Raw genomic sequence first — 55,248 nt, 5'->3', positions numbered from 1 at the left:
GCCTGGAAACCCTCCAACCACAAGGGAAGGACTCAGATTTCTCCAGTTTCCTCATTTCCCCTCCCCCCACCTTGTCTCAGTCAAATCCCTCAAACTCTGCACCGCCTTCCTAACCTGCAATCTTCTTCCTGACCTCTCCGCCACCACCCCACTCTGGCCTATCAACCTCACCTTGACCTCCCTCCACCTATCGCAATTCCAATGCCCCTCCCCCAATTCCCTCCTCCCTACCTTTTATCTTAGCCTGCTGGACACACTTTCCTCATTCCTGAAGAAGGGCTTATGCCCGAAACGTCAATTCTCCTGTTCCTTGGATGCTGCCTAACCTGCTGCGCTTTTCCAGAAACACATTTTCGGCTCTGATCTCCAGCATCTGCAGTCCTCACTTTCTCCACTTTGGAAATAGAAACAGTCTGACTAAAGATTGGGATACAGACAGACTTTAACCTCACACCATTAATGCATTGCCTGAGTTGAGATGTCATCTTTTCTTATAAAAGCTTAAGTTATCTTGAAAAGGTGACTTAAAAGAAGTTCTGGGATTCACATATTAATGAACGGACACCTGCAACTCATTCTAAAAAATGAAAGATTTAACTATCATACATCATGCTTCAATATGTCATTTCAGTTTAAATCTTTTGTTATAAATTCTGTGTCTTATGATCTCATACTGATGAAGGAGCAGCGCTCCAAAGCTAGTGCTTCCAAATAAATCTGTTGGACGATAACTGATGTTGTGTAATTTTTAACTCTTTCAATATTGATTCTCATAATCCAAAAGCTTCTAATAGGCCATTCAGCTACATTAGAAATAATAATGATCACAATCAGAAAACTTTGCCTTGAGCTAAATAGTTCATAATCACGGTTGGACACACATTGTGAATTATTTGGAAAGGGTTGACAACTCTCAGGAATGGTTGAGAGTTTGCTAGAATCAGCATTGGTCAACTGGTGGCCAAAGAAAGCAATGCAGGAGATTTAAAAGTAATATTTTAAGCACATCATCTAAAAAAATTCATACAGAAGATCAGAGCTTCAAGGTCATCAAACTGTACATTCTTACATTACAAGATTACATTTAAGTCAGTGAAATCAAACATTATTACATAAACTAGCACTGATGCATATGTACTGCATTCATACTGCATTTCTGAATTTCACTTAGTTTTCTCTTTGGTGCCAAGCTTCAAGGGAATGAAATGAAAAGTGCAGTGGCAGGCATTTGAAGGAAAATTGAGGTAAAAAGTGGTGCTGTCATGGCTCCAAATCGAGGCAGTAGTGACCATAATTCGGTTATGTTTACAATAGTAATGGGCAGGGATAGGTATATACCACAGGGAAAGAGATATAATTGGTGGAAAGGCAACTTTAATGTGATTAGAACAAAGAACAGAGAAAATTTACAGCCCAGGAACAGGCCCTTCGGCCCTCCAAGCCTGAGCCGATCCAAATCAACTGGCTAAACCTATTACCCAATTCCTAAACATCTGTATCCCTCTGCTCCCCACTTACTCATGCATCTGTCCAGACGCATCTTAAATGAATCTACCGTGCCTGCCTCTACCACCTCTGCTGGCAACGCGTTCCAAACACCCACCACCCTCTGTGTGAAGTATTTGCCGCGTACATACCCCTTAAACTTTCCGCCTTGAAAGAGTGACCTCTTGTTATTGAATCCTTCACCCTGGAAAAAAGTTTGTCTCTATCCGCCCTGTCTGTACACTTCATGATTTTGTAAACCTCAATCAGGTCCCCCCTCAATCTCCTTTTTTATAATGAAAATAAACCTAACCGACTCAAACCTTCTTCATAGCTAGCACCTTTCATACCAGGCAACATCCTCATAAACCTTCTCTGCACCCTCTCCAAAGCGCCCACATCCTTTTGGTAATGTGATTAGGCAAGATTTAGGATGCATTGGATGGGGAAAGAAACTTCAGGAGATGAACACACTTGAAATGTGGAGCTTATTCAAGGAACAACTACTGAGGATTCTTAATAAGTATATACCGATCAGGCAGGGAGGTAGTTGTCGAGAGAGGGAGCCATGGTTTACTAAAGAAGTTGAAGCTCTTGTAAAGAGGAAGAAGACTTATGTGAGGATGATTTGGAGATGCCAGTGTTGGACTGGGGTATACAAAGTTAAAAATCACACAACACCAGGTTATAGTTCAACAGGTTTAATTGGAAGCACACTAGCTTTCGGAGCGTCACTCCTTCATCAGGTGATAGTGGAGGGCTCAATCCTAACACACAGAATTTATAGCAAAAATTTACAGTGTGATGCAATTGAAATTATACATTGAAAAATTGATTGTTAAGTCTTTCATCTGTTTGATAACCATGATAGTTTCACTTCTTTCATGTGTAAATCACAAAACCTTATTTTTAAAAGTTGCATTCTCAGGTTAGCTGTTAACAATGGGTGATAGCTAGACAATATGTTGAAGGTGTTAGCCCCCCGGTGTTCTCTGTCTATGCCATGATGTTTAGATTGATTCTAATCTAAAAAGTGAGATAATGGAGTTTTACATGAATGCATGCAGTTTTTAAGCAAAGTACAATGTAATCCTGCAAGTACAAATTCATCCCACAAAATATATATGTCTGGGTTGGGGGTTGTGAGTGTGACAAAATGTGTGTGTGTATGTAGTGAGTGTAGAGTGTCTTAAGTCTGTGAGGGGGTGCATGTGTGAGTGTGGGTCAGGCCTCACTAACTTTACTGAGTTCTTCGAGAAGGTGACAAAACAGCTGGATGAAGGTAAAGCGGTTGATGTGCTGTATATGAACTTGAGTAAGGCAATTGATAAGATTCCACATCGTAGCCTATTGCACAAAATACGGAGTTTCGGAATTGAAGGTGATTTACTGGGTTGTACCAGAAATTAGCTAGCTGAAAGAAGACAAAGGGTTGTGGTTGATGGGAAATGTTCATCCTGGAGCTCAGTTACTCATGATGTGCCGCAAGGATCTGTTTTGTGGCCACTGCTGCTTATCATTTTTATAAATGATCTGGAAATGGGTGTAGAAGGATGGGTTAGTAAATTTGCAGATGACACTAAGGTAGGCAGAGTTGTGGATAGTGCCGAAGCATGATGTGGGTTACAGAGGGACATAGATAAGATGCAGAGCTGGGCTGAGAAGTGGCAAATGAAGTTCAATGCAGAAAAGTGTGAGGTAGTTCAGTTCGGAAGAAGTAACAGCAATGCAGAGAACTGGGCTAATGGTAAAATATTTGGCTGTGTAGATGAACATAGAGATCTCGATGTCCAGGTGCATAAATCCCTGAAAGTTGCCACACAGGTTGATAGGGTTGTTAAGAAGGCATATGGTGTGTTGGCGTTGATTGGTAGGGGGATTAAGTTTCGGAGCCACGAGGTCATGCTTCAGCAGTACAAGACATTGGTAAGGCCGCACCTGGTGTATTATGTGCAGTTCTGGTCACCGCATTATAAGAAGGATGTGGAAGCTTTGGAAAGGGTTCAGAGGAGTTTTACTGGGATGTTGCCTGGTATGTAAGGAAGGTCTTACGAAGAAAGGCTGAGGGAACTGAGACTGTTTTTGTTGGAGAGAAGAAAGTTGAGAAGTGACTTAATCGAGACGTATGAGATAATCAAAGGGTTAGACAGGTGGACAGTGAGAGCCTTTTTCCTCGGATGGTGAAAGCTAACACAAGGGAACATAGCTTAAAATTGAGGGGTGATAGATATTAGGAGTAATTTCTTCACTCAGAGTAGTATAGGCATGGAATGGCCTGCTTGCAACAGTAGTAGACTTGCCGACGTTAAGGGTATTGGTCATCCATATAAATAATAATAGAACGGTGTAGGTTAGATGGGCATCAGATTATTTTCACAGGTCAGCGCAACATCGAGGGCCGAAGTGTTTGTACTGTGCTGTAATTTTCTACGTTCTGTGAAGTTCTTTTGTTGTGCATTGATTAAACTGATATATCAATTAATTAGATCAACATTTTCAGGGTTAAAAAACACCTGGAATGACTTCCCACAATTGGCATCCCTTTTTCAGCATAACACTGGTTTTCAATTTAATAATTGGTGGAATACCAGCAATAAAGGAGTAATAACTTGGCAGACACGGCCTAAAAGACAGCCAAGAAAGAGGAAATGCATATAGTCCAGGTGGTTGCATTTGGCCCAGAAGAGATAAATGTACAACAGTTTAGGCAGATAGAAACTGCAAAGATAAAATAAAATAAGACTGGGGCTACTATGGGCAAATACATAATTTGGAGAAAGGGTTGTCAGCAATGGTCCCAAATTGTATACAGAACACACTGTTGAAACTGTATCATGAACCAGACAACAACAAGCTTGGCTGTATGGTCAGTAAACAGCTTCAGAACGGGTAGTAATCTAGCATTGGGAGGGATGTACCAAATAATGTTAGAGATGTATCATTTCTGCCCAGTATAATCCTGGCAAACCAATCAAAGTAAGATTATCACACCAGCCATATCCCAAAGGTTCATGAGAAAACCTACAGATATATTTTATAGGTTTCCTTCTCAATAGTACAGGAAAGTACTGTTTGGTTATAATCAATCAGTTAGAATTAGAATCCCTACAGTCTGGAAGCAGACCCTTTGGCTCAACAAGTCCACACTGACCCTCTAAAGAGTAATCCTGAACCATTCCCCTATCGTATCATCCTATATTTACCCCTGACTAATGCCCCTAACCTACATATCCCTGAACATTATGAGCGACTTAGCATAGCCAATTCACCTAACCTGCACATCTTTGGATTGTGGGAGGAAACCGGAGCACATGGAAGAAACCCATAAAGACATGGGGAGAATGTGCAAACTCCACACAGTCACCCAAGGCTGGAATCAAACCTGGGTCCTTGGCACTGAGGCAGCAGTGCTAACCACTGAGCTAACATGCCACCCAATTCACCAGGTAGGCGGAAGCTTTCTTCACCAGAGACAGCAGTGCCAACATGGTTGCAAATATGCTTGTTTTTGGTGGGGAAGCCCTTTACAGATGGAATTGGATCATGGAACATATTTTACAAGCAGTATTATGAAAAAGATATCATACACTAAAGTTTAGGGAGCTGCTGCCAAAGTGCAGTGAGGAAAGACCACACCCTAAGGTCTTTCTGCCAAAATATAACTTTTGAGGTACCCTTATAACCATAACAAAAATGTAAATAGTTTCCCTTCATGATTCGAAAGTGCGCTTTGGTAACAACTGGATTGAAGCTCTAATGTAGAAAGTCAAAATTTCACAATATTTTCTGCAAAGTCTGTACAGACCTGTGATGTATTTGTTTTATTTACTTATAAATTTATGAATAAAACATATTTTTTAAGTAAAATTAAAATTATGAAAAGAATGTGTGAGCTTCTCAGGATGAAACAGAAATTCCATGCACCTTACCTCCCATAAACTTCAGGAATGATAGAATGAGTATATGAACTACACATTAAAAATGCTATTGGGTAAGCAAACAAGTAGAGGATGGATGGATGTACTCCCCTACATATTAATGCAACTGAGGGTTACCTCTAACCAGACAACAGGGTTAATTCCTTATGAGTTAATGACCAGAAGGGCAATGCATCTGCTGAAGCTATAACCAATATAAGTGAAGAAATAGGATCCATTTGAGATAAAATTAAAACTATATTAAACAATTAGATGCACAGCTGAAGGAATTATGATAAAAAATGAAGGACCAATAGACTATTAAAGATTCAGAAGAGAGGACAAAAGGGGCATGTCACCACTGGCTAAGGTTGGGGGGAAATTGTTTATTTAAATTGTCCAAAAATGAACCACAATGTACAAGTTACTTTAACCGGTAATTCATGTTCTTGAGTTGATGTGAAGGAAAAGGTAGGTGGAAACATTAGTTGCAATTGAAGAGACATGATATGAGTAAGAAAGACTGAATTACAGGGCAGGATGGAAAACGGATGACAAGCAGTCTACGCTGTGTTAGCCATGTGGTTAGAACCCCCGGACAGATGATATCTCACTGTCATAAATCAGAACAAAATATCCTGGAGATGATCTTGTCCGGACATGACCCTGGACCACTATATACAAACAGTGAATTATCATATGATAATGTTAAACATGAAATTGTACCTGTAATTGTGAACTTGGCAGAGATACAAATGCCTGAGTATTGCAGTAATCAAGTGTCCTATGAAAATTACACAAATTATTAAATTAAAAATCACACAACACCAGGTTATAGTCCAACAGCTTTATGTGGAAGCACTAGCTTTTGAGGCGGTGCCTCTTCATCAGGTGGTTGTGGAGCAGGATCAAAAGACACAGAAATTATCGTAAAAGGGTCATGATGGGGAGATGCTGGTGTTGGACTGGGATGTACAAAGTTAAAAATCACACAACTCCAGGTCATAGTCCAACAGATTTAATTGGAAGCACTAGCTTTCGGAGCGGCGCTCCAAAAGCTCGTGCTTCCAATTAAACCTGTTGGACTATAACCTGGTGTTATGCGATTTTTAACTTAGTAAAAGGGTTACAATGTCACAGAGTTGTAATGATATATTATCAAATAGATTAAATCTTGCACCTTTTAGGATAGCATATGCTGGTTTAGGCTCTTTAATACGGAAATTCGAAAACTGGTTTTAAGTTACATTCTCAAGGTGGTTTCAGTTTATCTAACAATATGTATTATTTTAGCTGAGACAATGTATGAAAGGAGTAAACGTAACGTCTGCCCCAATGTTGAGTCAATTTTATTTCTAAAGTAGGACTGTCAGAATCTTACATGGATTTATGTAGTCTTTGAGCAAAATAAAATGGAATCTTTCAATTTTGCATTCTATTTTGCTCAAAAACTATATAAATCCATGTAGGATTCTGAAAGCTCCACTTCAGAAATAAAACTGACTCAACATTAGGGCAGACTTTATGTTCACATCTTTAATACATTGTCTGAGCTAAGGTAACACCTATTGTTAGATAAACTGAAGCCACCTTGAAAAGGTAACTTAAAAACAGTTTGTGAATTTACATATTAAAGATCCGAAAGCAGCATATCCCATCCTAAAAGATGCAAGACTTACATAAGTTTGGTTAGTATATCATTACAACTCTGTGGCCCTGTAACCCTTTTGCTATAACTTCTGTCTTCTGGTGCTGCTCGACAGCTACCTGATGAAGAGACAGCTTCTTGAAAGCTAGTGCTTCCAAATAAACCTGTTGGACTATAACCTGGTGTTGTGTGATTTTTAACTTTGCCCACATCAGTTCAACACCAGCACCTCCAAATCACAAATTATTAAGTAAGGCTGTGATTAAGCAGCCAATTATTCAGCCGATGACACAGGCACCTTTAAATTTAGGTACAGACGTAGAACAGGGCAAGTCTCAGTAAAGCCTTCAAAGCATAGGTTTAGGGTGAGAGGGTAATGATTTGAAAGGGTCAATGTTTTCATGCAAATAGTGGTGTGTGTGTACACAGAGTGAGCTGCCAGAGGAAGTGGTGGAGGCTGGTACAATTACTAAATTTAAAAGTCGTCTGATTAGGTGTACAAAAAGGAAGGGTTTAGAGGGATATGGGCCCAGTGCTGGCATATTGGACTAAATTAAGATTAGGTATCGGCTTGGACGGGTTGGATTGAAAGGTCTGTTTCCATGCTCTACATCTCTATGACTCTATATAGGGTGCACGATTGCAAGGCAGGAAAGGGCACTAAGTCAAAATATTGAGAGAGCTGGTGCAAAAAACGACAGACTGGCCTCCTTCTATGCTTTGACAATGCTCTAGTTTTTGTTAATATCAACCAATAGAAAAAAAAAGTTGGGAGCCGCAAATGAGATGCTGAAGAATTATTCTTTCACAAGCAAGAACATTTTCTCCTAACACCTATATTTAGACTCCTCAAAATTTTGAAAACTATCAAACTTCCCCTCATATTTTTATCTGTTCTGCATTCCATCAGTAAACTAAGCAACAGTAATGTATAAATGTTTTACATATTGCATAATGCAGCTATACTTAATATAATGCAACTAGTTCAATAAATAATAAGTGCGAAACGAAAATGCAGTTATTTGTCCAAAAATTGAAATGGTATGAGGAGAGTAATACACATCAAAGATCTATTCTTCAGTTGAACCCTCCGTTTGAACTTTTCACCTTCACAAGATGGCGGTACATTAGCCAGGTGCATCATGGGTTGAGGGGCAGCAGACTGCCCGTGGAAACGCCATTTCCGGTCTATTTTGTTTGAGGAAATGGCGGCGTTTTCGAGATCGCCGCAGACGGAGGTGAGACCGAAGCTGTTATGCACGAGGGACCAAGTGGGTGGTGGTACTGAAGCTGCTTTCCCGGATCTCGAACGAGTAGTGAATGGTTGGACACTCGAGTTTAACTTGCACTGTTCGTTCAATGCACTCCGAGCTGGGCAACATGAGCAGTTTTGCGCCATTCTGAATGTGATAACAGGTGAGGAGAAGGATGGAGTTGTAGGCACACTTTCGTTGTCTACTAAAAACCCAATGCAAACGTGGCCAGGGTTGTCAAAGAGGTATTGCCGGTAGAACCGTTGAACGAATAAGAGCCTTGAACATTTTGTGTGAAGTATTTGGGAGTAAATACTGTTTAAGCTGTTAAGTATCGTAATTTTATGATCGGAATCTCCAGAAAAAGTGAAATCGTCAAAAAGTAAGCAAAAATCCTTTTTATTTTGAAGTATTCTTATATTAATGTTTGAAGCGGAACATTAGTTTCGAACGACAGGCTGGATAGCTGCCAGTGCTTCTCATTCACAGTTTGAAAACTCCTGAGAGTTCTGAGCAATCTTAACAAACTGCAGGAATCTGGCTAACAGTGGTTTGTTGGCGCTGTTGTAGTGAGCAGTTGTATAACGCCAGTTAACTGAGTTGGTTGACGGCTGCTTTGCAATGCAGAATGACGACAGTAGCGTACACTCAATTACCGGCTGAGGTTGCTACCTTACCAACCTCTTCCCCCGCCTGAGGCATGGTGACCCTCTGGTTAAACCACCACTAGTCGTCTCTATCATATGAGAGAGCAGAGCTGTCGTCCTCTGGGACTATGGCAACTTTATCTTTAAACCCAACGTGATTGAGCTCCCCCAAAAAAATTTTTCTAAGCGAGGAAGTGTGTTTCCAAGTCTCTCTCCACTGGAAAAAAAAGTGAGTGGAGGTAAGGCAGGATAACAAGAGTTGCATGGTTCCAGTGAGTGCTTTATTATTTCTGTAGTTTGTCACCTTCCATGAATTAGAGTCATAGAGATGTACAGCATGGCAACAGACCCTTCGGTCCAACCTGTCCACGCTGACCAGATATCCCAACCCAATCTAGTCCCACCCGCCAGCACCCGGCCCATATCCCTCCAAACCCTTCCTGTTCATATACCCATCCAAATGCATCTTAAATGTTGCAATTGTACCATCCTCCACCACATCCTCTGGCAGCTTATTCCATACACGTACCATCCTCTGCGTGAAAAAGTTGCCCCTTAGGTCTCTTTTATATCTTTCCCCTCTCACCCGAAACCTATGCCCTCTAGTTCTGGACTCCCTGACCCCAGGGAAAAGACTTTGTCTATTTATTCTATCCATGCCACTCAATTTTGTAAACCTCTAAAGTCACCCTCAGCCTCTGCTCCAGGGAAAACAGCCCCAACCTGTTCAGCCTCTCCCTATAGCTCACATTCTCCAACCCTGGCAACATCCTTGTAAATATTTTCTGAACCCTTTCAAGTTTCACAACATCTTTCTGCTAGGAAGGAGACCACAATTACATGCAATATTCCAACAGTGGCCTAAGCAATGTCCTGTAAAGCTGCAACATGACCTCCCAACTCCTGTGCTCAATACTCTGACTGATAAAGGAAAGCATACAAAACGCCTTCTTCCCTATCCTATCTACCTGCGAATTCACTTTCAAGGAGCTATGAACCTGCACTCCAAGGTCTCTTTGTTCAGCAACACTCCCTTTGAACTTACCATTAAGTGTATAAGTCCTGCTAAGATTTGCTTTCCCAAAATGCAGCACCTCGCATTTATCTGAATTAAACTCCATCTGCCACTTCTCAGCACATTGGCCCATTTGATCCAGATCCTGTTGTAATCTGAGGTAACCTTTTTCGCTGTCCAATTTTGGTGTCATCTGCAAACTTACTAACTGTGCCTCTTATGCTCACATCCAAATTATTTATATAAATGACAAAAAGTAGAGGACTCAGCACCGATCCTTGTGGCACTCCACTGGTCACAGGCCTCCAGTCTGAAAATCTACTCTCCACCACCACCCTCTGTCTTCTACCTTTGAGCAAGTTCTGTATCCAAATGGCTAGTTCTCCCTGTATTCCATGAGATCTAACCTTGCTAATCAGTCTCCCATTGAAGTCCATGTAGATTACATCCACTGCTCTGCCCTCATCAATCTTCTTTGTTATTTCTTCAAAAAACTGAGACATGGTTTCCCACGCACAAAGCCATGTTGACTATCCCGAATCAGTCCTTGCCTTTCCAAATACGTGTACATGCTGTCCCTCAGGATTCCCTCCACCAACTTGCCCATCACTGAGGTCAGGCTCACCAGTCTATAGTTCCCTGGCATGTCTTTACTGCCCTTCTTAAACAGTGACACCACAATTGCCACCCTGCTACAGGGTGGTTGGGTTGGTTCGTCCGGGTGGCCCAGAGGTGCTCTCTGAATCGCTCCGCAAGTAGGCGGCCTGTCTCCCCAATATAGAGGAGGCCACACCGGCTGCAGCATTTCAACTCCCCCTCCCACTCCACCGAGGATATGCAGGTCATTGGACTCATCCACCGCCAAACCACAACAACGCGACGGTCGGAGGAGGAGCGTCTTATCTTCCGACTGGGAACCCTCCAACCACAGGGGATGAACTTGGACTTCACCAGTTTCTTCATCCCCCCTCCCCCCACCTTGTCTCAGCCGAATCCCTCCAGCCCGGCACCGCCTTCCTGACCTGCAGTCTTCTTCTTGACCTCTCCGCCTCCATCCTACTCCGACCTATCACCCTCACCTTGACCTCTTTCCACCTATCACATTTCCAACGACCCTCCTCCAAGTCCCTCCTCCCTACCTTTTATCTTCTCCTGCTGAACACTCTCTGCTCATTCCTGAAGAAGGGCCTGTGCCCGAAACGTCGAATCTCCTGTTCCCTGGATGTTGCCTGACCTGCTGTGCTGTTCCAGCAATAAAGTTTCAACTTTGATCTCCAGCATCTGCAGACCTCACTTTCTCCTCGAAGATTTATCCACCTTTAACTGCTTCAAGACATCCAGCACTTCCTCCTCTGTAATCTGGATATTTTGCAAGATGTCACCATCTATTTCCCTACATTCTATATCTTCCATATCCTTTTCCACAGTAAATACTGATGCAAAATATTCATTCATTTTCTGTGGCTCCACACAAAGGCTGCCTTGCTGATCTTTGAGGGGCCCTATTCTCTCCCTAGTTACCCTTTTGTCCTTAATATATTTGTAAAAACCTTTTGGATTCTCCTTAATTCTATTTGCCAACGCTATCTCATGTCCCCATTTTGCCCTTCTGATTTCCCTCTTAAGTATACTCCTACTTCCTTTATACTCTTTTAAGGGTTCACTCGATCTATCCTGTCTATACCTGACATATGCTTCCTTCTTTTTCTTAACCAAACCCTCAATTTCTTTTGTAATTTCTTTAGCATTCCCTATACCTACCAGCCTTCCCTTTCACACTGACAGGAATATACTTTCTCTGGATTCTTGTTATCTCATTTCTGAAGGCTTCCCATTTTTCAGCCGTCCCATTATCTGCAAACATCTGCTTCCAATTAGCTTTCGAAGGTTCTTGCCTAATACCATCAAAATTGGCCTTTCTCCAATTTAGAACTTCAACTTTTAGATCTGGTCTATCCTTTTCCATCACTATTTTAAAACAAATAGAATTATGGTTGCTGGCCCTAAAGTGCTCTCCCACTGACACCTCAGTCATCTGCCCTGCCTTATTTCCCAAGAGTGGGTCAAGTTTTGCACCTTCTCTAGTAGGTACATCCACATACTGAATCAGAAAATTGTCTTGTACACACTTAACAAATTCCTCTCCAACTAAACCTTTAACACTATGGTAGTCCCAGTTGATGTTTGGAAAGTTAAAATCCCCTACCATAACTACCCTATTATTCTTACAGATAGCAGAGATCTCCTTACAAGTTTGTTACTCAATTTCCCTCTGACTATTAGGGGGTCTATAATACAATCCCAATGAGGTGATCATTCCTTTCTTATTTCTCAGTTCCACCCAAGTAACTTCACTGGATGTATTTCCGGGAATATCCTCCCTCAGCACAGCTGTAATGCTATCCCTTATCAAAAATGCCACTCCCCACTCTTTCTATCCTTCCTGTAGCATTTGTATCCTGGAACATTAAGCTGCCAGTCCCTGAGCCATGTTTCTGTAATTGCTATGATATCCCAGTCCCATGTTCCTAACCATGCCCTGAGTTCATCTGCCTTCCCTGTAAGGCCCCTTGCATTGAAATAAATGCAGTTTAATTTATTAGTCCTACCTTGTCCCTCCCTGCCCTGACTGTTTGATTCACTTCTGTTCTCAACTGTACCAGTCTCAGATCGATTTCTTTCCCCACTACCTCCCTGGTTCTCCCCCCCACCTTACTGGTTTGAATCCTCCCAAGCTTTTCGAGCAAAGTTCCCTGCCAGTATATTAGTCCCCTTACAATTTAGGTACAATCCGTCTGTCCTTGTACAGGTCACTTGTACCCCAAAAGTGATTCCAATGATCCAAAAATGTGAATCCTTCTCCCATACACCAGCTCCTCAGCCATGCATTCCTTTACTCTATCCTCCTCTTCCTGCCCTCACTAGCTCGTAGCACTGGGAGTAATCCAGATATTACTACCCTTGAGGAACTACCCTTTAATTACTACCCTTTAAATTTCTGCCTAACACTCTGTAATCTCCCTTCAGAATCTCAACCTTTTCCCTTCCTGTATCGTTGGTTCCAATGTGGACAATGACCTCTTGCTGGCCCCTCTTCCCCCGTGAGAACATTCTGCACCCTCTCCGAGACATCCTTGATCCTGGCTCCAGGGAAACAGCACACCATTCTGCTTTTTCTCTGCTGGCCACAGAAACATCTGTCTGTACCTTGGACTGGAGAATCCCCTAACACAATTGATCTCTTGGAAGCCAACGTACCCCTCGTTGCATTAGAGCCAGTCTCAATACCAGAAACTTGGCTGTTGGTGCTACGTTCCCCTGAGAATCCATCACCCCCTACATTTTCTAAAATAGCATACTTGTTTGAAATGGGTATATCCACAAAAGACTCCTGCCGTAGGTGCTGACCTCTCTTGCCCTTCCTGGAGTTAACCCATCTATGATACTGTATCTGAGACTTTCCCCCCTTCCTATAACTGCCATTCATCACATACTGTTGATGTTGCAAATTCCTCATCGGTTCTATCTGTCTTCCAACCGATCTATTCGATCTGCTAAGATTTGCAACCAACAGCATTTATTGTATATATAATCTGCAGTAACTCTTAAACTCTCTTCAAACTCACATCTGCTAAGATTCGCATCCAACAGCATTTATGGCAGATATAATCTGCAGTAACCCTTAAACTCAATTTAAACTACCATATCTGACAAGAAGTACATATCATTGCAAAGGCTATTTTTGCTCCTTCACAATCGAAAGACCCAGAAAATAACACTGACTTATTCCTCTACAAAACACGGCACTAGGTTAAATTAAGAGCTATGGCTTATATTTTAAGTTTAACCAAGAGACGTATCTCCAAAAACATATAATCAAGAAAGAACCCACTGTACTCACTAATACAGCCTTTCTCTTGGACAGATTTAAAACAACAATTAACTTATCTGATTCTGTGTTGTGAACTTCGCCCAAACCGGTTCCTCCAAGATTAGTTGTGAAATTCACTGTTTGTTAATTTTCCCAGATGCACTCTGATGTCCAGCAACACATGAATTCAAAAACAGCAAAGGCAGTAACTGTGCAGGTTCTCTCTCTCTCTCCTGCACTGTCCTCACCATGTTGTCTTCATGATGTGATGGGCAGGTTTGTGCGATATGTTTGGGAGCTCTACACTTGAGCCTAAATAGCCACTACCCTCTGGTTCAAACACTGTATTTGTATTCTGCTCTAGTACACTGATGTACCTATGTAAGGTATGATTTGGCTTGTTAGCATTCCAAACAATACTTTTCACTCTCAGTACATGTGACAATAACAAATAAAATCAAAACTCTTCTCTCCAGTCATCAAAAAGTATGGTGCTGGAAAAACACGACTGGTCAGGCAGTATCTGAGGAGCAGGAGAGTTGAAGTTTCGAGCATAAGCTCTTCATCAGGAATGCGTCTCGAGCTTACACTTGAAACTATGACTCTTCGGCTCCTTGGATGCTGCCCTCACCGGCCGTGCTTTTCCAGCACCACATTGACTCTGATCTCCAGCATCTGCAGTCCTCGCTTTCTCCCAGTCTTCTCTCCAGTATATAAACGAGGTAAGTCTCCAGTATATAAGCCTGTTACTCCCACCAGTCTATTTATAGTAGCAGAAGGCAATTCAATCAAACATACTTCATGAAGCTCAAGGAAGGCTTGATGCATTTGTAAATTGATTTCAGCATCCATCTTTAATGGCAAGTTTACATCTTGTAGGAGCAAATTACTGCAGATGTTGAAGTTTATACTGAAAACAACAAATGCTGGAGAATATAGCCGGTCAGACAGCATCCATGGAGAGAGAGCAAGCTAACGTTTTGAGTCCAGATGCATTTCATCAGAGCTGAAGTGAAGTGTAGAGGGGACAGCATGTATGCATTGTTACATTCTTATAAATAATAAATGCATTGAAACTCGATGGTTACTGATGGTCAAAGGCCAATTGTATTTTTCACTTTCATTGTTTTGCCTTTTGCTCAGCACACAATTCAACATTTGCGATGCTTGCTTGTAACAATTTATTCATTGTCTCCAATCAAAACCTCAGCAAATATAAGACTGAAAAGCACATAGAAATTTTCTGATGATAGACTCCATTTTGTTTAAGAATGTCCTAACTAATTTCATCATCTGTGGGTCATCATTTGATTTAAGTCTGATGTAGGACATCCCTAAGCTGACAATTGATGTCAGTCATTATTAGTGCTTGTGGGAACCTCTGCAGATGTGCCACATATCCTCAGGGTTAAATGTTGCAAACTTTATGTAGATGGTCCTTGAAACATACTGAATCAAATTTCAATGCTGGCATCTACTCAGAACAGTCAGCTGCAGTGTTTTCACAAGAGAAATGTTCTGCAGAATTTTATAAGATTTTTTTTCCTCAAGATGTTCTTTATTGCTTGCACTGACCAGCTTGATGCCACTTATTCTGAGACAGTTTCTCATCAAAGACTCCTTTGCGGGATTCTGTCATCATTCATTCAGGAAATGCGACCTGATCATCTAAATTGCATTTCCTGGCGGTCCTCATGCTGTTGAGCCCAGCATAATGAAGGTCCTCATTATTGTGACTTTTGTCTTGCATTGAGTTGACTCAGTGGATCTCAGGAGTCTTCACTGGAAGAGTTGCAGAGCAGAAGATTAATGTTGAATTATACCAGGCAATTCTCCTTGTGACTGTTGAATTGTGTAAAATTTTGAGTCTGTGCCTTGCAGAAGAGAAGTGACAACAATGGTCTGATCTGCTTAATGTGGAACAATTGCAGAAGAATGATGTTCAAACCTGAATGGCAGCCATGTACAGTCCACTCAAATTAAGAAATTGAATTACTATTTTGTTGTCTTTTTCAGTAACCGAAGTTGTACAAGGCATTTTTTGTTTATAAAATGCACTGAACTGGCTGCATTCATTGACGCGGGAGACCTGAGACTTCCATGCTGAATCAAATTGACACATTTAAGATGTCAAATACAATAATTCTTTAATGTAATATTAAGGAATGTTTTGCATTAGGAATACGTTATAACCTCCATCCTTCTAGCCAGTGAACCTCTGCCCGTGTTCTCATCGCACAAGTGGCAGGCAGTGCCTATCTCTAACAAATATAATAATGTACTCATCTCATATTTAGTTTCAACATTACTGTTATTGAAACCTCTGTCACCAAATTTCTGTGGGCTACCAGTGACCAAAAATTTAACTAGACCATGTGTATAACTCCCATGTTGAGGGTGTGGTGCTGGAAAAGCAAAGCAGGTCAGGCAGCTTCTGAGAAGCAGGAGAGTTGACGTTTCACGCACAAGTCCTTTATCAGGAATGAGGCTGTGAGCTGAAGGGTGGTGGGCTGGGGGAATGTAGTTGAGAGTGTGATAGGTAGATGGAGGTGGGGATAATCGTGATAGATCAGAGAGGAGGGTGGAGTAGATAAGTGGGAAGGAAGATGGGGAGGTAGGACAGGTCGTGAGGACAGTGCCAAGTTGGAAGGTTGGATCTGGGATAAGGTGGGGGGGGAATTGGTGAAATCCACATTGATGCCATGGGGTTGGAGGCTCCTGAGGCGGAAGATAAGATGTTCTTCCTCCAGGCGTCGGGTGGTTAGAGAGTGGCCATGGAGGAGGCCCAGAATCTGCATGTCCTTGACGGATTGGGAGGGGGAGTTGAAGTGTTTGGCCACAGTCTGTTGAGTTTGGTTTGTGTGGGTGTCCCAGGGTTGTTCTCTGAAGCGTTTTGCGGAGGTGTTTGGTGATGGGAGGTGAGGTTGTGGTCGAGGGAGTGTTTTGTTCGAGTTGGCGCCTAGCTTCAGTGGTGTAGAGCTCGGTGTGCAAAATTTCCATTGCACCGCCGCTGCGGCCTCCCCCCCGGTCCCCTGGTGAGGTTGGGGTTGTAGCGAAGGGAGTGGAGGGCTGCAAGCTGTGAGGGTGAGAGATTGGAGTGAGTGAGGGGGATAGACAGGTTGAGGTGGTCAATGTCGTGGTGGCAGTTGGAAATAAGAGATTAAGGGTGCCTAACAGACTGGCATGGGCTGTCCAGGTGTATGGGCTGTGTTGGAGGCGGGCAAAAAGGTCCTCGGAAGGTGGGCAGGAGTCTTGATGGGAAAAGTAAGCCTTTGAGGTGCAGGCAGCAGAAGAAGTGTTCGATGTTACAATGTGTGTTGAATTTGCTGATCCGGGGAGTGGAGGGGGATGAAGGTCAGGCCTTTGCTGAGGACTGATTCTTCATCCTCAGTGAGGGGGAGGTCTGGGGTGATGGTGAAAACTCGCCAGGGCTAGGAGCTGGGACCTGATAGAGGGCTGGAGCCGGGAGTGGAGTTGGAGACTGTGACTGGAGTGGGCATGATAGTTGAGGGATCAGGGTGATGTCATTTGTGAAATGACATTCAACTGGGGCGTTGGGGGTGGATGTAGTGACAGGGATCTGCAGTGGGTGTGTTGGCAATGTTCAGGTGAGTGGCATCAGTAGTGACGGAAGTGGTCGCAGCGGCGGAAGTGGTGAAACGCTTGGCGTAGGTAATGTTGGTGGGGACGGAAGGTGGCAACAAAGGGGGTGGAAGTACCATGGTTGAGAGTGTGGTGCTGGAAAAGCACAGCAGCATCTGAGGAGCAGGAGATGATTCCTGATGAAGAGCTTATGCCTGAAACATCAATTCTCCTGCTCCTTGGATGCTGTCTGACCTCTTGTGCTTTTCCAACACCACGCTCTCGACTCTAATCTCCATCATCTGCAGTCCTCACTTTCCCCTAGTATAAGTACCATGGCTACAAGAACAAATCAAAGATTAGAAATCTCAAGTAACTCACCTCCTGACTCTCCATAGCCTGTCCACTATTTACAAGGTATGTATCAAGAGTATACTGCAATATTGTCTATAGTTTTGTGAACATAGCTGTCAAAATTCATGAAGCTCAACTCCACCCAATAAAGCTCTTGATTGACACTCCAACCACCATCCTAAAATTCATGAGTAATTTCACGATCACACGCTGGCATTGGTACAAGCTGTTTTCAAGATGTACTTCAATGATTTGCCAAGCCTCCTTTGACCATATCTTCTAAAGGCACCACATATAGCGTTGAAAAGGAGAAGGGCAGTCATCACATAATGCTGCTACCTGCAAGTTCCCCTCTAAGCCACACCATGTTCTAAATCAGAACCATATCAATATTCCTTCACCTTTGCTAGGTTAAAAACTCAAAGCTAACTTCTCCAAAGGAATTAAAATGATCAACAAATCATGATTTAATTCTTAGATTAATTTGTGGACAAAAAAAGCTGAACCACCTCATGATGAAAGTGAATGTTATCTACTTCTGATTTAAATTTGATTTTTTTTTCTTTTTCCCATCTCAATTATAGCTATCTTAAATCGACCATACGTTGACACAGATGAGATTGGAAAGAAACTTCTAGCAATACAATTTCTATCCAAATTTGGTAAGTGAATGTAGGAAAGTTAAATCAATTGATCATTAAGGTTGTAATTGGACAAATGGATAAACTCAAGATAGTCAGGAAAATTCATTGTTATTTTGTGAAAGCAAAATCATGTTTGACCAACTTATTAGAACTCTTGGAATGAATGATTGTGTACTTTGGATAAGGGGGACCATGTGATGTACTGTACTTGGATCTCCTGAAGGTATTGGATAAGGTTCCACAAGCCATTATTATGCCAAGTAGGAGCTCCTGGTATTCGAAGTAACATACTAGAATGGATAGAAGATTGGTTGGCAGAAAACAGAACACTCATAAAGATGTCTTTTTTAGATTAGCAGGATGGTATGTCTGGGATCACGCAGGGATCTTTTATACTAGACAGTTAGATTAGGGGATTGGAAGCATAGTGGCTGACATTGCAGATCAGGCATTTGGATGGGTATATAAATAGGAAGGGTTTGGTGGGATATGGGCCGGGTGCTGGTAGGTGGGACTCGATTGGGTTGGGATATCTGGTTCGCATGGATGGGTTGGACAAAAGATGGACATGCTGTACATCTCGATGACTCTAAGTAGGAGTGTCTTTTGTGAAGATGGAATCACAAGGACGTATGGACAGGTGAGTGAATGAGCAAACGTCTGGCAGATGAAGTATAATGTGGGAAAATGTGCAGTTGTTCATTTGTGCATTAATAATAAAATAACATAGTATTATTTGAACAGGACAACTGCAGAACTCTGACGTAAGTTAGTGCATGTATACTGCAAAATGTTAGTACATGTATACTGCAAGTAATTACTATTCACAATATGCATTATGATGTAGATGAGGATATGAAATATAATATCTCCATGTTTGCAGACAACAAAGCTGGGTGGAAGGATGAACTGAGGATGCAGATCTGCTTCAGTGTGATTTGGGCAAGTTGAAAGAATGGGCAAATGCAGAAGTACAGTGTGGATGAATGTAAGGTTATCGACTTTGGTAGCAAAATAGCACAGCAGATTGGGCAATTGATTGGGAAAGGGGAACGTGCAATATGATCTTGATGTCCTTGTGCATCAGGTGCTGAAAGTAAGGATGCAGTTGCTGCAGGCAGTGATGAAAGCCAATGGTATGTTGACTTGTCTAGTGAGGATGAGAGAACAGGAGCTAGGATGTTTTACTGCAATTGGACAGGATGTTGGTGAGAATACATAGCGAATATTATGTTGCGTTTTAGTCTTATTATATTATAGACTGGATTATATTCACTAACGTTGAGAAGAATGAGGGCAGTTCTTTTTAGAATAGAGATGAGAAATATCTTCACCCAGAGATTGGTACTCATGTGGCATTCTCTGCCACTTACAGTAGTTGAGGCCAAAACACTGAATGTTTTCAAGAAAGAGTTAGACATCATTCCTAAGGCTAAAGGGTATGGGAATAAAGTGGGAGCAGTACTGAGTTAGATGATCAGCCATCCTCCTGTTGAATGGATAGGTTTAAAAGGCCAAATGGCCAGACTCCTATTTTGTATGTTTCTATGTTACAAAGGCTAATGCAATGCTATCCGTTATTACAAAAGGAATTGGACATAACATTGAGGAGGTCATGCTTCAGTTATAGATCACTTCTTGAATAATATATACATTTTCGTCTCATTATTTCAGGAAGTATGCAAATTAATTGAAGGAAGTTCAGAGCTAGTCTATTAGATTGATACTTGGAATTTACAGTGTCTTTTGAGGAAGATTCAACCGACTGGACTTGTTTTCATTTGAGTTTAGAAGAGAGATAGTTGATATGCAGTTTAAAAAAATCTGAATGGCCTTGACAAGGTGGATGTAGAAAAAATGTTAACTTGTGGGTGATCCAGAATTAAGGGACACTTTTAAAATTGGGGTTGGCCTTATTGGACAAAGATGAGGGGAATTTTGTTGAAGATTCTGCAACTTCGGAACTTTTTGCCTCAGAATGCTGTGGATGGATCATGGGATATTTTTAAGGCAGAAGTAGATATAGGATAATAAAGAAGTAGATAGGAAATTGGAATTCTGAGCACAACTCGATCAAGCGTAATCTTATTCAATGGCAGAGTAAGCAATGGCAGAATATAATGGCATATTTCTGGTCCTAACCTGTGTGTATGTACATATTCCTATTGTCAAAACATTGTCTTCATACATAATCAAAGCATTTAAATCAGTATAGCTGGTTTATTTTGTGCATAGTTGTATGTGATCAGAGTGAATTTAAATGCAACATGTTTTCATTTACAGAGAATGATGCCATATCATTGGAATCTGTTTTAACAATTCTGGATCAGATGAAGGCAGAGTTCTCACTGAGTGAGGATTTGTTCCAAGAGGTCAGAGGAGCTGTGGTGCAGCAGGTTTGTTCATTACACTGATTTTTAAAATAAACTTGTGCATTCAAATTTCTTGAAACAACAAACATGGCAGGAGTAATTATTCGCTTCTGGGCCGCTCCTTTTATTTACTCTTTTGTTTTTTCCCCAAAGGCAGTTCACAACTATGCATCATGTCACGATATGATCAAAAAAGAAACTGAAATTTTCTGTTTTTGTTTAACCTCCCCAGCATCCACAGTTCTTCGTTGTTTTACTGTCAGAAATAGATCTGTCAAAATTTTAAAATCACAATTCCTACATAATGTTTTCTTCCAATTACGCTTTTGTACAGATAAAATGTTACAAGTTCAAAGATTCTTCTTCAGATCGAAACAGGGACACAAAATTTGTGGTTTATGCCGTTGACAAAGGAGGTGGAGGAGTGAGTAGATCAGATGGTCAGGGTGCCCAAAGCAAAAGACATATGAGTGCTTATAGTGGTAAAGGAGAGATTGTGATGTAAATAAGTGAAAATGGTATGTTTGAATAGGAGAAAATAGGTCAATCTTGCTGAAAGCACAGCAAGTAAGACAAACAAGAAGTGGGTAGGGTAATCAACATAGAATACAGTGTTAATGTTCTGATGTTGTTGATCTCAATAATGAGCCCTGAAGGCTGTAAAGTGTCTAAGCAGAAAATGAGGTTCTGATCTTCCAACTTTCTGTTGAACTTTACTGTAACATTGCACCAGGCCTGTGTTGGAATTCTTGGCGTGAGAGCAAGATGGTTTATTGAAATAACAAGGAATTAGAAGGTGGGTAAATTCTTACAGATAGAAGAGGTATTTTGCCAAGCAATCATCCAGTCTGTATTTGGTCCCACCAGTGTAAAGAAGACTGCATAGTGAGCAGTGAATACAATTGCCTAGATTGAAAGTAAATTGTTGCCTACTAGAAGATGTGTTTGAAGAGTGAGGAGGGAGGAAGATAAAATAGCAAGTGTTAGATCTTCTTTGCATCAGAGGTGCCATGAGATATGGGGGTGAGCTAAGAGATCATTTGGAGTGATAGAAGATTGGACAAGGATGTTGTGGAGGGGATGATCCCTGAAGAATGCTGACCTGGAGGGGAGTGGAAGATAGGTTTGTAAGTGGTGTAAATGGCAGAGGATAATCCTTTGAATGCAGAGGGCAAGGGAACCTTATTGTTCTGTTAGGGAGGGAAGAAATGTGGGTAATGGATTGGACATAGCGCTCTCAGCCACGTGGGGGACAGGATTTCTTGATTGAGGAGAAAGGACCCCAGTGGAATGTGGCATTTTAAGAACACATGGCAGAAACACTGGGAGAATGGAATGGAATCCTTTCAGGAACCAGAGCTGTAGGGAAGTCTACTTAAAGTAACTGAGAGACAGTGGATTTATTGGAAATTGGCCAACAGCCTATTGCCAGAAATGCAATCACTGGAATCAAGGAAAGCACGGGTTCAGTCTAGGATGGGCTAAGGGAAGGATAGAAGCTGGAAGCAAAACTGATGCATTTTTCAATTCTGGACAAGAGTGGGAAGCAGCACTGATGACATCATCATTGTACGAGAGAAAAAGTTGATTTATTTCCTCCTCCTGTTTGAACATACTAGTCTCGCTTATTTTATATCTCAATCAATCCTTTGCCACCATTAACATTCCCATTGTCTTTTGCTTTGGGCACATTCAGTCTGATCCATTCCTGCTTTCCCTTTGTCAACACCATAAAACCCATTATTTTCCAGCTCGCTTCAGGTACTCTAGAAGAGTAAGTGGATTTTAAACGTTAATGTTGTTTCTCCATCCATAGATGCTGCCACACCTGTTGAGTTTGTCCAGTTTTCTGCTTTTGCTTGGTTCACTTTATCATGTTGACTAAAAAGTCTAAATGCTCTCGCTTTATTTTCTCGTTGATTTTCCCAGTGACTAAGTATGATACGAAGTAAAACTCAGTTACTCAGAAGCCATAATATCTAAATGTTGAACTTTTGCACAATGCAGGTAGACTCACCAAAGAGTGTTACATGTTAGAGGTACCATCTCTTGGATGAGTTGTTGAGGTGAAACCCTGATTGTCATTTCAGGTGAATGCAACCAATCCTGTGGCACTGTACAGGAGAACAAGGGAGTTATTCTGGTGTTCTTGTCAAAATTTATCTTTTGGCATATGTCACCAATATTTTCTGATTACTCATCTCATTTCCATTTATGGTACTTTGTTACTGCAAATGATACTTAATTTTCTGTGAAATTCTTTGGAGGATCCTGAGGACTTCACATAGACGGGTTAACTCCAGGAAATGTGAGAGAGGTAGGCAGTATTGCAGGAGTCTTCTGTGGCTATCCCCATTTCAAACAAGCATGCTATTTTGGCAAATGTAGGGTATGATGGATTCTCTGGGGAACGTAGCACGAACAACCAAGTTTCTGGTATTGAGATTGGCTCTAAGGTAATGAGAGGTATGTCTGGTTCCAAGTGATGGATCGTGTGAGGGGACTGTCTAGTCCAAGGTATAGACAGACGTTTCTGTGGCCAGCAGCAGCAAATCAGAATGGTGTGTTGCTTCCCTGGTGCCAGGGTCAAGGATGTCTCGGAGGGTGCAATGTTCTCAAGGGGGAAAGGCGCCAGCAGGAGGTCATTACACACATTGGAACCAACAACATCGGAAGGGAAAAGATTGAGATTCTGAAGGGAGATTACAGAGAGTTAGGCAGAAATTTAAAAAGGAGATCCTCATGAGAAGTAATATCTGGATTACTACTGATGCTGCGATCTAGAGAGGTTAGGAATAGAAGGATAGAGCAGATGAATGCATGGCTGAGGAGCTGGTATATGGGAGAAAGGTTCACATTTTTTTTGGATCGTTGGAAGTTCTTTTGGGGTAGAAGTGACCTGTACAAGAAGGACAGGTTGTACCTGAATTGGAAGGGGACTAATATACTGGCAGGGAGATTTGCTAGAGCTGCTCGGGAAGATTTAAACTAGTAAGGTTGGGGGGGGGGGGAGAAACCCAGGGAAATAGTGAGGAAAGAGATCAATCCGAGACTGGTACAGTTGAGAACAAAAGAGAGCAAACAGTCAGGGACAAAACAGAGAACAAGGTAGGACTGATAAATTAAACTGCATTTATTTCAATGCAAGGGGCCTTACAGGGAAGGCAGATGAACTCAGGGCATGGTTAGGAACATGGGACTGGGATATCATAGCAATTACAGAAACATGGCTACAGAATTGGCAGCTTAATGTTCCAGGATACAAATGCTACAGGGAGAATAGAAAGGGAGGCAAGAGAGGAAGGGGAGTGGCATTTTTGATAAGGGATAGCATTACAGCTGTACTGAGGGAGGATATTCTTGGAAATGCATCCAGGGAACTTAATTGGGTAGAACTAAGAAACGAGTGAGGGATGATCACCTTATTGGGATTGCATTATTGACCTCCTAATATCCAGAGGGAAATTGAGAAACAAATTTATAAGGAGATCTCAGTTATCTATAAGAACAATAGGGTGGTTATGGTAGGGGATTTTAACTTTCCAAACATACATTGGGACTGCCATAGTGTTAAGGATTTAGATGGAGAGGGATTTGTTAAGTATGTACAAGAAACACTTCTGATTCAGTATGTGGATGTACCAACTAGAGAAGGTGGAAATCTTGACCTACTCTTGGGAAGTAAGGCAGGGCAGGTGGCTGAGGGGTCAGTGGGGGAGTTCTTTGGGTCCAGCAACCACAACTCTATTAGTTTTAAAACAGTGATGGAAAAGGATAGACCATATCTAAAAGTTGAAGTTCTAAATTGCAGAAAGGCCAGTTTTGATGGTATTAAGCAAGAACTTTCAAAAGCTGATTGGGGGCAGATGTTCGCAGATAAAGGGACGGCTGGAAAATGGGAAGCCTTCAGAAATGAGACAACTAGAGTCCAGAGAAAGTATATTCCTGTCAGGATGAAAGGAAAGGCTGGTAGATATAAGGAATGCTGGACGACTAAAGAAATTGAGGGTTTGGTTAAGAAAAAGAAGGAAGCATATGTAAGGTATAGACAGGATAGATCGAGTGAATCCTTAGAGTATAAAGGCAGTAGGAGTATACTTAAGAGGGAAATCAGGAGGGCAAAAAGGGGACATGAGATAGCTTTGGCAAATAGAATTAAGGAGAATCTAATGTGTTTTTACAAATACATTAAGGACAAAAGGTTAACTAGGGAGAGAATAGGGCCCCTCAAAGATCACAGGGTGGCCCTTGTGCGGAGCCACAGGAGATGGGGGCGATACTAAATGAGTATTTACTGTGGAAAGGACATGGAAGATATAGAATGTAGGGAAATAGGTGGTGACGTCTTGAAAAATGTCCATATTACAGAGGAGGAAGTGCTCCTCTGTCTTGAAAAGCATAAAAGTGGATAAGTCCTCAGGATCTGATCGCGTGTACCCTAGAACTCTGTGGGAAGCTTGGGAAGTGATTGCTGGGTCTCTCAACGAGATATTTGTATCATAGATAGTCACAGATGAGGTGCCGAAGACTGGGGTTGGCTAACGTGGTACCACTGCTTAAGAAAGGAGGTAAGGACAAGCCAGGGAACGATTATGGGCACCTTACTGAAGACCTTTTGAAAATCTGGGATACGTTAAATCTATTGCACTACCACTTGTTATTCTCTGTTAGTTCTTCAAAAAAGAAAATTTGTTGAAATCTTGTGACATTGCCACTTCAACAGTCTTAAGTGGTATCTCCACACTTTTTTCCTTAAAATAAGCTTCTGGGTTGAACCAGTGAACTTTGTAAATGATGCCTCAGTGGTGAAATCTATAACAAGGATGCTTACTTCCTCTGAGGATTGTGCCCTGTTGAGTGAAAGTCTGATTCTGGCGATCGCTGTCTCAAATTTAGTCAGCTACTTTTGTCATTTGAAATTACTTTTTGATCTCTCTTTCTGAAGGCTGTAGTTGAGTCCATTAAGAAAAACTGTTTTCTAGAAGCTTCTCAGATCTTGGAACGGCATTTCAAAGAGGGCAGTGTTGATGAGGTATGTTTATGGCTGTTTAATCTGGACTAACAAAATCTGATACTTTTGTGCTGGGCATTTTTTTTCTGAGTACTAATATATTCCTTACAGTTGTCAAATTCTTTTTAAATAATATAACCTTAAAGGAATTCTGAGGGAATGGGTATTATACAAACTTGTAGAAAAGAGCAATGTGAGCTAAGGTCCTCTGACAGACAATAGACCACATTTGCTTGTATCTAAGGAACCACCTATCAACAAAGACAGGCGTAGATGGAATTCTTCATTGCTTCCAACATTCAGCTTGATGTCCAGTCAACTCAGCAAAAAGGTATATGAAGATCAGTATCTCAGATTTGAGATTAAGATTATGGTTTACTGGGCAACCATGATCCAAGCTCTCCTAAATATTTTAGAGATTGGATAACATTCTCTGGCAATTCAGAATACTATCAAAGCACCACTAGTAGTGTTTCTGCAAGATCCTTCAAATCCACTGGCAAGAAAGTCCTGCCAAGTAAACATGCATAGTATCAAAATTGGCTTGGTCCTTTTATTCCACATTTTGGCCTTACTTTCCAAAGGCTATGTTTGAATCGATTACAAAGAACTATTTTCAAGAGGTTTCTGAGAACCTTGAATAGCATCTCAAAAAGCACACCTTTGACTGAGTGCTGTAGCTACTTAACCACAAAAGATCCTCGATCCCAAGAGACTGGCCTGGATGGAGAAAAGCCATAGTACTTCGTTGTTTTCCATTAATCTTTTGTGTAATAAAATGCAAGTGTAGTTAGTATATTTACAAGTTATTAGAATGTTTTAGAAATAAGTAATCAATGTGATAGGATATAATAATTGACTCAATTTTTTAAAACTAGAATAGGGAATATTTGGTTGAATTTGAAAATGCTAAATGTGTGTCCTTTCTGAAGCTCGACCAATAGAATGATCTGTAGTGCTAATTCTTGATTAATCATTATTTGTACCATTTGTGCATATATGAATATATATATTTTTTTAAGCACTGAAATCTAAATGAATTGGTGCTTAGACATTGGTAGCTTTTAATCTATTAACAATTGCAGTAATGAGGCCCTGATCTCATTCCTAAATGATTGGCTTGATTTAAATGGTATCAATCAGTCATCTTTTAAAAATCCACTAACATGACCATGAGCTATACTTGCTCTTTCATCCATGCAACCTGCTATTTGTGTGGGAAATCATGTCTCACGAACTTGATTGAGTTTTTTGAAGAAGTAACAAAGAAGATTGATGAAGGCAGAGGAGTAGATGTGATCTATATGGACTTCAGTAAGGCATTCGACAAGGTTCCCCATGGGAGACTGATTAGCAAGGTTAGATCTCATTGAATAGCCCTACACATGGCATCTGATGGGAGAACTAGCCATTTGGATGCAGAACTGGCTCAAAGGTAGAAGACAGAGGGTGGTGGTGGAGGGTTGTTTTTCAGACTTGATGCCTGTGACCAGTGGAGTGCCACAAGGATCGGTGCTGGGTCCTCTACTTTTTGTCATTTACTTAAATGATTTGGATGCGAGCATAAGAGGTACAGTTAGTACGTTTGCAGATGACACCAAAATTGGAGGAGTAGTGGACAGCGAAGAGAGTTACCTCAGATTACAATAGGCTCTGGACCAGATGGGCCAATGGGCTGAGAAGTGGTAGATGGAGTTTAATTCAGATAAATGCGAGGTGCTGCATTTTGGGAAAGCAAATCTTAGCAGGACTTATACACTTAATGGTAAGGTCCTAGGGAGTGTTGCTGAACAAGAGACCTTGGAGTGCAGGTTCATAGCTCCTTGAAAGTGGAGTCGCAGGTAAATAGGATAGTGAATAAGGTGTTTTGTATGCTTTCCTCTATTGGTCAGAGTATTGAGTACACGAGTTGGGAGGTCATGTTGCGGCTGTACAGGACATTGGTTAGGCCACTATTGGAATATTGCGTGCAATTCTGGTCTCCTTCCTGTCGGAAAGATGTTGTGAAACTTGAAAGGGTTCAGAAAAGATTGACAAGGATGTTGCCAGGGTTGGAGGAGTTGAGCTATACAGAGAGGTTGAATAGGCTCGGGCTGTTTTCCCTGGAGCGTCGGAGGCTGAGGGTGACCTTGGAGGTTTACAAAATTGAGGGGCATAAATAGGATAAATAGACAGTCTTTTCCCTGGGGTCAGGGAGTCCAGAACTAGAGGGAATAGGTTTAGGGTGAGAGGGGAAAGATATAAAAAAGACCTAAGGAGCAACTTTTTCATTCAGAGGGTGGTACATGTATTGAATGAGCTGCCAGAGGAAGTGATGGAGGCTAACACAATTGCAACATTTCAAAGGCATCTGGATGAGTATATGGATAGGAAAGGTTTGGGGGGATATGGGCCGGGTGCTGGCAGGTGGGACTAGATTGGGTTGGGATCTCTGGTCGGCATGGATGAGTTGGACCAAAGGGTCTGTTTCTGTGTTGTACATCTCTGTGGTTTTTTGAAAAGGAATAAGCTGTGATTACTTGGATTGTGCTTTTGCTATTGTAATTTAAAACTGTTATCCTATTTGATTGTTCTAGAAATTGCTTTCCGCAGTTCGAGAGAAGAATTCATCCCATCTTGATCTCCATCTGTTTTCATACAGCAATTTGAAAGGGAAGATGCTGCTCTTTGCGGAAAGCTTAATTGACCATTCTGAACCATTTCTTCTTCTCGTATGTAATCTTATTTGCTTGCTCTCTCACATTATATTCCAAGTGTACTTATTCTACAAATGTGTCACTTCACAACATTTATATTCTTGTTTATTCCAAGATTAGTCCATCTGTTCAGACATGTTATGGTGTACCTCTGGAGCAGGTGGAACTTTTATCTGGGCCTTTTGGTCCAAAGGTAGAACCACTGCCATGGTGCCACAAGATCCTTTAGCTTATTCATGCTGTTTTCCCATCCACCCAATTATCATTCAGAATTTTTTGTTGAGTGAAGCTTTTTCATTAATATCTATTAATGTAGTACTTCCTCAGGGGGTCTTATGATTGCTTATTTTTAAATTAAGGACAAATAAAATAATTGATTAATGTAAAATAAATGCATATTCCTTATTCTTGATACTTGAGTTCTCTTAAATTTACATCTTTTCAAATGTTACAAGTATGCAAAATGCATCAAAAAAATGCAAAAGGCAGAAGTTGTATTTATAGAAATGCTTTTTTAAAAAACTGAAAACTTGTGTGGATTACTCATTTCAAGTTTCCAGCCATGAGCTGTGCTGACTTGTCTTTAACATTATAGTGAAAAATTCTCACTTTTTGTTGCAAGCTTGTAGTAAATGTTTATTTAGGAATTTGTGCTTTTTGACCAAAGTTACTCAGTACTAATTGTTTTAAACTGTTTTCATCTGGGTTATCTCAAAACATTTTTTTATCCTGTAATTTCTGTTGTGTAACCATTTTTTCAGCCATGTCAAGTTTTTTTTTTGCTTTCCTTGTGCACGTAGTACTACAGATACAGTAGTAGAAAAAAATCTGTTTGACTTTGATATAAAACGGCAGTCTTCTTTCCATCAGGACTGAAATGTGCAAAATACAATAAACAGATCAATTATGTACACCTGAGTAGGTTTTTTGAGGGAGATATTACAAAAATAAAATAAATAAATATTGGAAAATTGTGTCTTTCAGAGTGCAAAAACCTCCATATCAAGATCAGCAGAAGTCCACGATGAGGAATTAAGAATGGACTGTAGTCAAGAGGTGCATCAGGAAAGGCAGGCTTCAGAATGGAATAAATCCACATCAAATCCAATAGATAAATGTTGTATTTGTTCTAATAGGTGATTGAAACTTTTACTCAATTTGAGCTATATTTCAAATTGCTGAAGTATCAATGTTTTCAAAAAAAAAATCTCTAGCCATACATTAATTTGGTGAAATAAACTGGAGTCCACTTTGAACTTCACATTTCAGTAGATATTCACTGTTTATGTCCAATGAGAAAATGAACTTTCCATCTAATGGTATCAACATTTTGCTTAGCTGTTCTGTAGTAAGATATGTTCGAATAACATTTCAACAAGTGTACATATGACCTGATAATTTATGATGCAAAAAGCAGAACTAATACTTGATGTAGTAGTTCAAAGTTTGTGAGATTTGTAGCTCGGGTGCTCGTTGCTGTGGTTCTGTTCGCCGAGCTGGAAGTTTTTGTTGCAAACGTTTCGTCCCCTGTCTAGGTGACATCCTCAGTGCTTGGGAGCCTCCTGTGAAGCGCTTCTGTGGTGTTTCCTCCGGCATTTATAGTGGCCTGTCCCTGCCGCTTCCGGTTGTCAGTTTCATCTGTCCGCTGTAGTGGCTGGTATATTGGGTCCAGGTCGATGTGTTTGTTGATGGAGTTTGTGGATGAGTGCCAAGCTTCTAGGAATTCCCTGGCTGTTCTTTGTTTGGCTTGCTCTATAATGGTAGTGTTGTCCCAGTCAAATTCATGTTGCTTGTCGTCTGCGTGTGTGGCTATTAGGAATAGCTGGTCATGTCGTTTCGTGGCTAGTTGATGTTCGTGGATGCGGATCGTTAGCTGTCTTCCTGTTTGTCCTATATCGTGTTTTGTGCAGTCCTTGCATGGATTCCTTGCCAGTCCTTGCCAAAAACGGATATCCTCGCAATTTCATCAACAGATGCCTAAGGGAAAGACAACGGAACGAGGACATGCCGCAACCCAAAGGACTAGCCACACTACCATACATCAAGAACATCTCTGAAATGACAGCCAGACTACTGTGACCACTAGGACTTATAACAGCACACAAACCAACAGCCACACTCGGACAACAACTCACCAGAACGAAGGACCCGATACCCAGCATGAGCAAGACGCATGTAGTGTACAAAATCCCATGCAAGGACTGCACAAAACACAATATAGGACAAACAGGAAGACAGCTAACGATCCGCATCCACGAACATCAACTAGCCACGAAACGACACGACCATCAACAAACACATCGTCCTGGACCCAATATACCAGCCACTACAGCGGACAGATGAGACTGACAACCGGAAGCGGCAGGGACAGGCCACTATAAATGCCGGAGGAAACACCACAGAAGCGCTTCACAGGAGGCTCCCAAGCACTGAGGATGTCACCTAGACAGGGGACGAAACATTTGCAACAAAAACTTCCAGCTCGGCGAATAGAACCACAGCAGTGATGTAGTTGTTCTTTTAATTCACTTGTATTGCAGTTTCAAATCAGAAGAACTTTGCGTTTAAAATCCATTCATGTCAATATTGAATTGATTAGTTTTGATTTGGCTCTTTGTTTACTTCCCTGGATGAGCGTTACATTGGCAAAACTGAAGTTTTAATTCATTAACTGGGTGGTTCAGTGGTGAGCACTGCTGCCTCAGCACTAGGGACCTGGATTCAATTCCAACCTTGGGCGGCTGTCTGTATGAAGTTTGTTGCTCCCTATGAATGCGTGGGTTTCCTCCAGGTGCTCCGGTATCTTCCCACAATCCAACGATATACAGGTTAGGTGGGTTGGCCATGCTAAATTGCCCATAGCATCCAGGGGTGTGCGTGTTAGGTAGGTTAGCAATGGGAAAATGCTGGATTACAGGGGTGGACAGTGTGGGTCAGGTCTGGGTAGGATGCTGTTTGGATGTCAGCATGGACTTGATGCACTGAATGATCTGTTTCCACACAATAATGATTCTATGATTCTACGCTTATTCCAGTCCCAGAAAGTGATTGTGTGCCTTCCCCTTAACTGTTGCATTCCTTGTGGTAGTGGCATTCCAAAACTGTAAAGTAGAAAATTCCATATACTGTATTCACCTTTGGTGATGAAGGACATAAGTACTATACGTACAGATCAATATTCTACTTAAAAGGGAACTTGGTGTAGTCTGAATAAAATGTACACTTAAAAATATTTATTGACAGAAGAATATTTGTTTTCACATTTAAAAATAATGTTTCAGTCTCTATTAAGCATTCATTGAATTTCCTCATAGAAAAAGTCTCACTCTCTGTTTCAGTAATGATCTATTCCAGCAATCTTTGCATTTAAATATCCTCCCAAGAATTTCTTTCAACTTTTTTAATTTTTAAAATTATTTTGTTTGTGAAGCTCATTGTCATGTTAATTAACCAACAAAAATGTTCCACGTAGCTGTTGCAAAGCCTAGCTATCTGAGAGATTATCTATTAAGATCTTCAGATATAACAGTATGTATTCTCAGTATGATCTTTATTAAAAGGGCATAATGATTATATCCTTTTGCAGACCTTTAATATTTCAAGGTTTGTAGGGAAGGCAAAATGGTATAGGGATGATCTCACCTTTTGTGGTTTTTAATTAGTTTCAAAATGTCCAGAAGGGCACAAATGATGGCGTTCTCTTTGCATCTGTCTGGCATCAATCTATTAATTTCTTTGCAGAATGTGTTATGGTGAGATGACACTTTGAATATACAATGTTGTTTGGGAGAGTTGAGCTATTTCAGGGATGGACAGATGTTGGGCTTTGCCATGCTGCAGACATTTTATTGATCCACTGTGATAGTTTAACTTTTATTATATTGTTGAAATAGTAAAAATTCCTGAACAGATAGAAATTGTATTATGAGGGAAAGATCAAAAGTTGCACCTGCCTAGTTTGCAACTTGCGAAGCATTAGATTTGTATAGTATCCTGATGTAAATTTCAGAGTGCTTGTCAGGGTGTAATTCGGATTAGACATAATCCTAATGCGTTTGAGGTTTCAAGCTAAAATCAGCTGATTCAACATTTTCTTCACATTAATGGTTTCTGATTTAGAAATACATGGTCTTAAATGTTTTCAAACAAAAACTCCCATTCTGTTTAAACTATCTCTTTTAAAAAATGCCCTTTTCTCCATTCTTGGTTTTACCGTGAGGTTTTTTTTTCACCATCTAGAGTTTAATAGGTAAGTAGTATGTTTTGTACAAAAGTGCTATTTTTCAAGCTCGGAATTTTTGTGGATGCAAGACTTCAATCAATCTTGCAAGCTGAAGAATCTAGAATCATAGAATCCCTTGTGTGTAAGCAGGCCCTTCGGCCCAACAAGTCCACACCGACCCTCCGAAGAGTAACTCACCCAGACCCAGTCCCCTAACCTATTACTCTACATTTATCCCTGACTAATGCACCTAACCTACACCGCCCTGAACGCTATTGACAATTTAACTTGGCCAATTTACATAACCTGCACATCTTTGGATTGTGGGAGGAAACCCATGCAAACTCCACAAAGATAGTCACCCAAGACTGGAATTGAACCTGGGTTCCTGGTGCTGTGAGGCAGCAGTGCAAACCACTCAGTCACTGTGCTGCCCATATGGTATGCATGGCACTATTTTCAAGAACAAAACCAAATTTGCTTACCACCAACTCTCAACCCCACAGTAGCATTTCATTCTTTGTTCTGAGATGAAATGGTAAATGCTCGTGGATAATTTGACAAGGGAGGAGCATTTGTATGTTAGGTCATATAATCACATCTTTAGGGTGGCAGTGGTTAGCACAGTTGCCTCACAGCGCCAGGGACTCTAGTTCAACTCCCGCAGGTGACTGTGTGTATGAAGTTTGCACGTTCTCCCCGTATCGATGTGGGTTTCCTCCGGGTGCTCTGGTTTCTTCCCACAATCCAAAGATGTGCAGGTTAGGTGAATTGGCCATACTAAATTGCCCATGGTGTTCAGGGATGTGTAGGTTAGATGCATTAGGCTGGGGTGAATGTAGAGTAATAGGGGAATGGGTCTGGGTGGATTACTCTTCAGAGGGTTGGTGTGGACTTGTTGGGCTGAAGTGCCTGTTTCCATACTATAGAGATTCAGTGATCCTGGTGAGGGTTCAGGCATTGAAATGTTGGCTAAATTATTCCTTCCATCCCCTCACCTCTCCTATATTCAGGGGTGGGATAGAAAAGTGTATCGTGTTCATTTTAAAACTACAAATAATCGTTTTTAAAATTTTTTTTCTAGAATGGAAATTCAGCCTGGTCATCCAAACAGCTATGTAGCCCTACAAACAGCATTCTGCATCCTCCATAAATTAGAAGCAGATCCATTGACAGCTTTTAAAGAAATAGATGTATTGGATTTTGAATTGGTTGGAAACAGCAAATTACAAACTATGACAAGACACAAGAAGCAGACGGTTGAGGAAAATGCTATTCAACGATCTGATAAGCCAGCCGCAAAGTGCATACAGGCTGTTTCTCGGTTTATTACCGATCCAGACAGTCAGGATGAGGTAGAATGTCTTGATACAGTAAACAAGTCTGAAAACAGATTGGGCTTTCACCAAGACAATGTGAAATCTATACAAACACGTGAAAGGGATGGCAGTCTTAAAGAAATTTCACCGAAGGAAACCACCTTGCGACGAGGCAAATGGTAAGCATTGACTAAATATATAACTTCTCAAGTTCATGTATGTTTTCCAAAAAAGTATGGAATTAAGGGAATAGCTGCTGTAGGTTAAACTATACTGGTATACACATTGAATTCTAGTGCATTTTAAAAATTATTGACTGTTCCCCTTTTTCATTGTTACAAAGCACTGTCTTTTGTTGGAATGGGCATCTGCAGAGGAACAGCAGCCATTTGTCACCTAGTTTTAAGCATTTTTTAAATTAATGAAGCTGAATTGAAAGTGTTGCTAGATTATTTGAACTTGGTCTCGTAGATGTATTTTCTCACCCCCTGCTATCCCCTCAAAATGCGTGCATTTCGTCCCTAGATTATATCCAGGAATGGGAGCCCAGCTAATTATGTTTCTTGTTTCCTTCTGGCTAGTTATGACACCTTTACCTCTGGATCCACAAACATTGTGATATACAAATATTGAAACAAGGCACGCGAGTAAGCTATTCTACCCATTGAGCTTGCTCGGCCATTCAGTATGATCGTGATTGACCCTTTATCTCAATGCCATGTTCTCGTTTTCTGCTTATCCCTTGATGCCTTTAATATCTAAAAATATATCTATTTCTCTCTTGATTTTATTCAGCGATTTGGCTTTCACAACCTTCTGTGGTATGGAATTCTACAGGTTGTTGAAATCTGAAAATGTTGTATTTGGTTCCCTCATCTAGTTCATTTAATTATATTGTGAATAGTTGGCACCTCAGCACTGCTCCTTGTGGTGCCCTACTAGTCACTGCCTGCCACTCAATAAAGGACCCATAAAGGACCCATTTATTCCTAATCTGTTAACCCTCTGTCAAACTATTCTCAATCCATGCTAATATGTTACCCCATGTGCTTAACTTTGCCAATTACCACTTATGAGGGACCTTGTCAAAAGTCTTCTGAAAATCCAAATAAACTAGATCCACTGTTCTCCCTTATCTATTATAATTTAAGCATGTTTAACCATTTGTGAACCCGACCTGACTTTGTTCAATCCTGTTAATGTTTTCCAAATGTTCTGTAATTTGTGCTATATTTATAATAGACTCAAATATTTTCCCTACTGATGTTAGGCTAACTGGTCTATAATTCTCGGTTTCCCTCTTTCTCCCTTTCTAAATAGTGGGGTTACATTTGCCACCCTCCAAGCTGTTGGATCTGGTACAGAGTCTGTAGAATTTTGGAAGATGACCACTAATATTTCTAATTCATCCAGTGTTTCCAGGACCACCTTTTTGTAGTATTCTAGGATTATTAGCCCCTGGTGATTTGTCAGCCTTTAACCCAGCATAATTTCTCCAGCATAATTTTCTTCCGAATATTGATTTCCTTCAATTTCACCTCGCACTAGATCTCTGGTCCCAAAATATTTTTGGGAGGTTATTGTGCCTCTTGTGTAGATAGAACAAAAGTAAATGTTCAATTTTTCTGCCATTTCTGTTTCCCAATCATAATTTCTCTAGCTTCTGGCTGTAAGGGACCGATATTTGTTTTTGCTAAATTAGAAAAGAATTTGGCAGTCTGTAAATTTGTCATCATCAGCTTAGAAATTGTTTTGCAAGAGCCCAAACTCTTGTGGAATAGATTTTTGCTTTGGAACAACAACCATTTGTCACATAGTATTTGTATTATAAAGAGTAACTCAACTGACTATTTCAGTCGAGTGATTTCATCTATGCTATCTGAACCTAAATAATGGTTGCTATTTAATCTTGCTGTGAGAGGTCAAGAACTTGAACTATTTTTAAAAAGGACTCTCACTTGTACATTTTCTCATCTAATCTATGTGGGAAAACTATTTAACAATACTTGGATGCAGACCATTCTGGTAGGGCATATTTAACTTTCAAAATACCAATGTTTGTTAAAAATATTGTAGAAATCTTTCATTTAAAAGGCAGAAGTATGGACTTGAATTTTTTTTCAAAAGGCCACTAAAAGGATAATTTGAGCATTTTTAAAGTAATATTTACTGTAAATTGTGTAGTCATAGTCGTGTAGCACAGGAAGAGACCCTTTGGTCCAACCAGACCATGCTGACCATTATTCCAAACTAAACTAGTCTTATTGCCTGCACTTGGCCCATATCCCGCCATACATTTCTTATACACTCACTTATGCAGAATTGCCCTTTGTCTTTTTTTTAATCTTTTTCTCCTCTGACCTTAAAAATATGCCCCCTAGTCTTGAAACCACTCCCTCCCCTCCCTGGGGAAAAGACACCTGCCATTCACCTTATGTATACCCCTCATTATTTTATAAACCTCTATAGGGCCACCTCTCAATTTCCTATGCTCCAGTGACAAAAAGTCTCAAGCCTATCCATCTCTCCTTATTACTCAAACACTCTATTCCCAGCAACATCCTGGTAAATCTCTTCTGAATCCTCCCCAGCTTAGTAATATCCTTCCTTTAACAGGCAGACCAGAACTGGACGCATTACTCCAGAAGAGGCCTCACCAACGTCCTTTTATTTAAGTCCAAGTAAACAATGTCTACCACTCTGCTGTCATAATATTCTTGGATACTTCCTCAAAAAACTCAGAAGTTTGAGAGACATGGTTTCCCTGGCGCAAAAACATGCTGACACTCTCTAATAATTTCTTGGCTCTCCAAATGCATTTAATTCCTAATTTTCATAATCACTTCCACAAATTACCCACCACCAAAGTCAGACTTGCAGGTCTACAATTCCTAAGCTTGTCCTTGCACCTCCTCTTAAACAAAGGCACAACGTTAACAACCTTCAGTCATTAGGCACCTCACCTGTATTTTTTAGATCCAGATATTTCTGCAATGGGCCCCACAATTTGTTCCCTAACTTCCCACAAAGTCCTGAGATATTTTCAAGCTCAGGTTCCGGAGATTTAATCACCTTTACATTTTCTAAGACCTCTAGCATTTCCCTTTTTGTGATGCGAATTGTTTGTAAAACATCAGTATTTATTTCTTTGAGTTCTCTGGCCCCCTTTTTTTTCTCCATAGTAAAAACGGACACAAAATATTCACTTAATATCTTGCCATCTCCTGAGGTTCAACACAAAGATGACCTCATTGATCGTTACGGGGGCCTACTCTTCCAGTTGCTCTCTTGCTCTGAATGAATTTGTAGAATCTCTTTGGATTATCCTTAACCTTATTTGTCATGTCCTCTCTTTGCCTACTTGATGTACCTCTTTAGAATTCCCCTTTACTTTTTATGCTGTTCAAGAGGCTCATTTGAACCCAGTTCATATATAATACATGATTTTTAAAAAATTCTTGAATAGAACCTCAATATCTTTATTTCATGCATTGTTCTCTAATCGTAACAGCCTTACCTTTCCCCCTCTCAGGAACATACTGACTCTGAACTCTCGTTATCACGTGTTTTCAGCTAACCATGTGGACCAATTTATTTGAAGTCCTATATCTGAGGTTATGGCTGTGTGGAGTTGTGGCTATTTGAGGTTGCTTTTTGTTCATTTGAGGTCGAGCCAACTAAGACCGAAACTACCCAAATTCTACTACTCCCACCTTTTTGGAAAAAAAAATCCTTCTTGAGTCTCTAGTGTGACAGCTAGAAAAACTGAAGCATCATCGTCTCTTGAGAAGCTTATAGAAGATGTTCTGTTGACATCCCCTGAACAAATTGCATTTGTCATGACACATGTATACATGTATACCAGGTCCATATAAAAAGCCATCTAGAACATCTCACATCTTAGTAGATTTTCTTCAAGAATCAACAATTTTTTTTTAATCAAAGCCCCAATATCTACAGAGAAAATGTGTTTTTTTTCCCTTGATGTGTGTACAATTGCATATTAGGGGTTGTTCAGAAGGATATATGTTTATTCTGTCATATTGCAAACTGTGTTAATAAATTGTGCATCTTTATTGAATAAGTCTTGTTTTATATTGAATCAGTAGTTTTGTTGCTTATTGAAAAAACTTGGTTGGTGGATTTCTATTCTGAAACCAATAGATTGGTATGTATAATGGGCCAGAAGTAATAAATTATTATTAGTATTTTTGTATAATAACCCCATTTTTGGGATATGATAGAAACAACTACAGAGAAAGCTTGATTATCCAGCATTTGATTTTCCGAATTTTGGATTATCCGAGCAAGATCGCATGGTCCTGATGCTTGGCTAAACTGTGTTATCCAGCATTCGATTATCCGAACAAAATACTCCCCACCCGTGTCGTTTGGGTAATCGAGGTTCCTCTATTTAGTCTGAGAAATAGTGATTCAAGTCTTCTCCATGTGGAAAGATCCTATTTCCAGGCCTCTTTCAAAGACAACAACGCTATTATTTGTATGATTTGAAATCTAATATTTTAAATCACCAATAGGTGTAACCAGGTGAATTATCCTGGAGGCATTGAGGGCAAGGAAGAATGGAGTGATGAAGAATTTCTTTTTGATGTCCCTAAAAAAATTTCCATCCGTAAGTAAAATAGCACAGCATTCTAAATATAAATGTTGACTTGCATAACAATGCAATATTTCAGCCAGACAACTAATAACTAACTTCATTCTTGTTTTTAAAGTTGTCCACATTCAGAGAACAAAACTGGTCGGGCTGTGTTTATTGCTGATGTTTTGTTAGCTTTAGCATGTCTTTGACATGCTGGATGTTTTATGGGTAAAAGTGTTAGATAGGGAATTCTAGAATTCTGCCCCCATGATAATGAATAGCAGGTTACATGTATGTCAAGAGACTTGGTATGAGATTTGGTGACTGAGCCGGTTGGAAATGGAAAGGCATTGTTGTGGAGAAGCGCGTGGGGAATCATAAAATGAGTTACTTGCTTTGGAATAGTCCGTTTTTTCCCTTTCTTGTCCATATTGTGTTGATATATCAGATCCAGTTCGTATTTGATGATGATAAAATCTTGGATGTTGAAGTTGAAAGTTTGGGGTAGTGGCACTGATAAAGGATATGGAAGGGAATTTGGTCATTTTATGTTTGACATCTAGGTGATTTTATGGTCTGCATGTTATGGCCCATTTCTCATCTCAAGTCTGTGTCCTACAGTTCACTGGCTCGGGAAAATTCTGTTAATGTAGGGGTTGCAATGTTACTTGTTGTAGAGTCAGTTATGAACAGCCTTGTGTCTGACCTTAGGATAAGGCTGATCATTGCCAAAGCAGCTGACATTGCAACTGGCTCATCCAGGGTTACAATTATCAAACATAATTGATTACTGAAAATAAAGAGGGGAAGCTTAAAGAATTCTTACGGTTGGCTAGTGAGAGTATGAAGAAGGAACAGAAAGTGGCATAAGACGAAATAATGAATTTTACAAATACAAGTAGTAGCACAACAGAACAGAGGTGATTAAAGCTGATGAAGAAATCTAGTGGGGCTGATGGACTAACAAAAGGAATCCATTGACAATGATCTAGTGTTGGATCGATTTAAGTTAAGAAGCAGTTAACAGATTGTTTTTCCACTGTTGAATTCCAATGTTGGCCAGTTTTCTGGAAAGCAGTTTATTAATATTACAAGTCAGTGCTAGTATGATCTTTAAAACCAATTATTTTGTCTTGTATTAGTCTTGACATCTCCTCATATGCTCCATTGAAAATTATACTGCATTGATCCAAGTCCAAGGATAAGTATACTGTTAATGGCAGGACCTTGAATAGCATTGATGTATAGACGGATCTTGGGGTTCAAGTCCATTGCTCCCTGAAGGTGACCACGCAAGTAGATAGGGTGGTGAAGAAGGCATATAGCATGCTTGCTTTTATTGGTTGGCGAATTGAGTCTGGATGTCACGTTGCAACTTTATAAGACTTTGGTTAGGCCACATTTAGAGTATTGTGTTCAGTTTTGGTTGCCACATTTCAGGAAGGGTGTGGAGGCTTTGGAGAGAATGCAGAAGAAGTTTACCAGGATGTTGTTTGGATTAAAGGGTATGAGCTATAAGGAGAGGCTAGAAAAATTGTTGTTGCTTTCTCTGGAATGGTGGCAGCTGTGGGGAGACTTAGTAGAAGGTTATAAAATTTTAAGATGTGTAGATAGGGTGGACGGTCAGAGCCTTTTTCCTAGAGTTAAAATGTCTAATACTAGGTGGCATGCCTTTAGGGTGAGAGGAGGAAAGATCAAAGGAGATGTAAGGTACATGTTTTTTTCTCAGAGTGGTAAGAGTCTGGAATGCACTGCCAGGACTGGTGGTGGAGGCAGATATGATAGATGCATTTAGGGACTTTTAGATAAGCACATGAATATGCAAGGAATGGAGGAATATGGATCAAGGCAGGCAAAAAGGATTAGTTTAATTTGGCATCATGTTCGGCACAACATTGCAGGCCAGGGGGCCTGCTCCTGTGCGGTATTGATTAGAGCGTAAGCATTTTCTTGCAGGATAGGCTGAGATGTTGCAAAACCGAGTCATTGCACTGCACCATTGGTAAGAAAATATGACAAGATGTGAAATTAAAATTGGAAGCTTCCATTATAACATTGTGACAGGAATTTATAATGGGAAGCATGTGCAAACAAGTAACAAATGAAGTCTTTGTAAAGTAACAGCGAACACTATTAGATTCACTCAGAACAAATTACAGCCCATTTTATTTCTTGCAAAACTTATGATCATTTTTATCATAAATATTAGTAACTGGTTATTTCTTATCTAGGAAATGGAAGAACTTCACCAACAGAGAGTAATTTTTCCTGTTCATCTAAAAGACAGGTAAGTTCCTTAATGTTGAAACCTGAACATGTTGATGTGGTAATATGTGAACTGAAGTTAGCTTGTAGATCCGTTTACCCATTTGCCCAGTTTGAATTTTAAAAATTACGGTAGTGTTTTAATTTTTTTGAAGATGGAAAAGGAAGTAATATTTAGATTAGTAAATAAAACAACATTGTAGTTGATTATTTGATTTACCATTCACTGACTAAAATATTTAGTTTCAGACTGATTACAGCCATTGGCCATATTGTCATATTGTGTCTATTCTGGGTCCTGAAGAGCTATTTAGCTGGTTCCAAGCCCTGCCTTTTCCCCTTTGCCTTGGAACTTTCTTTCTCCAGCCAGTGCATCCCAGAGCACAATCACTTGCTGGATTTCTTCCCCCCCCCTCAAGTCTCTGATTTATTTACCAGATGTTTTGGTCTGTACCTTTTTAAGTCTTGGCATATTCATATCTACCCTGGCTAGATTCTCATGATTTTGACCACTTCTTTCAAATTTCCACTCAACTTTGTCTTTAAAGAGAAGATCTCCAGCTTCACCAGTTTATCCTTGTTACTGAATGCTGTCAGCCCCAAAATAATTCTCATAATTTGTTTGTGCACTCACCAATGTCTTCATGACCTGCCCAGAATTAACCACAATTGTCTCGTTAAGGCTAAAGAAGAGTTTTGTAGAGTTTCATTATTACCTCCTCATTTTGAATGGTAAATCTCAATTTATGAAGCCCTGAATCTTGTATGTTTAGTGAATCACATTCTCAACCTATCCAGCTATTCCCCTGTTCAGCATCTCCTTTAGAATTGTATATTGCCTTTCCTTGTTTTTTTCTGCCAAAATATATCCCTTCATGCTTGTCTGCATTAAATTTCTCCCAAAGTATTCACCCATTTCACAAGTCTATGTATATTCTTTTCAGTCTTTCGCTACCTTCCTCACCACCCGCAATACTTGGAAATTTTGTGCAACTGCACATTTTGAAATTGAACCCTTCACACTTGAATTTAGGTCATTAATATCATCACGTTAAGCTGTAGCTGTCGAACCAATCCTGGGAAACCCCACTATGTGCTTTCCTCCAGTCCAAAAGGCAATCCTTTGACACTACTTTGTCTTGTCACTTGGGAAAATTTGTACACATGCAGCCACTATTGATTCTGTTCTACTGGTTGCATCTTTGATGAGTCCAGTATGTGGGGTACTTCTTCAAAAATCTTTGGGCACCCACGTGCATCATCATAACATCATTACTCTCAGCACCTTTCTGTTCCTTCACTTAAAAAATGCAATCAAATTAATTAAACAATATTATTCTGAAGAAGTCCAGACAAGCTTTCTTTAATTAATCCACACATGTCCAAATGACTGCAAATATAGTCTGCAAGTATTATTTCTAAGATCATTCGTGCCACCTGGGAGGACAAGGAAAGCAGATCCTTGTCCACTTGCAAGCTCTCTTTTAAGCTATATACCATCCTCATTTGGAGTCATGACACTATTCATTCATTCACCAGGTTAAAACTCTGAATCTCTCTCCCTAACAGCACTGTTGGGCGTAGATTAAATTAGATTCCCTACAGTGTGGAAACAGGCCCTTTGGCCCAACCAGTTCACACCGACCCTCCGAAGAGTAAGCCCCCCAGACCCGTTTCCCTCTGACTAATGCACCCAACAGTATGGGCAATTTAGCATGGCCAATTCACCTATTTGCAGATTTTTGGAATGTGGGAGGAAACCGGAGCACCAGGAGGAAACCCACGCAGACACTGTGAGGATGTGCAACCAGACAATCGCCAGACAGTCGCCAGAGGCTAGAATCGAACCTGGGATCCTGGTGCTGTGAGGCAGCAGTGCTAACCACTGTGCTACCATGCCGCCCCTAAATTTCAATAGCTCATGGACTGCTGTGGTTTAAGAAAGCAACTTACACCACACTCTCAAGGCAGTCATAGGTGGGCAATAAATTCTTACCGAAACAGTGACTCTCTGTTTGATTGTCTCTTGTTGAAATTACTTGTCACTTGTCACCCTGAGCTAAAATGCTGTTTGAGTCTACAGTTCGATTTAGACATCCATATTTGAAGAGTAATTTTCCCTGTGTGTTTTTGGAGTCAGGTGCACAATAGAATCACAACATCATATTCTCATAGGTAGAGGAGCATCAAGCCGTTGGCAAACAGATGCCATTGGATGTGCACAGGTTATGAGGCAGAAGTAAGTGCTTAGGCCCTTTGCTATCAGAGATGTTTGGGGGGGGGGGGGGGGGCGGGTGCTGATGTGGGTAAGGCTTTCTGACATTGGGTGTTTGGTTGGACATACAGAAAGCACCAAAATGGCAAGCGATGGGAGCCTTACCCTTAGATTTCAATGCAATGGCAATGAAGAGCAACATATTCCATGGAAAGGACAGAGCTCTGGACATGAGAATTTTGTGAGCTCAGAAATAACTCTTCCTTATTTTAAATATAATACCTTGTATCTCCACCCAGTTGAGCAGAACTGTGTGAGTGTCCTCCATTGTCTGAGGGGTCTGCTTTCAGCTGCCTCTGTCTTTCTCAGTTGCTCACTTATGTATTCATCATTCAGTATCATCCTATCCTGTTACATGCAAAGACCCAGAAAGGCAACTGTATCTCAACTGGTGGAATGCATGCCTGTAAGATTTGACAGGTGGCACTTGCTCTTGTGGAGACACAGGAATCTGTCTTCCTCCTCAAATTGTCAAACTGTAGAATAAATAGGATCTGAGAACTAGCTTTTGACATCAGAAGCTTCCACAGCACTAAATGCACTAGGTCTTTGGCAATATGCACTGCAGTTTCGTTGTCCACTCTTTGCAGTATCAACTCCCCCTCTCGAATAAGAATGAAAACCGAAAGAACTGCAGATGCTGTAATTTGGAGATAGAAGTAGAAATTGCTGAAAAACTCAACGTATTTGGCAGCAACTGTGGAGAGAAATCAATTAACATTTTGGGTCAAGTGACTCTTCCTCAGGACTAATAAGGATACTGCCTCATTTTATCATGATCAGGTATCTGACAATCTCCATCCCTTGTCCCTCCATACCAGTTATATTGTATAAGTTAGGCAGTTTTTCTCCAATGGCAGTTAGTGACTTTCCTTAGGCATTATGGGCCCTTTACTTATGCGAAAGACAATGAACGATAAGTAAAACACTGCTTGTTCCTGTGGCTAGGGTCATCAATTCATTGACATAAAATGCATGCTGTCAGTACTGACAATTAATCTTCAGCATTATGCCTCTGAGCCTTGCTGAAGGGTCAATACATGCCCTAGCTACACACTTCCGTGTCAAGAGCAACATGCATTTTTTGACTACTCAGTTGCTGATGGCTGAGTGAGTTGCCTGTCATGAGGGCCTGGTATTACATTCACCTTGGCAGAAGAGTACGTTCATTGAATTTTTTCCAGCACCCAACCCAGTTCCTTCTGATCACATTTCATCAGTTCACATTCTGTTTGCCACCTCTGTGTGTGCCTGCTTTTCAGTGTGAAGGTGTAGGTCAGTTTATGTTATCCAGAATTGAAAATTATAATTCCCTGAACCCAGATAAAACTGGGTATAATATATGGATTTAAAGTGAATGTTTTACTCCCTTGATGTTGACAAAGCCTATGCAGATGTACCTTATGGATTGGAAGTCCTTGGGTGTGATTTGTCTTTGCTGAATGAATTGATCCAGAAAGTTGCCACAACTATCATATTCCAAACTCTAGAAAAGTTGCTAGAGTTAAGTCCTGATTGCTTCCCTGTATTGTGTGCACGCTTGTGGATATCTTGTTAGTCTGATGCACCTTTCTCACCATTCTCCCACCCACACCCACCCACAAAAATCAATCAAACTGCCAATTTACTGTTACTCTAAAGAATGGCACTTGAGCAAGGTTTGCTTTATTTTGATAAAATGTATCATTTTTATGAACATAAGGTTGAACCGCTGTGCCAAGTGTGTCATTGAAAATCACTAAAGATCACTAGTGCTCAGCTGCTTTGAAATAATCTGTAATCATGACCTTTTCCATTAAGTCTTGATTTATCTATTCTGTGGCCTAATTGGTGAATGGGAAACTAATCTTCTGGCCGAGCTCGTCCAAGCCTTTAAACATTGTACTTATTATGCTTAGTGCAATTTATGTTATGTCCAGTCGTGAGAATGTTTCTAATTTGCATTATTTTAAAATCATGTTTTAGAAATGGACAGTTGAAGAAAGTGAATGGATTAAACTGGGTGTAAAAAAGTTTGGATTAGGAAATTGGCAGAAGATCCTGAAACATTACCCATTTTGTGATCGCACAGGTATCATGATTAAAGATCGATGGCGAACAATGCAAAAGCTTGGAATGACTTAAAATGCGTTATTGAACTTTTTAAACAGTTGCCCTAATTGCCTTATGTGATATGTAAAACACAATGGTCTTTACTTTCGAAGAATATTGAATATCTACCTAATGTTAGATTGTGTGGAAAGCCAGGCCTTTTTCTGTTGGAATTAGTGCCCTCAGGTACCTTCCTTGCATTCAGGAATTGTGGTCTCTGGAAGTTTTTATCTTTGTGTTTCATAAATGACATTGTTCAGTACAACTAAGGTGATTGAAGAATTAAGCAAATTTTTATTCTTTCCAGTGAAATATTTAGTCTTTGTTCTTTGTTTGCTTTAATATTGTGTATTGTATTTGGCTCTTAATATTTCAAATGCAATTGTACACAATACTCTGACGTTAACAAATAATCATAAGATAATAAAAAGTGCAAAATCATCCACCAACTTCCCTGTAATCTTTGGACACTAGTCATCTTCTATGGATAAATATCAACAACTTCATCTCCAGAATAAGTGAAAATCCAGCTGTACAACCTTAGCACCAGATTTATATAAATTTGCATTAAAAAAAATTCATCCTGACTTGGAACATTAAAAGTTTTATGATGGTTAGTTGATCTGTAAACAATCCTGGCATTAGTTATGGAGTGAGGGGTTTACTAAATCATGATGGTTGATACTGCTGGTGAAGAAATTAAGTTTTATTAACCATATTTACTTTGCAATGAATCATTGTAGCATTTGTGCGAATCTGTCTTACTCACAATAATGGCAGATACATTGGTAACAAATTTCTATTGTTAATATTAGACCCTGAAAATGTTCCTTGAGGTACTTGATTGGGAGACGGCAAGGGAATATAATTTCATTACCAGCTACCAGGAAACCTCCAAAAAAAGCTATGGTGATGCTTGGAAAAACTGAATAATTAAGTAAAATTCATATTTTTTGCATGTTCAAGTTTTACAATAATTTTATCAATGTTTTCAAGCCATATTATGGCATTCTGTTCGTCTTTCCATAAAAATCATAAATGGCGACCATGTTTATGATTTCTCATTTAGAACTTCTGGTGCAAGAGTAAAGTGGCAGCAATTTTTAAACCGTGCATTTGTTTTTGAAAATAGTTTTGATACAAACAGTACTGTGTGTCTCATTTTTTATTGCAGATAGCTTTAATCATGCCAGTACTCTGCCGGAGTTGCTACCCGTAATTATAAAATGTACAAATAGCAGTTAGCTGCTTTAGTTATTTCCAGCTTACATTTTATGAAACTAACAAAATTATCTTTTGTACAATGATAGCAATGCAGATAATAATACTTAAATTTCTATAATTTAGCATTGCTTTGAACAAAAATGTTTCACATTTTTAACTAAAACATGTATAGGCCACTTGGACGGTATCTGTATATCTTTATCTGAAAGATTGCTTCTAATCTTTGTGGCGTTGCCAGTGGAAATGTGGAAATCTTTTGATTTTTTTAAAATCAAAATATCACAATTTTTTTTTTTAACAAATGAATTGCAAGTCATTTTGCGTTCAATGATTGCTCAACTGATCTAAGATGCACAATTTTCACCATTTTAACCCAGTGAAATGATTTGGGCATGTTGCACCCAAAAAAATGTTTCCACACCATTGTCTTTTACAGGTAACTTTGTTTACAAATATTAAACTACCTTTTCAATTTTTTTTCGTTTTGAAATGTTTATATCGAGGTCATGATTGGAGACCCATTGAAAATAAATTATATAATTTCACATTGTTGATGCATGCCTTTATTTTGTCTTAGATCAAGTTACAGTGATAGTAATTAAATCTGTGTATTTCTTGAGTTGGTGGTAATTTGATATTGATCAAAATGATAAAAGGAAAGCGAACTGAAGTACTTGTTTTTACATGGTGCTCTATTGTCTCTTCAGAAAACCCCAAAGCACTATGAAGTTTTAGAATTACACTTCAAAGCAATTGCAACTCTAGTTTGGGCAAATCAATGACTGATGTGAAATATGGAATAAATAGCTTATTTGTATTCATTGACCGAGTGCCTTGACTTCTTTAGCAAATGCAGTCACAGTTGGGTCATTCCACCAGCTACACTTTCCTGCCTGCTTGTAAGTAATTTCACTTTCCACACTTTGTATCAATTTTTCTATGGCTGAGTGTATTATGGGTATGGCCAACATTTAATGCTCATCCTTAATTGTCTGTAAGAAGTGGTGGCAAGCTTCCTTTTTAAATCATTGTAGTCTAAGTGGTATCATTGTTGGGGTAGTGGAGGAAGTGTTGTATGGTTAAGAAACAACAATATACCTCTAAATCAGGATGGTGAATAACTTTGATCAAACTTTGTAGGTCACCTGTGAATCTATTTTTCCTTCATAGGATGTATGTACCACTGACCACATCAGCCATTTATTTCAGATGAACAATATTACTGCATGTCTGGATGTATATCCATAGACAAGTGTGGCAGATTTCTTTCCCTGAAGGACAATAATGAATCAGATGTATCTTTTACACAGTATAGTTTCCTGGCACCATTATTGAGACTAGCTTTATATTATAGATTTATTACTAATCAAACTTAAATTCCATCTGCTGCCATGTTGGGATTTGAGCCAATGTCTTCAGAGCATTTGACTGGGTCTCTGGATTACTAGTCCGATGGCATGACCACTACCATTTTCCCCTTTTGAAAAAAAAATTCTGCCTTTGTTCTTGCAAGTTATAGTTTTAGCGGATGTTGCAGGAACCTTTGGCAAATTGCTGCATCTTGCAAATTTGCTGCTGTGCTCTGGGCTTGGATGGTATTAATATTAATAGTTTTGATTGGCAACCCATCCACATGGGTTGCTTTATTTTGAATGGTATAAAGCTTCTTGAGCATTCCTGTAACTGCAGTCATCTAAGCAAATGGCAAGTACCTGTATACTGTTTATGCATGACAATCTTTGGGGAATAGTGTTGCTTGTGGAATTCCCAACCTTGGAATTATTCTTACAAACAATGTAATTATATGGCCTGTCCAGTTCATTTTCTCGTCAGTGCTAACCAGATGTTGAACTTGGGTTTAGCAATGGTAATGCTGTTGAATGTTAAGAGAAGTTGGGGGGAAGTGAAGGGGAGTGGAATTGGTGGGGAGGGAGTGGGGGGAGGGGAATGAGGGTGCCAGGAGTGGAGGGGGAGGGAAAGGCTGCAGGGGGAAAACGGGGGAAGGGAGTTAGGGGAGGGGATTTGGATCTTAGATTACATTACAGTGTGGAAACAGGCCCTTCGGCCCAACAAGTCCACACCGACCCGCCGAAGTGCAACCCACCCATACCCCTACATTTACCCCTTACCTAACACTACAGGCAATTTAGCATGGCCAATTCACCTGACCTGCACATCTTTGGACTGTGGGAGGAAACCGGAGCACCCGGAGGAAACCCACGCAGACACAGGGAGAACGTGCAAGCTCCACACAGTCAGTCGACTGAGGCGGGAATTGAACCCGGGTCTCTGGCGCTGTGAGGCAGCAGTGCTAACCACTGTGCCACCGTGCCACCCATCATCATCTGTTGGAGATGATGAATTAATGCCACTGTCCGGAATTCAGCTCTCTTGTCCATGTTTGGACCAAGGCTATAACTGCCACTCTAACCTTTATGAAATGGGCTTCTAAATTTAAAAGCAATAGCTTTTGATTAAACTTCTTCATTTTTCTTAAGTCAAATATTTCAAATGCTGTGACACCTGTCTATCCTTTCTGCACTCAAACTTGTGTTAGATAATTTTAGTGACCACATGCAGCTTAGATTTGGTATAAGTATTAATATTTGAATGAAATATAGCATTTTTCAACCCTGTTGACCTCACCTCCAATGAAAATTGTTATCATGGTTTCCTGGAGTTTGTTCCTTGACCTATATCAACTGTAGGTTCAAGTGTATACATTGTATAGCGCACTTAGAAAATCTGATGAAATTAGATATCTTACCTAATTCTAATGGTGACTTTCCAATATATGATTTCCTACTTTTTAATTCTTTTTGGTGGGGTAATCACTTTCAGCATATAATCATTACAGGAACCTGCCTTAGCTCTTCCTTCAACTTATTCACTAACTCTCTTAATCTAGCCTTATTCAAATAATCTAAAGTAAAAACAATGACTGCAGATGCTGGACATTGATAGTGGGAGATTCATTGATGGAAATACCACTGAATGTCAAGGGACAATGCTTAGATTATTTGATTCTCGATTAGAGTGATGCTGGAAAAGCACAGCAGTTCAGGCAGCATCCGAGGAACAGGAAAATCGACGTTTCGGGCAAAAGCCCTTCATCAGGAATAGAGGCAGAGTGCCTGCAGGGTGGAGAGGGTGCTTTTCCAACATCACTGACAGATTTGCTCAGGCCTTGGCACAACTGTCACTACGAGCCCAAGAAATGGTCGTGTTCATTTGAAATGTTAACTCTGCTTCACGGTGCGTAGATGTTGCCAAACCTTACAATTTTTATTTCAGATCACATGCATCCGCAGGATCTAGTTTCGTTTGGAATTGGGTGAGGTGGGGAAGGGGAAATGAGGAAACTGGTGAAGTCCACATTGATGCCCTGGGGTTGAAGTGTTCTGAGGCAGAAGATGAGGCGTTCTTCCTCCAGGCATCGGGTAGTGAGGGAGTGGCGGTGAAGGAGGCCCAGGACTCCATGTCTTCGGCTGAGGGGGAGTTGAAATGTTGGGCCATAGAGTGGTTGATTGGTGCGGATGTCCCAGAGATGGTCCCTACAGTGCTCTGCGAAGAGACGCCCAGTGTCCCCAATGTAGAGGAGACTGCATCGGGAGCAACGGATACAATAAAGATATTGGTGGATGTGCAGGTAAAACTTTAATAGATGTGGAAGGCTCCTTTGGGGCCTTGGATGGAGGTGAGGGAGGAGGCGTGGGCGCAGGTTTTGCAATTCCTGCGGTGGCAGGGGAAGGTGCCAGAACAGGATTTCCAGCACCACTCTAATCTAGAATCAAATAATCTAAGCATTGTCCCTTGACATTCAGTGGTATTTCCATCAATGAATCTCCCACTATCAATGTCCTTGGGGCGAACATTGACCATAAACTGAGCTGGAATAGCCATATAATAACCGTGTGGCTCCAACAGCAGGTCAGAGGCTAGGAAGCTTGCAGTGAATAACTCACCGCCTGACTCCCTCAAGACTGTCCAATATCTCTTAAGACATGAGTCAGGAGTGTGATGAAGTCCCCACTTGACTTGAACTCAGCTCCAACAACATTCTTCAAGCTGGGCACCATCGAGGACATAATCACTTGCTCGTTTGGCACCACATCCATAATGTTCATTCCCTTCACCATTGACTATCCATATTAGCTGTACAGTCTACAAGGTGCCCTGCAGAAATTCTCCAAGGCTTCTGAGGCAGCATCTTCCAAGACCATGAACCCAAAAGGACAGGTGTAGCAGATACATGGGAACACCAACATTGCAAGTTTCTGTCTAAGCTGCACACCAGCCTGAATTAGAAGTATATTGTCACTTCAGTGTGGCTGGGTCAAACTCCTTTCCTAATGTCAATTTGGGTTTCCCTACAGCAAGAAAATATTTGAGAAAGAAAACTAAAGCAATGCTGACCTTTATATCTAGAGGACTGCGGTACAGATGCAGATGTATTGCTGCAGTTATACAAAACCCTGATTGGATCCCACTTGGAGTACTGGGAGCATATATGGACTATGCACCTTAAGGATATATTGGCCTATGATGGAGTATAACGTAGTTTACAAGAATGATACCTGGACTTAAGGTGTTAAGTTATGAGAAGAGGTTATATAAATTTAGGCCTGTTTTCTCTAGGATTTTGAAGTTTAAAGGGTGATCTGAGTAATGTGTTCAAGATATTAGCAAGACAGGGCAGCTAAAGAGAAAATATTTCCCCTGGTCAGCGTTTCTTGACTTAAGGAGATGTCAGGAAGCACGTCAACAAAGGGTTGTATATGTTTTGAACTTTTTTCAATCAGTGACGAATTATTAATTTTAAGTCTGAGACTTTTGTTAAGCAAAAATATTAAGAAATATGAGCCAAAGGCCGGTTTGTGGAGTTAGGCCACAGTTTAGCCATGATCTCATTGAGTGGTAGAACAAGCTTGAAATGCCCATTCTTGTTCTCACTTTCCTAAATGGATTGCAGGAGTTCAAAAAGACAGCTCACTATCATCATCATAAGGGCAATAAATGCTGGCCCAGTCAGCGAAGTCTACATCCTAGGAATGAATTTATTTTTAAATTACAAACTGATATTTTTCACTCTGTACCCTAAGGTTCTGTAGACCTGATTGTGAACTCTACCCAAAAGGGTATTAGTGAGCTTGATGAGTTTTATGGTTCCAATTACAGGCAATAAAATTTAATATTTAAATTTGGTTATTTAATTAATCACATTTAAATTCTTCAACAATATTCACATTTGAACTCATGTCTTCACATCATTAGCTTAATCAGCATGATGCTACAATATTATCAAACTGTGATGCTAGTGAATGGAACTGTTTTCTTCAATTTTTGTATTTGTAAATAAAAGATTGAAATTTATGATAGAGCATATGTGACTAATATATTAGAGAACCAAACATGAATTTATGGTGATGACAATTTATCCTCATTAAATCAAATCTCTTTTAATAAAATTAAGCTATGAAGTGTGAGTAATATAAAATTAGGACAAAAAAAACTTTCAGACTTGTTTTAGTTTATAAATTGGGCTTTTTTTTTTAGTTTTCAACAAAAGATTTATGATGGATCTGAAAATGAAGAAATCTTGCCCTCTACTGGATCAAGTTTATTCAGTGTTCTCCGCATTGAAAGGTACAGTTGACTGCAGTGACAAATTGAGAACATCCCCATCCTAGAGCTCTCAAATAGAGAATTCTTACACATTATGAATGTAACATTTTGATAGATTGAAAGCAATGGATGTTGTATGCTAGTTTCAAGTGCTATGTTTCATAAGACCATGAGGTACAGAAGCAATATTAAGTCAGTCAGCTGTCACAGAGCTATTCCCTTGTTTTTTCTAAAAGCTGTTCCTTGGCTCAAGGAGACCTTGTCCTTGATTTTTCTCAGGGGGGCAATAAACTGGGCTGGGCTCCAATCAGTCTGGTTTGGTACAAGAGATGAAAAGGATTTTGAGAGGCCTTTTCTTTCTATGTAAGCAGATGAGACTTCAGGCCAAAGTGGTTATGTTTTGGAAGTGACCTGTATAAAGAAAGGGGAGTGGTCAACTCTATCTAATCTATCTCCGGATAATGTTCACTGTACACATATTCAGACAAATTGCAAGTCCTGGTCTGGTGCTGCCTGTTTAAGAATGTTTTGAGTCATCTGGCCGACTCCATAACATAGCCCATCAAGTTTGTTGCACCATTGATCAAGACTGATGTTTATCAGCCCCTTTCCCCGCCTTCTCCTTGTAACACTTGATCCTGTTACTAATCAATATCCTATCTATCTCTGTTAAATACTTTCAGTGACTTGGCTTCCGCAGCCCTCTGCAGCCATGAGTTCCATAGTCACCATCTTCTGGCTGAAGATATTCTGCCTCATCTCAGTTTGAGAGGGTTGGCCCTTCAGCCTGAGGCTGTGCCTTCTAGTACCTCCACGAGTGGTAACATTTTCTCTTCATCCACACTATCAAGGCTTCTCGGTATCCTGTAAGTTTCAATCAGATCAACCCTCATCCTTTTAAATTCCATCGAGTACAGACCTGGAGTCCTCAACAGCACCTCATATGACAAGCCCTTCATCTTGCGATCATTCTTGTAAACCTCCTCTGGATCTCCTCAAACCGCAGCACATCTTTCCTTACATACAGGACCCAAATTGCTCACAATATTCCCAATATGGTCTGGCCAAAGCCATATACAGCCTTATCAGTACATCTCTGCTCTTGTTACCCAGTTCTTTTGAAATGACTATTAACAGTGCATTTGCCTTCCTAACAGCCAACTGAACCTGCATATTAACGCTAAGAATTCTGAACAAGGACTCCCAAATCCCTTTGTGCTTCAGACTTCCAAAGCCTTTCCTGGTTTAGAAAATAGTCTGCACCTCTTTTTTTTTCCCTACTTTGCATTTTGCCACATTGTAATCCATCTGCTTGTTTGCTTACACCTCTCATGTCCTGGTACTTCTGTAGACTCCCTACTTCCTCAACACTGCCTGTCCCTCCACCTATCTTTGTGTCATCAGCAAACTTAGCAACAATGCCCTCAGTTCCTTCATCCAGATCATGAATGTGTAGCATGAATAATTGTGGTCCCAACACCAATCCCTGTGGAACTCTACTAGTCATCAGCTGCCATCCTGAAAAAGACCTGTTTATCCCCACACTCTGCCTTCTGCCAGTCAGCTAATGCTCTATCCATGCCAGTGCCTTGCTCCTAACGCCAAGGGTTCTTAGCTTATTTAGCATCCTCTTGTTCAGCAGTTTGTCAAAGGCCTTTTGGAAATTCAAATAGACCACATCCACTGGTTGTTTTTGTCCAGCTTGCTCATTTCCTCAAAGAATTTTAACAGATTTGCCAGGCATGACCTCCCCTTGTGAAGTTGTGCTGACGCCATCCAGTTTTACTATGCATTCTCTAATAATGAACTCTCAAATCTTAGAAACAACAGAGGTCATGCTAACCAGCCTTTAATTTCCTGTCTTCTGCTTTCCTCCCTCCCTTAAACATAGGTGTTACATTAGCCACTTTCGGTCCTCTCGGACACTCCCCGACTCCAGTGATTCCTAAAAGATCACCACCAATGCCTCAAAATTTCTTCAGTTGTGTCTTTCAGAACATTGGGTTCTAGTTTGGGTTATTTATCTGCATTCAGATGTTTCAGCTTCACCAGCAACTTCTCATTAGTGATAACCACTGCACTCACTTCTGCCCCTGAATCTCTTGTGTGTTTCTGGTGTCTTCCACTGTGAAAACTGATGCAAAGTACCTATTCAGTTCCTCTGCCATTTCTTTGTTTCCCGTTGCTACTTCTCCAGCTTCATTTTTCCAGCAGTTCAAAGCACCTCATACATTTTAAATCTCTAAAACAGAAATCCTCATTGTTTTTCCCGTCAACTGTGGCCTTGCCGAAACCTGTATTACTAATACAAAATAAGTCATTAGTTCCAATCCCCCACTTCTAAAAATAAACGAATTGTAGATTCCACACCCTTTCCATTAGGTTTTCTGGAAGTAAACTACAATGTGCCTATTGAGCACTAAAGTGAAAAGGAAAATTAGGTGCAATCCCTCAAATTGATTTGTGCTCATCCACTCCATTCTAAAAACCCTTATCACCTCCATGGAACCAACTTCCCTGATCACCACTTCATCTTGGAGTCACAGAAGTTCTTTGGCACATTGAGTCTGCACCAGTCAAAAACAACCACTGAACTATTCTAACCCCTTTTCTTTCCTCTTTCTGCACTTTGACGAGGAGGTGCCAGTGTTGGACTGAGGTGAACAAAGTTAAAATAATAGCACTAGGTGATAGTCCTGGAACTTTTGGACTGCTCAGATTTAACAGCAATCTGGTTTTGTTCAATACATTGCATCAGTTGTATGACACTTTGATCTTTTGCTATAAATTATGTGTCCTATGATTCTCCTCCACTGGCTACCTGATCAAGGAGCAGCACTCTGAAAGCTTGTACAGTACTTGCAAATAAACCTGTTAGACTATAACCTGGTGGTGTGATTTTTAACTTTCTGCACTTTGTCATCTTTACACCTTCTCTTCCACCCACACACTCCCTCCTTCCTTCCTTTCCAATCTGATCCCTTCTCCATCCTTTCTTCTGCCTATTTCCCTTGCCTTTTACTGTTTTTCTCCATTCTCCTTCCACTGGCTGGTTTCCACTTACTCTCCTTTCTCCCCAGCCCTCCCTTCCCCCGCTCTCTCACAATTATTTATTTATTTCTCTCTCTC

The 55,248-nt window shown here is 40.4% G+C and overlaps 1 protein-coding gene across 4 annotated transcripts; it reads left to right on the top strand.

Moving 5' to 3' along the window:
* Nucleotides 1-8,210: 8,210 nt before the first annotated feature.
* On the top strand, nucleotides 8,211-47,316 carry LOC122558295 (telomeric repeat-binding factor 2-like). Of its 4 annotated transcripts, XM_043706706.1 has the most exons (11): nucleotides 8,212-8,466; nucleotides 18,357-18,434; nucleotides 20,700-20,812; nucleotides 25,734-25,820; nucleotides 28,376-28,510; nucleotides 29,480-29,631; nucleotides 33,802-34,215; nucleotides 38,575-38,669; nucleotides 40,871-40,926; nucleotides 45,145-45,250; nucleotides 46,086-47,316. In XM_043706706.1, the coding sequence occupies exons 1-11, from the start codon at nucleotides 8,256-8,258 to the stop codon at nucleotides 46,103-46,105; spliced, it is 1,467 nt and encodes a 488-aa protein (XP_043562641.1). In that variant the 5' UTR covers nucleotides 8,212-8,255; the 3' UTR covers nucleotides 46,106-47,316. The 4 variants fall into 4 exon arrangements, with proteins under 4 accessions (XP_043562642.1, XP_043562643.1, XP_043562641.1 ...); XM_043706707.1 differs by having other exon boundaries at nucleotides 8,211-8,466; nucleotides 29,480-29,565; nucleotides 45,145-47,316; XM_043706704.1 differs by having other exon boundaries at nucleotides 45,145-47,316.
* Nucleotides 47,317-55,248: the final 7,932 nt, after the last annotated feature.

Source organism: Chiloscyllium plagiosum, chromosome 17 (assembly GCF_004010195.1).
Source record: "Chiloscyllium plagiosum isolate BGI_BamShark_2017 chromosome 17, ASM401019v2, whole genome shotgun sequence".
Classification (NCBI taxonomy): Eukaryota; Metazoa; Chordata; class Chondrichthyes; order Orectolobiformes; family Hemiscylliidae; genus Chiloscyllium; species Chiloscyllium plagiosum.
This window is presented reverse-complemented; position numbering and strand designations above follow the sequence as displayed.

Coding starts and splice junctions, on each gene's coding strand:
- LOC122558295 (XM_043706704.1), top strand. CDS start 8,256: ATGGCGGCGTTTTCGAGATCGCCGCAGACGGAGGTGAGACCGAAGCTG. Junction 20,813..25,733: donor GAGGAGCTGTGGTGCAGCAG/GTTTGTTCATTA, acceptor CTCTTTCTGAAG/GCTGTAGTTGAGTCCATTAA. Junction 25,821..28,375: donor AAGAGGGCAGTGTTGATGAG/GTATGTTTATGG, acceptor TGATTGTTCTAG/AAATTGCTTTCCGCAGTTCG.